The sequence below is a fragment of the Cricetulus griseus genome, chromosome 3 (assembly GCF_003668045.3).
Source record: "Cricetulus griseus strain 17A/GY chromosome 3, alternate assembly CriGri-PICRH-1.0, whole genome shotgun sequence".
NCBI lineage: Eukaryota > Metazoa > Chordata > Mammalia > Rodentia > Cricetidae > Cricetulus > Cricetulus griseus.
In genome coordinates, this window is record NC_048596.1 from 49,333,092 (window position 1) to 49,405,180 (window position 72,089).

At 42.1% G+C, this 72,089-nt stretch overlaps 1 protein-coding gene across 1 annotated transcript; it reads left to right on the plus strand.

The window, feature by feature from the left end:
* The first annotated feature begins 20,089 nt into the window (after nt 1–20,089).
* Nucleotides 20,090–38,132, plus strand: Ms4a8 (membrane spanning 4-domains A8). The gene is made up of 7 exons (XM_035441560.1): nt 20,090–20,153; nt 20,737–20,938; nt 23,023–23,145; nt 27,478–27,537; nt 28,348–28,485; nt 37,458–37,571; nt 38,028–38,132. Exons 2-7 carry the CDS (start codon nt 20,738–20,740, stop codon nt 38,130–38,132), a joined length of 741 nt encoding a protein of 246 aa, XP_035297451.1. The 5' UTR covers nt 20,090–20,153; nt 20,737.
* The last annotated feature ends 33,957 nt before the right edge of the window (nt 38,133–72,089 follow it).

Sequence of the window (72,089 nt, forward strand, 5' to 3'; positions counted from 1 at the left end):
CCTCAAACTCACAGATCTGACTGCCTCTGCCTCCTGAGTGCTGGGATTAAAGATGTGTGCCACCATGCCTGGTAGGATTTAGATTCTTAATCCTTAGGAGAAGTATTTCACTGGGAGAGACATAGCCAGGATACCAAGGGACTGAACAGAGAGATCGCCTTCTGGTTTCCACAGCATAAGTTTACCAAGTTTCTTTTTGTTTTGGGTTTTTTTTTTTTTTTTGGTGGTGGTGGTGGTATTTGTTTGTTTGTTTGCTTAAATTAATTTTATTTTTCTCCATTTTTATTTAAATTAGAAACAAAATTGTTTTATATGTCAATCCCTGTTCCCTTCCCCACCCCTTCTCCCCTCTCTCCCACTTATCCCATACCATTTCTGCTCCCCAAGGAGGATGAGGCCTTCCAAGGGGGGGGGGTGTTCAGAGTCTGTCACATCCTTTGTGATAGGGCCTAGGCTCTCCCCTGTGTGTCTAGGCTCAGGGAGTATCCCTCTATGTGGGATGGGCTCCCATAGTCCATTCCTATGCTAGGGATAAGTACTGATCTACTACAAGAGGCCCCATGGATTTCTGAGGCCTCCTCACTGACACCCACATTCATGGGGTCTGGATCAGTTCCATGCTGGTTTCCCAGATATCAGTCTGGGGACCAAGAGTTCTCCTTTGTTCAGGTCGGCTGTTTCTGTGTGTTTCACCACCTGGTCTTGACCCCTTTGCTCATCCCTCCTCTTTCTCTGCAACCGGATTCCAGTTCAGTTTAGTGTCTAGCTGTGGGTATCTGCTTCTACTTCCATCAGCTGCTGGATGAAGGCTCTATGATGTCATATAAGTACTCATCAATCTCATTATCAGGGGAGGGCATTTAAGGTAGCCTCTCCACTGTTGCTTAGATTGTTAGTTGGTGTCATCCTTGTAGATCTCTGGACATTTCCCTAGTGCTGATTTCTCTTTAAACCTATAATGTCTCCCTCTCTTATGGTATCTCTTATTTTGCTCTCCTCTATTCTTCCCCCTACACAACCTTCCTGCTCCCTTATGTCCTCCTCACCCCTCCTCTTCTCCCCTTCTCATTCTCCTAGTTCCCTCTCCCCTCCCTGTCCCATGCTCCCAATTTGCTCAGGAGATCTTGTCCCTTTCCCCTTCTCCGAGGGACCATATATGTCTCTCTTAGAGTCCTCCTTGTTTACTGGCTTCTCTGGCAGTGTGGATTGTAGGCTGGTAATCCTTTGCTCTATGTGTAAAATCCATATATGAGTGAGTACATACCATGTTTGTCTTTTTGTGACTGGGTTACCTCAATCAGAATGGTTTCTTCTAGTTCCATCCATTTGCCTGCGAATTTCAAGATTCCATTGCCTTTTTTTCCCCTCTGAGCAGTACTCAATTGTGTAAATGCACCACATTTTCTCTATCCATTCTTTAGTTGAGGGGCATCTAGGCTGCTTCCAGGTTCTGCCTATTACAAATAATGCTGCTATGAACATCGTTGAACAGATGTCCTTGTTGTATGAATGTGCTTCTTTTGGGTATGTGCCAAGTTTCTTTCAGTAAAAATTAACCAATGAAGAGGGCACTAAGGAGATGATTCAATGGTTAGTGGGAGTGGAGTTCAGGTATCCAGAACCCATATAAGTGCCAGGTGGGCTTTGTGGCTCACCTGCCATTACAGCCCCTGAAGGTAGAGGATCCCCAAAGCAAGCTGGATAGTAAGACCAACCTGATCAGTAAATTCCGGGTTTGGCTGGGAGACCACACCTTAATGTGTAAGATGAGTGATTGAGGATGATACCCAGCATCAGCCTCAGGCCTCCACATGCACACCACACACACACACACACACACACACACACACACACACACACACACACACTTAAATCTGTTTCTTCTATCCATGGCTGTTTTTTTTTTCTTTTTACATCTATTACAGATTGTGTTAGCAATTATATTGAATATCGTGAGTATCTTCGTGGCTATTATTGGCATGATTATATTTGGCATATTGTTCCCAGCTTTTGAAGAAATAGGAACTGAGTACATTTGGTCAGTTGTAAGTACCATTTTAATGTTAACTAGTAATAGTGTTAGATATAACTGAAGCATTATTAATAATGGTACAATGAAATTGCTCTAAGATACATATGGATAGAAGAATGATGGTCTTGAAATTGCCAAGAAAGTCTAGAAGTCACATGATTGTTGGAAAAGGCCAAAGAACTTGTTTAAGCAGATATTAAAGTTATTATTGTGATATTGTAATAAAATTATATAGTCTTTAAACAAAGGAAAAACTCACCAAATAACAGCATAAAGAGTTGAAACTGGAGGCAACCTGAGCTACACATCAAGATCCCTATCTCAAAAAAACAATTCATTTTTGAGAATTTCAGTCATGAGTACACTGTATTTAAATCATTTCTACCCTCACCTCTTATTCCAGTCCCTCTCTTCTCACCTGCCTCATGGCTTCATGACCTCTTTTCCTTCAGTCATTATTGTTTATAAACTATTGAATCCATTTAGTGTCACTCATATGTACATATGTTTAGAACTGACGATTTGGCATTAGATAACCTATCAAGGATTATCCAAGGGTATTTCTGGATAAAACTGATTTTCCCTACCTTAGCAGTTATTGGCTGCCTGTGGAGTTGGACTTGTGAAATTTCCTTGGCATGTCAGCTGGTGTTGTTTTGCAAGTCTTTTCTGACAACCATATTGTTGAGATGTCATGGGTGCAGTTTCCCTGTCATGTCCAGAAGACACTGTCCCACAGCAGAGTTCTGATCCTTTGACTCTTACAACATATTTATTTATGGGATGGAGTCATATCAGTCAACATGGGAAAATGAAACTTAAATAATACCAAATAAATGGGATATCTATTTCAAAGAATTTTAAGTAGCCACATAGTCTTGTTGTGTAGAAAAGTAAGTCCAAGATAAATATATAAGCATAAAATTATGAAAATCACCATAAAAGTTATGTATTAACAACATGAATGAGAAAGAAAACTAGGAAATGAAGGGAGGAAACTTAAACATTTTGAGTTGTAAATATTTTCATTTTTGATGTAATATAGCCTGAGATAACAATAGCTAAATAAGTGACATCACTGCTCCAGAGGGCTGAGAGAGTGAGGTCACTACTCCAGAGGGCTGAGAGAGTGAGGTCACTGCTCCACAGGGCTAAGAGTGAGGTCACTGCTCCACAGGGCTAAGAGTGAGGTCACTGCTCCCTAGGGCCAGGAGAGTGATGTCACTGTCCCACAGGGCTAGAAGAGTGAGGCCACTGTCTCAGTGGACAATGACAGTCCCCAGAAGACCAGAAGACAAGGCTAGTGAGAATTATTCTCAGGCCTTTAAATCTACCAAAATACAGCTCCACTGGATTGTAGACTTGAATAAGCCCTGTAAGCTTTTCTCCCTTTTAATTTCCCACTTAGGGAGTGTGTCTTCTGCTGCTCTACCCTTGTATCTTAGCATCAAATGACTTGCTTTCTGACTTCATAAGTCCACAGGTGCAGAGAAATTTTACCCCCTACTAAACGACAGTATGAGTGTCTCCTACAACTGATTTCAAGAAGGATTTAGGGTTTCTTGACTGAATAATAGTTAGAGAAATTTGGGACTCGCAATTGATGCTGTAATAAGTTAAAATCTGGGGAGATGTTGAGATGAGATGAATATTTTTACACATGGAAAGGACATGAACATGGAGGGACTAGAGGCAAATGGTTATAGGTCGAATTGTTTTGTTTTGTTTTTCAACGTATGTGGAACTGTGACATTTTCAATGAATGAAATCATTACAGCTATAATTAGTTAAGTTAAACCCAGGTCACACTGGAGAAGGGCAGGCCATATCACTGGTGCTCTTGTGAAAAAGCAAGGTGGTGCATGAAAAGACGGCCATGTGAATGCAAAGACACATGGAATGATGCTGCTGTAATTCAAGAGGCGTACAGAACCAGAAGAGGGAAGTACCCTCCTGCAGAGCATCTATAAGGAGCATGATCCCACCAATACATTGATTTGGAGCTTTTAGCCTCCAGAACTGAGACAGTCAATTTCTGTTGTAGAAGCCATTCATGTTATGGTGTTCTATCACAACACACCTGGGAAGCTAGCACAGGAGGCCAGTAGATTGCTGTCTACTTCTCCAGAGCTTATAACTAAAGACAAGACACAACAGTAAAACAACTGTGCTAAGACACAAGAATGCACACAGAGTTGTCAGCTTCATGACTGATGATACCTCTGAAATCCTGTTCAGTGAGTTTGCTAACACTGACTCTTTTAATCAGGGTTACTATGGTTGTGATGAAACACCATGACCAAAAACAACTTGGAGAGGAAAGAGTTTATTTGGCTTACATTTCCACTGCACTATTTATCATCAAAGGAAGTCAGGACAGGAACTCAAACAGGCCAGGAACCTGGAGGCAGGAGTGGATACAAGACCGTGGCGGAGGGCTGCTAATGGGCTTGTTTCCCATGCTCAGCCTGCTTCCTTTTCTTTTTTTAATTAATTTTTATCTAAATTAAAAACAATCTTATTTTACATACCAATTCCAGTTCCCCCTCCCCACCATCCTCCCATTCTCCCCACCATCTCTCCATCTCACCTCACCCCTATCCACTCTTCAGGGAGGGTGAGGCCTCCCATGGGAATCATCAAAGTCTGTCACATCATTTGGGGCAGGACTCAGGCCATTCCCCCGTATCTATCAGCCTGTTTTCTTATAGAACCCAGGACCACCTGCCCAGGGGTGGCTCCACCCACAATGTGCTGGACCCACCCATATCAAACACTAATTAAGAAGATGTCATACAAACTTGCCTACAGCCCAATATTATAGAAGTATTTTCTCAGTACTTCTCCAATAACTCTAGTTTTCGGTAAGTTGACATAAACTAGCCAGCACATCTATCTTCATGGACTAAATCCATCTGCCTATTTAAACGAATGCTTCCCTATTGGAAGCCAGACAAGGATCAGCAATTGAAAAAAGAATAGGACTTTCTAAACACTATTCATTCTGGGGCAGGGGAAGATGGAACCCAAAAGAATCTGATTGACCTATTTCACTATCTAAGTTCTCCCTCTTTCCATGAGCTGAGAGAGAATAGCTTCATCAAATTCATACAGTAACACTTAGAGAAGGGCATGATAAAGAAAACAGAATATACTGAATAGCATAAAACACAGATCCTATGGTCAACCTCACCAAAAGGGGATGAGAAAAAGGCGGTTACTCTGCTCTGCTTTCTCTACTTTCCAGCCTCATTATGTGTAAAGTGGAAATAAAAGTTGGGGAGCTGGTAACAGAATTAAAGTATTTAATGAGAGAGCCACTAAATATATAATGAAGCAACTAATTTGAAATGGCCATAGCTGTTTGGAGCTGGAAGAGTAAATGATGCAATGCTTTTCTCAAAGTTCTTGGAGGGTTTTATTCGCATGAGTAAGGTTTCTTTTCTACCTCAGATGGCTGGCGTGATGCTTCTGCAGATCTGTATTTTAAATACCATGTCAGAGCTGGTCATTGCAATGATAATGGTCCGCTTGCTCAGAAATGCGCTACGTAATAAATGTGAGTAATGGGGAACAGGGAGACGGCTCAGAAGGTAAGGCTCCTGATACACAAACATGGTGACCTGAATTCCAGTCCCAACTTGAATGAGAAAGAAGGTGGGTGTGGTAGCAGATGTCTGTGACCCTCCCTGGGGGGACAGAGATAGCTGGTCAGCCAGTCTTAGCTGAAACATCAAGTGTCAAGTTCAGTGAGAGATCGTTGTAAAAATAAGATGGAGAACAACATGCCAACATCAACCTCTGCCCCCCCCCCAGGAGGCTGAAGAGAAAGAGAGAAAAGCAAAAGAAGCTGGAATTGTATTGGCTGGGGGCAGTTAAGAAAATCTATACCAAATCATTAGCCCACTTTGCCACTTTATCTTAAATATGCGACTTTCAACCCAAACTTTCTGAGATGTGTAAATAAGTGGCGAAGCATGCTGTTCACCAATGGAGAAAATACATCAACTAATTTTCCTCCCCTAGGGAAGCCTCAACCCTGGACTTAAACAGAAATTTTTCATTCAGCTATTTTAAAAGTTCATCAAAAGAACAAAAATAACTGGGTCATAAGGTAGATTGACTCCCAAATTTCTGAGGAACCACCATATTGATTTCCATAGTGGCCATACAAGTTTGCACTCTCACCAGCAGTGGAGGAATGTTCCCTTTATTCCACATCCTCACCAATATGAACTGTCATGTGTTATTGATCTTGGCAATTCTAATAGGTTGTCATCTTTTGGAGAAGTGCTCTTTTCTGAAGAAAAATGGAGGAGGAGTGGATCTGGGGAAAATGGAAGGGCGAGAGAGCTGGGAGTAGTGCAGGGAGGGGAAACTGTGGTCAGGATGTAATGTGTGAGAGAAGAATCTATTTTCAATTTTAAAAAAAAGAACAAAAATAATCTTCAAAAAATCTAAAAGTATATCAATCCCTGATCTAAAATGAAATAAAGACACCAAAACTCTTTAGGAAATATCAGAATCCCAAAGCAGAAAATTACAATAGCAAATCTGAAAATTTTAATGCAACAAGAAGATTTGAGCTGAAAAAACACCAACTTGAAGGTAGGTCAATTTCAATTATCATCAGTGACAAAGGATGAAAACAAATGCAAAAAAAAAATGAATAGGGCATCAGACACCAGGGAAACACCATTGGGGGTGCCAAAATGTGCATTATGGGGATCACAGAAGGAGACAGAGAGAGGGAAGGAGAAAAGGGCATAAGAGCCTTCAAAGAAATGGTAGAACGTGTGTAGCTATAAAGAGTATATTTTTAAAGTCTCAAATCAAAAACATAACTGTAACAATAAGTCTTTACTCCAACCACCCAAGCCCCGCCACCATTTAGGTGCCCAGAATAACACACAAGAGTCTTATATTAGTTTACAATGCTGCTGGCCAGTTGATTACCTGCTAGCTCAGTCCTAATTATCAACCATAACCATAATCTATATATTTTATAAGACTTACCTTAATGGACGCCAGCGACAAGCTTCTTCTCTGGCGGGATCACATGGTGGCTCCAGAGCAGAGAGTAAGAGAAAAGGAAGGACTTCCTTCTTGTCCTTGCTTATATATGAGTCTGCCTGCTATGTCACTTCCTGCCTGGATCGCAAGACTTCTTTACTATATTTCCCAGAATCCTCCTCGACTCCTAGTCCCGCCTAACTTGCTGCTTCATTGACCAAACAGTACTTTATTCAACAATCAATAAGATGAACATACACAGAAGTACATTCCTTATCACATAAGTTTCTTCTATTGAAAAAACTACAAAATGACTTTAAAAACTAAGCTTAATGTGAGATAATGAAAATAATACCTGGGGTAAAAATAAATGTAGTACTCCATACAATACATGCATATAAATAAGAAAAAGAGAACAGGGAAAACAAATCAAAAGTATGTTTTATTGTTTAAAAAACAAATAAACCTTTAGCTGTATGGACAAAAAGGGAAAAGGAGATCAAGTTTAATTTTCTAAATGATCAATGAACATTAGCAAAAATATTAAAGAAATATAAATACTGAAGTGGCTATTAGGAACAATGGCATGCCAGCAAGCCAGATAGCTGTTCTAGTTTTACATTCTGTTGCTGTGATAAAACACTGACCAATTTGGTGAGTAAGTAATCTTTTCAAATGATACTGGGACACCTGGATTTTCAAAAAGAAAAAGTAAAACTAAACTACTACCTTACACAAGCTACACAAGCTAATTCAAAATGCACAAAGACCTTGGCTTAAGAGTTAACACTGTGAAACTCTTAGAAGAAACTATAGGTTTAATTCTTTGTAACCTACACTAGGTAATGGTATATTTGAATACAACATCAAAAGCACAAATATAATTTAGTGCCTAAATTGATTGGCTAAGGAAAGAAAACAGCAGAGGCAATCTGATGAATATAGTTGCAAAAACCCTCACCAACAACAACAAGACAGTCTCCCAAAGCAGAGGCCTGAGATATGGCTCAGCAGTTAAGAGCAGTTACTTGTGAAGACCCAGGTTCAGTTCCTATAGGCCACATAGAGCAGCTCACAACCACTTGTAACTCTATCCAAGGGATCAAACATCCTATTCTGGCAGTGTATGCACATGTTTCACACACAGATAAGCAGGCATACACACTCATACAAGCAAATAAAGATACATTGATTTTTTTTAATTCTTCAATTACCAAATCAAGTCCAATAACATTTTAAAAAGTTTATATACCCTGACTCCGTAGAATTTATCCTAAGAAGTCAAAGTTAACTAACTCATAAAAAGTAATCAATAGAACACACTACATTATTAGAGAACAGAAACATAGTCGCTGAAGAATGATAGTCTGTGTACATTGATTGTAATGGTGATAGTTTTAGTATCTTTTCAGCTTACTTAACTTTTTTCAAAATAGATCATTAATCTCAAAAATACCTATATTCTTCTATCAACCTAAATCCTGCCTGGGGGAAGAAGGGTGACAGTTGCCAGGATTCCTATATGAAAACAAATTGAATGGGGCTGGATAGTAAATGGAGGTAGATCCTGAGGGGATTTAACCAGGTGATTTAAGAATGTTGACTTTAGACAGTGGGTACCTGGGGCCCTTAAAGGACTTTAACGACAGTCCTTTCTCAGTCAAACTTTTTTCCTAATATTCATTGGACTATTTTCTGTAGCAAATTACAGGTGCCCACCCCTAACTCAAATTGCTCAACCAATCAGGAAAGACTGCATCTCTTAGAACAGCAATTCCAAAGTTAGGAAGACTTTAGCCTTGGTTGGTACAGGACTTTCTTCTGTTCTTCCGCCCTGCTATCTGCATCCTTATCCTAAGACTATTTCACTGCATGGTCCCAAGATGGCTCAGGAAACATAACTCCTGGTCACATCCTTCAGAGACTGGCTTTTTCCTCTGAAGGAACAGGAAACCTCTCTCTCTCTCTCTCTCTCTCTCTCTCTCTCTCTCTCTCTCTCTCTCTCTCTCCTCCCTCCCTCCTCCCTCCCTCCCTCCCTCTCTGATGCAACTGCCTCTGGCCTATGTCTGAACTAAATAATAGCAAATAGGATGGGACTGACATAAAGGGGTTAAATAAATCATGGTGGTAGAGTGATTGTGAGGGAATCCACCAGTTTCCAAGTCATTCTAGAAGGAAACAAGAAAGAGAAAACAAGGCATTAGACAAAACAAGGCATTAGACAAGGATGGAAGGTTCCAACAGACCAGCCAAGTGATACATGTCTAAACTTAAACCATGCCGAATACAGAAAGGAATATAAGTTTGACAGACAGGCAGAAGACAGACAGACAGACAGACAGACAGACAGACAGACAGACAGACAGACATGTGTACTAGTTTTGCAATCAATTTTCCCAGGCAACCAGAGCTATAGATTACTCAGCCTTTATTTATAGTTCCCATTCCACTCAAGAGTTATTGAACATAGCTTTGAATACTTAAACTTAATAGATTAGGAGATGGTTTCTTAAATATTCACATTTTAGGGGGATTTTTGTGTGCCTTCCTCAGCATAATATTCCTTAGTGCATTTAAAGGATACACAAAAAGAGTAAAAAGTTTTTATGAAGAAAACAATAATAATACCATCTCCCTTTGGATGTGTCTAGTCTCAATTTCTGTTGCTTTGGTAAAATTCCCTGCCCCAAAAATCTTAAGGGAGAAGAGTTTTCTTGGTTTATCATTGCAGGGTGCAGTCCACTATTGTGGGGAAGTCAAGGCAGGAACTTAAAGTACTACAACCACAGTCAAAAGCCGAGAGAGAATAAAAGTATGGAGCCTTGTATGCTTGCTGATCCAAGGCCTGACCCATGAAATGGTGCCACCTATATTCATGATGGATATTCCCACAACAATGAATAATCACTACAACTCCCACAGACATTCCCACAAACAAATCCGATCTAGATAACTCCTCAACTGAAAGTCTCTTCCCAGGTGATACTAGGTTGTGTCATGTTAACAGTTAAGGCTAGCCAGTGTAAGATGTCTTCTGCATGGCACCCAAGATCTCTGAAGCTGAGAGAGCCCCAGAACATAGCAGAAAGTTGAAGACCTTTTCAACAGACTAATGCTTTGAGATAATGGAGTTGCTGCAACTCACAGAAACCTGTGAGGTGAATATGATGCATATATGTATACTCCAGCATTCAGGAGGCTAAAGCAGAAGGATCATACATTCTAGAACAGCTTGGGCTACATACTGATAGTCTATCCAAAAGCAAACGAGCCAAGTAAGTAATTAAACAGTGCCTCATATACCGTAAATCCAAGGGTCAGGCAGCCTTTGACACCTCCCTCGGGACACAGTAAATTCTGTCTTTCCAGAGTTCCACTCTCCCTGCTTCAGGTTTTCATGTTCAAACAGTTGTTGTTCAGTCTAGTTTTGAGTTGATGACTCAAGACAAGCCTTTTATCTTTAAGATGATACTAATTACTGATTTGCTGTCACTCAACTTTCCCTAGGTCCTTGCACTTCAGAATACTCTTTGGAACCCCCAGCTCCGTGTGAATTAAGAAGATTCTCTGCATACTGCCAGCCACAGCACATGAAAAATAGGAATGTTGTGATTCTGTGAAGAACCCTATTGGTTTTACAAGACGCATCCACTATAATGATATCCTTGCCAGTTCTCACTTTTTCCTAGTTCCTTAATAAAGGATGCAATTTGATCACAAGTTGGCTCTTCCCACACTGTCTTAGTCAATATTCTATTGCTGTGAAGAGACTATGACCCATGTCAACTCTTAAAAGGATAGCATTTAACTGGGGCTGGCTTACAATTTCAGAGGTTTAGTCCATTATGGTGGAAACATTGCAGGATGCAGGCAGACATGGTGCTGGAGTATTCTACATCCAGATCCCCAGGAACAGGAAGAAGACCCACTGTGTTAGGATAAAGCGCTAGGGGAACCTTGGCGGATTCCACGGCAGGCAAGGGTGACTGGGGGGACGGGGGACGACATGGGGACGACAAACATGTCAGGCAGACAGAGCTTAAGTGAGAAGATTTATTAGAAAGGGGAGGGAAGGGGGAAGGAAAGAGAAGAGAGGTAAAGAGACACAGAGATACAGAGAGGACAGAAGAGAAGAGGGAGACAAGAAAAGTTCTGTCTGCCCCAGGGGAACAACAGAAAAGACAGAGGGAAAGAGAATAAGTAGGTGGGGTGTTTCTTTTAAAGGGGTCCTTTACACCTGCGACCAGACTAGTAGTCATGGAACTCTGGCCTGACCAGGGTACTGCCTGAGTGCATTCTGCCAGGTGACAGGGGCTGACCAGCATAATGCCTGAATCCTTACACGCCAGGCCTGGCTTCGGCTTTTGAAACCTCAAAACCCACCCCCAGTGACACTCTTCCTCCAACAAGACAACACTTCTTGAACTGTTGAAATAGTGCCGCTCCCTAAGCATTCAATATATGAACCTATGGAAGCCATTCTTACTCAAACAGCACACCCATTGTAGATTACCAAGCTCCTCTACCCCTAAGATTTGGAGCATGAAGGGAAGTAGAGGTGACTGCTCATTTTTATCTCAGTCGGTGGAAAACGTTATGAAGGAAGAGACCCTTTCATTGCAGAGAAGAAAATTCTAGCTTTGGAAGAAGCATAACGTTGCTGTAGCAGAAAGCAAGACTCTTGTTTCTCTACACTACTGCTGCCTCGACTATAGAGTAGACCCTAGCCCATACAGTAAAAAGGAGAGCTACATGATGTCTTTAAAATAGAACAGCTCATACCTAGCACTCCATCAACCGCTGACATTATCATTCATTAGCTCTCATTAATGTAACAACCATAGTGATTCAAGAAACCAGAAGAAATGTTTCCTATTTCCCAATACTGGTGATCAGAGTCCATCTCTGAAAGCTAGTGGTGTGATCACTTTTAGTATTTTTTAAGCCTCCAAAAAGTCCCTGATAGCTTTCTGTAAGAGACTATGATGGGTTTGTGTCCCTCAATAAAAAAAAAAAAATAGATGTTGAAGTTTTAGTACCTGGTACCTCAGAATATGGCCTTATTCAGAAATAAAGTCTGGGGCTAGCAAGAAGGCTCAGCAGATCAAGGTGCCTGATGCCAAGTCTATCTGAGTTTGATCCTTGGAACCCACATGGCAGAATGAAAGAACTCCTACAAGTTGTCCTCTGACCTCCACATGTGTACAATAGCATGCACATAAATGTACAAGCACAGAAAAAAAAATTGTTTTGTTTTTTCAGACAAAGTCTCACGGTGTAGTCCTAGCTGGCCTAGAACTTAGCATGTAGAGCAGGCTGGCCTTATATTCACAGAGATCCACCTGCTTCTGCCTTCCCAGCACTGGGATTAAAGGCATGTATCGCCATGCCCAACAAACAAATAACTTTAATAAAAATAAAGTCTTAGCTGGGCAGTGGTGACGCATGACTTTAATCCCAGCACTCCAAAGACAGAGGCAAGCAAGTCTCTGAGTTCAAGGCCAGCCTGGTCTACAAAGGGAATTCCATGATAGCCAAGGCTGTTTTACAGAGAAAACATGTCTTGGAAAACCACCAAAAAAGAAAGGAAGGGAGGAAGGAAATGAAATAAAACTGTCATAATAGTAAGGCCTAACCCATTACAGCAAGTTCTCTTTTAAAAGTGGGGATTTGGACACAGAGTCAGGCAAGCAGAGAAGGGAGATGATGGGGAAACACGTGCAAGAGGACTGTGGAAAGGGAATGATGCATCTACTAGTTGAGAATGTCATGATCAGCAGAAAACCATCAAAAGCCAGAAAGAAGAGTAGAAAGGGACCTCCTAGCAGAGTATTTAACTTTTGAAAATTGCAACATGGCATTGTCAGCTACAAATACATTGGGCCAAGTTCACAGCTATCCTGGGATGCATGTGGCCTTCAGAACTCACCTATAACGATGCCCAGAGGGAGCCTGATGTAGATAACATCTTGATCTAGAACAGTGAGATGGTATATTTCCATTGTTCTTAGTCACCCAGTCTGTGGCACTTCACCAGAGAGCTCCTGGAAGCAAAGATAGGCACCTTTTCACTCCAAGCTGCACCATGTTTGCTCCAGAGGGGCAGGTGTTTACAAAGGGAGATTACCTTCTCACCAGGGCATCCCACGGTGGGAAAGTGGCGTTTGAATTGCTCTTCTTTCCAAAGCTGAGTGAGAGGAGAAGCTGTAAAGCTGGTGGGTGCTGCAGGAGAATGTCATTTCCCACTGCTAGGCTTTGAGATAGAAGTGAGATTTGCTGGCCAGCTCTAGAAAAATCATGACAAGATCTGTGGATTTCAAGGCATTGTTGCTCAGTCATTCAAGGAGACTCATGGATCACCTTGAAATTCAGAGCTTACGAGAAGCAAAAAGAAAACCCTTCCTCCTTCCTTCAGGCCCCACTGTGGAACACTGGTGGGAGATGAGGTCAGAAGCCTTGGGTTTCCTGAGAATCACAGAAGCATGTGGAACAAAGCATGCCAAAGCATTTCCCCAAAACGCTGCACTGGTGCATCAGTACCAATATGCCGCAAGTCGTCAGAAATGCCACCAGTTCCACTGACAAATGCTTACCCCTAGAACCCTCCAGAATCCTGCCTAGATTAAAGCATACAGTCTACAGAAAGGCCATATTCTGACCTGTGTGTGTGCATAGGTGTAACAGGCTTTCTCTGGGCTGCCAACCAGCTCCCAAATAAAGACACAGAGACTTATTATTGTTAATTATGAATGCTCGGCCTTAGCTTATGCTTGTCCCACTAGCTCATATAACTTAACCTGTTTCTCTTCATCTATGTTTTGCCTCAGGGCTTTTTACCTTTCTTTCATTCTGTATGTCCTACTTTCACTGCTTCCTCTGTATCTGGCTGGCCCTAGGCATCTCCCTTTCTTTCCCCCTCATTCTCTCTCCTCTCTTCCCTCTCCAGCCTAGATTTCTCCTCCTACTCCTTCTCTCTGCCCACCAACCCCACCTATCCCTCTACTCCCAGCTATCAGCCGTTGAGCTTTTACTAGACCAATCAGGTGCCTTAGGTAGGAAAGGCAACACATCTTCACATCATTAAACAAATGCAGCATAAACAAACATACCACACCTTTTACATTGTTATATCCCATAACACATAGGTGTATGCTCTCTTGTATACATACATGTGCCCATGGGTGTAGAGGCCAGAGGACAGCATCAGGTATCATGCTTAAGATACTATCCTTCTTGGGTTCTGGTACAGGGTCTTTTGCCGGCCTGGACATGCCCAAGTATGCTAAATTTACTGGCTGGTGGGCCCAGGGATCTTCCTCCCTGCCCCCCAGCTGAGATTACAAGCACATGGCACCACATGCTTTTTTTTTTTTTTTCAGCATAGGTTCTGAGACTTGAACTCAAATCCTCAAGCTTGTAAAGCACCTTATCAACTGAGCTATCTCTCCAACCCCACAGGGACTCAATTGATCTTTAAAAGAATCAACAAAGGCCCTTTTTTAAATATTCATATTTGTCATTCACTATGTATATTTAATACTTTATAACAACAAAAACTGTTGTGAATACTACACATGTAATTTTTATGTTTGGAATTTGCCTTGCTACCTCTCAGTTTTTCTGTGACACTATCTCCAAGTTATAGTGATATATTATTTATGATCTTATAAAGTCACTGAAGATCAGAATGCAAAGCAGCCAGCCACTAGCTCTTACCTCTACCAAGGCTAAAATGGAGGTCCTGTCTTCCCTGTGACTAGAAACTAAATCTCTTCCTGTCCGCAATGTGGCTGGAGACTAATTGCCCATGAGACCCTTTTCTTCCTTATATACCTCTCTAGTGCTGGGATTAAAAGTATGAGCTCTGTTACTCTTTTAGACTGATTCACTCTCATGTAGTCCTGGGTGGCCTTTAATAGGTTTTTCTTTTCCTTATTTTTTTTCATGCATCAGTACTTTATTTCTGAAAAAAGAAAGCCACAAAGATGGGCAAACATTGGCAAATTTTATGATATAATGTGAGAAAATGTTTATTACAAAGATATTTGCATTACTAGCAGATCTGTCTTTAAGAGTGTTGACATTTTGGTTGATTTTTGAATGGCCTGTAATGGAGTCACGGTTTTGCCTTCCAGCCAGGTTGGCAGGCCAATTTACAGATCAGAGTCTTAGACACACAGAAACCATTATCAGCCCTGGCTGAGAATCCCTAGGGAGGGTACAGGTTTTTCTTATGTTAGATAAAGCCTTCCTTTTTTGTATTAGACAAGAAAGGGGACTTGTGGTGATACACTGTTTACTATTTGAAGATCAGAATGCAAAGCCAGCCACACTAGCCACAGCCATAGAAGCTGGGCAGTGGTGGCACACATCTTTAATTCCAGGATTCAGGAGAAAAAAACAGATGGATCTCTGTGAGTTCAAGGCCACCCAGGGCTACATGAGAATGAATCAGTCTAAAAGAGAAACAGAGCTCACACCTTTAATTCCCAGCACTAGAGAGTATATAAGGAGCTCATTGCAGTCTCAGAGAACAATCTAGGATTCTGAGGCTTGGTGGAGAGCAGTGCAGTCTGGAAATGCAATCAGAGGTTCAGTGGATCACCCCCTTCAGTCTGAGCATTGGAAGAGATGAGAACTCTCTAGTGACTGGCTGCTTTGCTTCTCTGATCTTCAGCTTGAACCCCAATATCTGTCTCTGGGCTTTTATTATTCCTGCTACACCAGGCTCCATCACACAGCTTCTCCAAAGATACTTTCCCAGGCTTAGTCAGCAAACTTTCTTTTTTTAATTTTTTTTTTTTTTTTTTGCTTCTAGGCAAATTTTTTTAATTTTTAAATTCGAAACAAACTTCTTTTCAATGGCAATCCCAGTTCCCTCTTCCTTCCTTCCTCCCCTGCTCCTCACTGGCCCTCTATCCCATCCCTTTCTGCTCCCCAGGGAGGGGAGGCCTTCCATGGGGGATCTTCAAAGACTCATGTCATTTGGAGCAGGGTCTAGACCATTCCAGTGTGTACAGGCTGGGAGAGTAACCCTCTATGTGGAGTGGGCTCTCAAAGTCCATTTCTGTACTAGAGACAAATACTGGTCCACCACCAGTGGCCCCATAGATTAACCAGACCTCCAAACTAGCATCCTCATTCAGGGGGTCTAGAAGAGTCCAATGCTGGTTGCCCAGCTATCAGTCTGGGGTCCATGAGCTCCCCCTTGTTCAGGTCAGCTGTTTCTGTGGGTTTCTCCAGCCTGGTCTTGACCCCTTTGCTCATCACTCCTCCATCTCTGCAACTGGATTCCAGAGTTCAGCTCAGTGTTTAGCTGTGGGTGTCTGCTTCTGCTTCCATCAGCCACTGGATGAAGGCTCTAGGATGGCATATAAGCTAGCCATCAATCTCATTATGGGAGAAGAGCTTTTAAGGTAGCCTCTTTACTATTGCTTAGATTGTTAGTTGGGGTCAATCTTGTAGATCTTTGGACATTTCCCTAGTGCCATACTTCTTTTTAAACCTATAATGCACCCTCTACTATGGTATCTATTTCTTGCTCTCCTCTAATCTTCTCCTGACTCAATCTTTCTGTTCTCTCCAATCCGCCTCTCCCCTATTCTTCTCCCCTACTCTTTCTTCTAACTCCCTCTCCCCTCCCCCCATGCTCCCTATTAGATCAGGAGATCTTGCCTCTTTCCCCTTCTCTGGGGGACCATGTATGTCCCTTTTAGGATCCTCCTTGTTTCCTAGCTTCTCTGACGGTGTGGATTTAGGCTGCTACTCCTTTGTTCTCCATCTAAAATCCATATATGCGTGAGTACATACCAGTTTTGTCTTTTTGTGACTGGGTTACCTTGATCAGAATGGTTTCTTCTAGTTCCATCCATTTGCCTGCAAATTTCACGATTCCATTGTTTTGGGGTTTTTTTTCCCTCGCTAAGTAATACTCCATTGTGTAAATGTACCACATTTTCTCCATCCATTCTTCACTTGAGGAGCATCTAGGTTGCTTCCAGGTTCTGGCTATTACAAATAATGCTGCTATGAACATAGTTGAACATATGTCCTTGCTGTATGAATGTGCATCTTTTGGGTATATGTCTAAGGGTGGAATTGCTGGATCTTGTGGTAGACTCATTCCCATTTTCCTGAGGAACTGCCATACTGATTTCCAAAGTGGCTGTATGGGTTGGCACTCCCACCAGCAGTGGAGGAATGATCCCCTTTCTCCACCTCCTCTCCAGCATTGGTGTTTTTGATTTTAGCCATTCAGTCAGCAAACTTTCTAAGCCTGACAATGTTTAGCACTGGCAGAGATTGAGCATTCTTAAGGGAGGTTATGGTTTGAACATAAATTATCTCTACAGGTTCATGTGTTGAAGACATGGTTGGTCATCAGTCTTCCTATCTCTCATGCTTCCTGCTCACTAGGAAGTAAACAGTATCACCTCAAATCCCAACCAACAGCATCTATTGGTATTGTTTAGATATCTATACCCCTCCTGAGGCTTCCCTCCCCTCAAGGTTTCTAATCCCTTCAAGGCAGTTGGCACCATTTCCAGAAAGTCAATAAAAGGGATAAAATCCCATCCTATATGATAGCTGGTTAAATCTGTTCCCATGAGACCCACATGGCCTAGGGGTTGGTTATTTACATGGCCAAGTTCATACACTTCTTATTATTTCCCTCAGTGATTTACATCATTTGTCTTTCTGAGAGGCTGTCAAGTTATTTTATGGAGCTAGACAAATTACAGGAAACATCATCTTTAAAAAGGAAATTCACAAGAATAGCAAGAAAAAAATGAAGAAAATGTGTTTAATTTTGAGAAAGACTGATCCTATCAGAAATTAAAGCATAGTATAGAACCTCTATAATGAAAATACCTTTGGAGTAATACCTGCACAGACACGCAGGCCAGTGGCATAGAAGAAAGAAGTCTCAAATGGAAACTGAGCATGTTACTACGGTGTTATTTCAGTAAACGGCAATAAAAATGGGCTGGCTGGTAGAATGTTATAAAATAATCCAATAGCCTTTTCAAAGGGTATAAAATCAGATGTACAGCTTACACTATTTGCAAGAATGAAGTCATATAAGGAAATCAAAATATTAAAAGGAAAGCTGCAGCTCAAGTGGTGGAGCCCTTCCCTCAATGTGCATGAGACCCTGGGTTCCATTCCCAGCACTGCAATAAAACAAACAAACAAAAAAAGAGTGAAATCACAGAAGCACTAGAAGAAAACAAAAGTGAAATTCCATTTAATCATGGATATAAATAGTCTTCTAACTGTGAGTCAAAATCCTAAGTAATAAAGAATTGACACATTTTAAATGTGGATTTTTTTAATTTTTCAGGATAAAAAATTTTTAATAAGTTGAAATACAATCACTGTGCCCAAGGAGATGAACCCATGAACAAAATGCCTGCTGAGAAAGACTGGGGGGCCTGAGTTCATCTCCCCAGCCCCTACATAAAAAGGTAGATGAGGCGGCATGCTTCTGTAATTCTGAGGCTGGGTCCCCAGAGCTTGATGACCAGCCAGTCTAGTGGAATCAGGAAGTTTCAGATTCAGTGTGGGACCCTGTCTCTAAAAACAAAGCAAATGGGCAGGGGCTTATGAAGCCACACCACTCCTGGAGAGCTGTGAACAGTTGATGGCTGCTGAGGGAAGGACAGACATTTTCCTCATTCCAGTAGCCATGTGTAAGCTGACCATGGACCAGTAAGTAAATCCTCAACAGGTTTCTGTAAGTGATCTTTATTAAACATACTGTTCCCTAAAAATAGAAAAAAAAACAAAACATGGAGATAGAAGGAGGACTTGTTGGTAAAAGGAAGAGGATCAGTAGGAGAGGAATATGAAAATAAGGAGGGGATGACTATAACCCAAATCTAGCATATAAATGTATAAAATGTCAGAGTGAAACACATCACTAAATGTATAATTAATATATGCTAGAGAAAAGTTTGAAAAAATAAGGCAGAGAGCAAGAAAAGAAAACATCTGACATAGGCCTCTGACCTACAGATGGTCTCACACACACACACAGACACAGACACAGACACATACACACACACACACACACACACACACACACACACACACACACACACACACACACCTCACATACACATACAATAAATAATTGCCAAAATGTTTAAAGAAAATATCCCACAGAAAAGATCTAATAAAGAATTACCTTTAAAAGCTAAAGGGCAAATCTGGTTGAAATGGGTATTAGCAAGGTTTGGCTGCATCAGGTTTTTTCATCCTTTTTATTTTCAATGTTTCATATATATATATGCCCAAAACTTGTCCTGTGCTTTCTTCTCTCCTTGGCTTTGTCCCTTTCCATAGCTTCTGCCTATAACGCTCTTTGAACTGGCCAACTAACAAAGTTCCAACCATCCCCTCATCTCCATGTGCTCAGTCAGGGACATTTTATTGAGAGTCTTTTATATGCCAGTAGGAATTCTCAGCATCTACATGGTGGTTTACAACCATCTGTAACAGCCAGGGGATCCAGTGTCCCTCTCCTGGCCTCTGTTAGTCATTGTACACACATGGAAAACAAACATACATAAAGGCAAAACACTCATAAAAAATAAATCTTTGATAATAAATATGGGAGTTAAGTGTAGACTTCATTTTACCCACTGGTTCCAACTTTTCTCATGGCAGCTCAATGATTTCAAATATCTAAGCACTCCAATGCCAATCAATCATTTCTCTGTGTGTTCTTCTGGGATCGTTTATCTCTTTGCTATAAAATTGATGTCATCCCGTCCTCTATTTCAGCTTAGTACATCAAGCCCTGAGTGTCCAGGTCATTCTTTTGTCTCCCAGAGCACCTGGCACAACATCATCTATCCATTCAGGCATCATGAAACCCTTGACAAATGGAACTGTATTTAAGTGATTCAAGCAGGAAGTAAATGTGGGTGTGGAAGATCTCAACAGCTAATGATCCAGCATCAGCCAGGAAAGAAGTAGAGAGGACTTTGGATCACTGGCCCAACTGTACAGGGCACAGTCATTCTCTAGAGAAGTAAGTTTTCCACAGCAGAGAGCTGGAAGCAGGAGCAAGAGAGACTTACTTGGCAACAGGCACAGTGAGGTGAGTGTACATTATCAAATATTCGTATGGCTCACTGAGGGATGGAGATAAGGGGTTTGTGTCAAAAGAGACGTGGGGAATGTGAGTAGATGGAAGACACTGGAAGGTTGTATTGTATTGGAAGGGTTTTTGTGTCTGCTCCAAAACTAGAATGGAAGAAAGAAAGAAAAGTTTAAAGGCATGCAAACTCAGTGGGTAAGGGTTATTGTGGCCAAGACTAATGACCTGAGCTTGAGATCTAGGACCCACAAGGTGGCAGGAGAGAATCAACTCCCACCAGTTACATGTGCTTGGGGGGTCAGAGAACAACTCTGGGGTGTCAGTTCTCTCTGTCCACCATTTGAGTCCCAGGGACCAAACTCAGGTCATCAGGCAGCAAGTGCCTTTATCTGCTAAGTCATCTTAGCAGGTCAGCCCTTGACTTTTTCAAAGGTGCTGGAGATTCAAACTCATATCCCCATGTTTGTGCAGTAAGTAGCTACTGGTTGAGCTATCCCCCCAGCCTCTTGAAGTCTTTTTAAAAACTGTAAACACAAGTATATAAATGATAAGTAATTCGATTGCACTTATTTTTTTTTATCAGCATGAGTTCAATGCCTTCACCAGGCCCCATGGCCAATTCTGTATATGTGGTGGCACCCCACAATGGTTACCCTGTGGTCTCAGGAACCGTGCCTCAAGTGCCTCTGTATCCAAACAACCAGCCTCAAATCCATGTAATTCCTGGGAATCTACCTGTTTCGGTGCCAACCCAGAAAGTCTTGAAAAATGGCAAAGTCCTAGGGGTAAGTAGAAGTTCCCTTTGTGAGCCCTAGGCCATGCTACAGAGAGAGGAAAGCAGAGGTTTGAGATAGGTGAATAGAAATTCTAAATAAGGAGCAGCAGAACAAGGTAAGTCAGTTAGGAAAGTGCTTAGTGAAGTGCTGCCAAGCTGAGTGCCATCCCCATAAACCACCTTACATAAAATGGCTGTGGGAAAGCACACTGGCATCCCAGAACCAGGAAGGCAAAGACAGGTAGATAGATCCCTGAAGCTCTCTGACCAGCCAGGCCAGCTTACATGGTGAGTTCCAGGCTAGTGAGAGACCCTGTCTCAAAGAAAAAAAATGTGAATGGACCCTGGGGAATGATACCTAAGGTAGATGTCAGTCTCATCGAAAATGTCATCACACATGCACACACACCAACACAAAAGATGCACAGTGCCCAAGGACCATGCCCACACTCATGTGTGAACACATACACACACGTATATAAACACACATGTGTGCACACACATATACATACATGCATACATACTTACATAGGTACTTAAATGCAAACAAAAAGAAAGAAAAGAAACTTCAATAATGCAGGTGAGGTTGGCTTAACCAAACCCAGGTCTGTTGGAAATCTCTTTATCACTAGGAGCCTCATCAGACAACCTTGTGGTTTCTGATTTGGGCATTTAGAAACAAAGAATAAAAAAAAATAGTCAAAAAGCATTGATCTTGAATGTAGACCCTTTTGCCTCTATGCATTTGCTTCCTATAGCTTAGGAAGTAAGAAAATCCAACAAGGACAAAGCTTCCCAAAGGTGGAATGAAATCCACGGTTATTAAATCAAGTCTTTGCCCAAAGTAGAAAGAAGGCAAGCAGGTTAGACCAGCAATGATGCCTAAAATGCTGGCCTACATAGTACAAGAGAGCCCATTTCATTGCATAGTCCATGGTGACAAGCATCCATTCTGATCCAGAGCCCATGTCCCAATATCTCAGCTCATGCTCTAATCTTGCTTGGGGAAGTCTAAAAAGAGCAACTTGCATTTCAAAAAACAAGCATCTAGTGTTCTGTTTCTTAGACTATAGCCTCCAAATATGTCAATATGCACAAAAATGTGGTACCTATAAGTTTATTTGTTGAAGTATGGCTTGTAGAGACAGGATGAAAGCAACTGAACTGTCTGTTCTAGCCTTGTTCTGTTGCTGTGGCAAAATACTCTGATAAAAAGCAACAGATGGGAGGAAGAAGTTTGTTTGGCTTACAGTTCCAGGTTACCAGGGAAAAAAAATGAAGGCAAAACAAATACATAAAAGGATGTTGAATATGAGGCTGTGCATAATATAAAAAAACTAAAGGTCATCTTACCTATCCAACATTGGTGTTACAACTGCCCTCCAGAAACTCTAGGAAGTGCTCAGAGAATATTTTTTAAAATATTTGATGAGTACAGAAGTGGTTCAGATAGCAAATGGCACTTGCCATGCTAGTGTAGGGACCTGAATTCAGATCCAAAGTAACCTGCAAAAGCTAGGTACAAAAGCGTGAGCCCATAATACGAACACTGGGGAGGTAGAGACAAGAGGCTCCCTGGAGATTGCTGGCCAGCCATGTTTGCCAGTTGATAAGCTCCAGATTTGATGAGAGATTCTGTCTCAGAAAAATAAGATGAAAAATGACTGATAAAGACCCCTGATGTCAATCTCTAGCTTCCACTCACACACATTCACACACCCATGCACATATGCACACACATGCATGCACATACACATATAAACATGTACAAACACACACACATACATACAAAGAAAATTTAATAATGGGAGGATGTACTCACAATGAAGCAATAAATTAATAAAGTGCAGAGACACTGTTTCTGTTACCAAGAAAACATGTTTGAAAAATAACAATAGGAGGTTATAATGAAATGTAAATTCTTGCTTTCTCCAGGGAGGGTTTAATTATAAATAGCGTTGATTTTATTAATATGTTTCTCACATTATCTTTTAGACCAGGGAAAACAAATGAGTATTAAAATATAAAGGAAGCAGAAGGAAAGGCAGGATCAGGACTCAGAGGCAAAGACTTCAACTGTGGCTCTCCTGACAGGCCATCCAGATCCTGATTGGCTTGGTGCACATTGGCCTGGGCTCCATCATGTTAGCCAACCTCTCCAAGTACTATGTACCTATCTCCCTCTATGGAGGCTTCCCCTTCTGGGGAGCCATCTGGGTGAGTAGCTCTAGTCTGATGCTCGGGGAAGCCTAGTCAAGCTGTTTAGGAATATGGGGCTTCTTGATCAAATATCTTGGATTGCATAGGGGTTTGGATGGACTGTAACAAAGTGTCATAGTCTGGGTAGCTCTAAACCATAGAAGTATGTTATCTCCCTGTTCTGAAGGCCAGAAATCCAAGACCAGAATGTCAGCTGGCAATCAACATTGAAGTCTCTCCTAACCTTACAGCTAGCCATCTTCCACTGGTGTCTTCCCTCTGTACCTGTCTTGTGTCCCAACCTGGTTGTTGTTGATGTTGTTGTTGCTGCTGCTGCTGCTGGTGGTGGTGGTGGCAGTTTTGTTGTTGTTATTCTTGGTGGTGGTGGTGGTGAGGGGTGGGGGTGATAGTGTTGGTGGTGGTGTGTTAAATTAGTATACAAAGTAATGGGTTTATTATGGCACTTTCACTCATATTTTGTTCCAACTTCTCTCCTCCCTGCCACTCCTCCCTTGCTCCCCTGCTCCCCTCCCACTTGACCCCTTCCTTCCCCTAATACCTCCCTGTTTTCTTTCATTTCTGTTGCTGTGATAAACTACCCTGACAAAAACCACATGGGGGAAAGGGATTTGTTTTAGCTTATGATTCCAGGCTATAGGTTACAGTCCTTTATTGAAAAGAAGTCAAGGTGTTGGGAACTTGAAACAGCTAGTCACATCATAGCTATAGTCCAAACCAAAGAGAAGTGAATGCACAAAGGCTCACTCTACATACTTGCTTGGGCTCAACTCAAGTTCTCCTACACAGTCAGGAACCCCTGCCTAAGAATGGTGCTGCCCACAGTGACTTTAGTCTCACCAAATCAATTGACTTAATTAAGATAATACTTGCCAGGAATGACCGTAGGCCAAACAAATGTAGACAATCCCTCAATGAGACTGTCTTCCTAGATGACCAGGTTGACAATTCATCACACTTCTCTTCTGCTTTCATAGTCAATGTGTTCTGCCACTATTATCTGCCATCAACCTTATGATCTTTTTGTCCCCTTTCATGAGTAACAACACACACACACACACACACACACACACACACACACACACACACACACAAACACACACACACACACAATCTGCCTATGAGAGGAATCATGTGGTATTCATCTTTTAGATTCTGGCTTATTTCACTTAACATGACAATTTCTAGTCCACCCATGTTTATTGCTAACCTGCTCTTATAAGAATATTAATGGCAGGGCAAAATAAAACACCTTTAATCCCAACACTCTGTAGGCAGAAGCAGGAGGATCTCTGTGAGTTCAAGGCCAGTCTGGTCTACATAGTGAGCTCCAGGCCAGCCAGGGAGACAGAGTAAAACCCTATCTATGGTCATATTCTGAGGTTCTGGAGCTAGGTCTTTGAAAATATGAAACTGAGGGTCACAAATCAGTGATAGCCCTACAAAGCTGTACCCACCAAAGACCAAGATCATCAACCCAGAAAAGGTAGCATTTAACTCACAAAGAAAATGATAATGGGGCTAGGCTTTCAGGCATTGTTCAACAGAAGACTGAGCTCAAGAAACACTTTTTTGGTTTTGTTTTGTTTTTGTTTTGTTTTTGCTCAATAGTCAGTAGAGTTTGACCCAGCAGTGGAGATGTCTAACTCACTGTCCACAGATGGGCTCAGAGGCCATTTTGGTGGAGTATGATAGCTGTGCATTCTTTTTTCTGAAAAGGTCCATGTGATCTGTGACTCCACAAAAGTTCTATGGTCCTTCCTCCATGCCAGTTCATTGCCTTTGGACTCTCTCATTCTTTTCCTGGTACCTCCCCAACACACACACACCCTGCTCTGCCCCTCTCCAACTGCCTTTTGTTTCTCCCTCACCTACCTGTGTCTCAATACGAGTTTTCCCATAAATGATCTTAGAAGTCAACCAATGCCAACATTTCCTATACAATAATAAAGTAAGTTGGCACTCTGCCAACCCTACTGCTTCACAAGCTTACAGAGCCATAAGGATGTACCTTTCAGAGATACATCTTGTTCTGACACACGCTCATAACTCCTCTTGTTCATGACTCATCTTCCCAGGCTGAGTGTTCCTTGAACTCTGAACTGGCCCAGACTTGGGGCTGAACCCCCTTCCCCTCCACCAACCCACTGCAGATGCCTGTGCTTGTAGATAGACCTGTGCTGAAACACCTCATAATGTCACGGCTACTCACTAACTTTCTGTGTCATGTTAGATTCCTCTGAGTGTTTGTGACATCCCAAATGCCCTGGTGGCCCTTCAGGTCGGAATTTTCTTCCCCTTGTCTTCGGGTGTTTTGTTGTTGCCATTGTTTGCTGTTGTTTCTTGTCACTTTCTTAATTCCAGGTCTGTCTTTCTATCTCCCATCTATTGCTAACGCCCTCCTCCAGAGCAAAGGAACATCTCCTTAGTGCCTCCAGAGAACCAACAAGAACATGAAAGTCCAACTTTCTTCCCTTACTTTCTAACACATGTCTCTAAGGGGAAAGGTGTGAAATTGAGACTTGTTTCTACAATGACAGAAAAAAAAAATCAGGACATTTTCCTTGGAAGGGAAGCAGCTCAAATACATTTCATTGTAGGTAACTATGCATCTGCCCCAAATGGTAATACAGGACGAAGGCTAAGAGATTGAGTCTGAAGTCAAGCTACTGGGTTTGATCTCAAGCTTTGCCACTTGCTTGATGATCTTGGGTAAATTGTTTAAAATCCATAAGCCTCATTCTGCCCATGTTTTCTTTTTTTAATTTAAATTATTTAATTACTACTCATATTTACATATCCATCCTCCCATGTTCCCTACCAATCCCACCCACCCATCCCCCAACTCCTCCCCAAGGATAGTGAGGTCCTCCACCAAGGACCTTCAAAGTCTGTCATATCGTTTGGGGGAGGGCTTAGGCCTCCTTGCTGTATCTGGGCTGCAATAGTATCCATCCATAGGGAATGGGCTCCCAAAGTCCGTTTGTGCTCTAGGCTCCACTGTTAGAGGTCCCATAGATTGTCTTGACCTCCTAGCTGGCGCCCACATTCAGAGGGCTTGGTTCGGTCCAATGCTGTTTCGGCAGCTTTATTTACTTTATTCATTTTAAAATTTTTATAAATATGCTCATACATCACATTCACCCCTGTTACCCTCTTTTATCCCTCTTCCCACTCCTTCTGATACCCCCTTTTCCACAACTAATCCACCTCCTACTTTCATGGTGTTCTTTTTCTTTTGACCCATGAGTTTAATTAGGGTTGCTGTCTGAGCATGAGTGAGGGGGTATTTACCGGAGCATGGCAACTTACTAGGGGCTACACTGCTAAAGAAAATGATGTTAGGTGAACTAGTACTCAGGTTTAAGAGAAACACTGCACATGGGTGGACAAAGGAAGATATGGACAAGATTACTACTGGGTAGGGGATGATGAAAATGTTCTGGACTTACATTATACAACTATAAATTACTAAAAATACTGGGACTACATGCTTTCGATTAATGAATGGAAAGGCATGTGAATTTTCTCTCCGAAGCACCATTTCTTAAAGCACCTCAAGTAGAAGCCAGTAGATAGCCGATTTTATGAAACCTTAGTTACTGCCCTCTTAGACCACCACTGTTATCACACCAGGCAAACAATGGCAGGTGATCGCTCAGGCACATTGCCTGCAGAGCACAGGTATGGGCAAGAAATTCTCCCCTTCTCTGGTGCTCATTATCTAAGCAATTGAACAATTGAACAGAACCCATTCAGACATGCAGCAGAGACGACTAATGCTGACCTCCTATCTGAACACCCAGAGGAGTCAGCACCCTCTCCCTCCTAACCTCCTGAGTGTTGTAGCCTGGCATGTCTCAGCACCAAGCCATGGAAGTCATGAGGTTCGGCCTGAGTGGGGGAGCCAGAGTGAGAAGGGAAGAAAAGGAAGGATGCAGAGGTCATGAGGAAGCAGAAATTTTGAGTCAGGTGTATATTAGAAGAAAGGACATATGACAGATAGGATTTTAGTTGGGGGGGTGGTAGAGGAGGAAGGGAGGGAGAAGGGAACTGGGATCATCATGTAATTCAATCTTGTTTGTAATTCAAATATATAAAAAAATAAATAAATAAGCCAGAAAAAAAATAAAACCTGTTCTGGTGAATTCTAAAACCATGATATTCCATCACTGTCTCTTAGCAATTCGGCACACCTATTTTCTACCATTGTAGAGCTGGATCCCCATAAGTAACTCTGTATGTGAGAGACTGTCTGCTTCCCAAATCAGATTCCTAAGGAAGGGTGTGCTGATGCCTAACACTTGATAAGCTCCCAATCTTGTGCACAAGTTTATCATTTCAGGATCTCTCTCAGTGGCGGCAGAAAATCAGCCCAATTCACCTTGCCTGGTAAGTCACATTCTGAGGCTTTCTGTCCCACCTGGGAACCTATAGTGTCACAGTGAGGATGAAGACTGACAAGCAATCCTTCCCTTACTCTTGCACCACTAAGACCAGATCTAGGGCACCGGCATTCACATGCATGTTAACCCTTGCATACAGCCGCACACACCACACACACACACACACACACACACACACACACACACACACACAGCTCAGAGAGGGAAGGACAACACTGCTACCACTATTAGGGTATCAGGATGGGAAGAGAGACAGAGGGAGACAGGACTAGCTTGCATAGGAGACCTTCACAGGAGGAGACACAAAGCTCCCAGGTACTCGGAACACACTACACAGAGTATGCCCATAGCACATAGAGCAGGCTTCCAGCCATTCCTGCAGGAGCCAGTAAAGGTCCCAGCACCTGCATCACAAAGAAACCCAGAAACTAAACTCATGGAAAGAGTTTTTTGTGCTTCCCTAGCAATGGACCAGTGTAATAGCTCTGCTTCCTTGATGAGCAGGTTGCCTGGAGTAACTGTCTCCTAGTGATCAAGATCCTACAATCAGATGAGATCTATTGGAAAAAATCCAGAAATAGAAGTTTAACATATCTAGACATACCTTTCTGTACATGGTCCAGATGCATAAAGTGCTTCATACCATTGAACTATGCCTTTTATAAATTACTATGATGGGAAAGATTATATGTGGTCTAACTTAACAGTACAAATGGGGGAGGGGTGTTTGCTGAATCTGCACATCTCAGCTGTAATCAACTTCCTCTCCCATCTTGACCCTGTGTGTCTTCTCCAGATGAATGGTAGTGTGGGCTTGAACATCTTCAGCGCCATCTGTTCTGCAGCGGGCATCATACTCTTTATCACAGAAATGAGTGTTTCAGGAATATATGGTTACCCCAATGACTACCATTACTACACCAACTGGGTGAGTGCTCACTGTTAGATCCCCAGAAAACTCAGGTATCTGGGGTCCCAGGCCATGACAGCGGTCACCCCAATCACCAGGCAGATTTGAGAGCTTGCTGCAAACTGCATGAGGCTTTATTGTAATTTAATGAGCTAACCCCATGTTAGCTCGGGTCTTTTGTCCACTCACCATGGCGGTTGGCTACAAAAGACAGTTTGAACCGGCTGCTGAGAGATCTTGTAGGGCAGAGTAAGGGGAGGTCTAGGGGTATGCACAGGTTCACGATTGGTGTGCCTCCAGGCTTGGCGGGCTTGCCCTGTGTTGATTGGCCAACTGGTTGTTATGGCCCATAGGCCCTCCCAGGGTTGTTGCTATGCTCTGTGCGTCATTGCTGTGCGCTTGTCTGTAAAGTACACCCAGGGTCGTAAAGCATAGCGCCACCAGCTAACTTCTGATTGGTTCCTTGTCACGAGGCAGGCACCTAACCTCTAGTGACTAAGACAAGGTCATAGCGAGCATGTGTTACTGTCATGGCTGCCGAAATGGGGAGCTGGTCCCTTCACTCACAACCAAAGATCTCCGCCTTCACTTAGCTATGTTCATACTATGTTAGAAAGGACCTAGCAAGCGAGCCTTCCCATTGAGCACTGGAAGAAAAGGAAGTGCTTTTAGTGTCAGGATAGGGTTTAAAGTCCTCAGCTGTAGCCTTTCATCAGCTTTTACCATCTTTGTAAAACAGTACCTGCCTTGTAGCGCTGGAAAAATTTTACAGGGTGATGCATAAAAGACCAGCTGCCAACACAGTCTCAGCCCTCCACAGTCTCAGCCTTCCCACCTGCTATGTAGACCAGGGTTCAACAAACATTTTTTCCTCCTTTGAAAACTTTTTTGTTTAGTTTTTAAGCTACTATCCAAAGAGCTAAGTTTCATCATTACATAGCCCTGTCTTCCTCCTATGTCCTTGATTTTTTTCCCCTTCCCTTCCTATCCCCCTCTATCCTCCACCCCCTGTTGGTTCACTTTCTTCCCGAGTTAATCCCAACTCTGCTTTCTATTTTTTTTAAAGATTTATTTATTTTACTCTATGTGTGCACATGTTTTGCCTACATGTATGTCTGTGCACCACGTGTATGCCTGTGCCCATGGAGATCAAAAGATAGCCTTGGAGCCCCTTGAACTGAAGGTATAGATAGTTATGAGCCACCATGTGGGACCTGAACCTAGGCCAAATGGGCTTTTAGGCTTTGCAGAGCATACAGTTCCTGTCACAATACAGCAGACCTTTAGCATCCACAGAAAATAGTACATGAACAAGCATGGCCAGACAACAGCAGGATCAACTCTGACAACTGTCACTGGCCCGCCTGCACTAGCAACCAGCCCCACCTAATAGAAATAGAATATGGGCTGCATATGTGATTTTAAATTCTTTGCCAATTAAAAATTGCAACTAATTTTATTAATTTTTTAATTAGCATACACTGTTAAAAGAAGAAAGTGATAGCTGGGGGAAGGAGAGAAGTCTGGTTCTATAGGGACAGGCACTACAGTTGGGACTCAGGGCCAGGTCCCAGAGGATGAAGGAGTCGAGGAGGAGTGGTTATTGCACAGGCACACAGACAGACAGCAGCACGGCAGAGACTTTGGCGATAGTTCAGGTCCACATATCAGAATAGAGAGCCAGTCTTATAGGTCGAGGAAGGGAGGAGGCTGTAGCCTACAACACAGCCCTGCAATAAAAGGAGCAGGGAGGGTTTTGCATCGCCAAGGAAGAGATGGATTCTTGCTAATGTGGGACTTGGATGTGGACAAAATGAAGGTCAGGGCCACATTTAGTTAAGGTACCATAAGCATCGGGGATATTTTCCTTTTTTTAAGATTTATTTATTTATTTATTTATATACAGTATTCTGCCTGAATTATGTCTGCAGCCCAGAAGAGGGCACCAGATCTCATTATAGATGGTTGTAAACCACCATGTGGTTGCTGGGAGTTGAACTCTGGACCTTAGGAAGAGCAATCAATGCTCTTAACCTCTGAGGCATCTTTCCAGCCCTGTTAGGGATATATTTGTTTTGAGTAGTGACCCTTTGAGATCCAGGTTGTGTTTTTACACTAACAACACATCTTAGTTTGGCGCTTAGCACTAATCTGGTACTCAGCAGCCACAGAAGGTTGTGATACTGAGCTCAATGGGCAGCTTTGGGCATGACTTCTCAACCTGCCAATGGACCACACCCTCACCCAGCGGATCAAGCCCTCCACTCCTCCATCCCTTCTCTCTTCTACACTATCTATCCCCTCCATTTTCTTAGAGATTTTCATGCTTTTGTTTTGTTTTTTGGTTTTGTTTTTGTTTTTTCATCTCAAAAGGCATCTCCATCCTTCAGTTGCTACAGACAAAACCATGAAGGAACCACTGATCCCTCTCTCTCACCTCACAGCTGGTTTCATAAGGAGTCCAGTTGGCTCTTCTTTGGGAATGAACCCACAATCCAGCCATCTTTCCACTTTGTTTCCCATTGTAGGTCATAGCCCCTGCATCTGTCACCTCAGTCTCTGAAACAGCCTCCCCCTGCCCCTGTCCCTGCCCCTGCCCTGATCCATCAAGAGAGTCTAGTCATTCATGGTTCCGAAGGGGGGGCTGCCTGAAAGAGTCATGGGCGAGAGAAGGGAAGGAGACCAAGTGCGCAAAAGAAAAAGGACTAGAGTCCGTCTATGCAATGTCAAGGTCTCGATTTATTGGGGCTCAGAGTGGGCTTATATAGCCCTGCACCAAGGAAATTGGGTAAGCGGGGGAATAACAGGAAGGAACATCTGGTGTATGCTGGGGCCGGAGCATTCTTCTTATCAGCCGGAACATCTTGTGGTCTTCCCCGGAAAAGCAAACAGGAAAGCCCCAGGCCCTTTCTTGGAACAGAAGCAGTTAGCAGTTCCATTTGGCCAAATTGTGTCTAATTACAGGTTACAGGAGGCTCACAGAGCTGGCTTTGAGCCGCAAACTTTAAAGGTCATAAAAAGACTTACAAAGGTGGGCTTTAAACCGCATAGTTCGGGGCCCACGGCCCCTTACATCTCCCCCTTATTTTTTCCTTAACAAAGGAGGGAGGTGAGACTAGGCCACAGGTAGCATTCTTAGGGGGTCTTTGTTCATGACCGTCTCTGTCTTAGGTTAGTTTGACCTTGCCACCTCATTGACTTTACCCGTCTTCAGGTGATAAAAACCCACCATCCAGGGGTCCCATGTCTTAGATTAGTCTAAGAGGGAAGGAAGTTGCCCATCGTGGAGGCGGCCATTTGTACCCGGGGCTACCAGTGTTGCATGCCTAGGGATGGCAAGTATGACTCTAAAGCTTGTGACTAGACCTTTAACAGTTTAGAAAAATTAAGCCTCTCTTGATGGCCCAAGGGGTTGCCTGGTTCGCTCTGCTCGCCGCGCTGCTCGTCACCTGGGTTCTGGATCCGGTGATACTGTATGGAGACAAAAATCTTTAGAAAGGGATGAATCTATTTGACCTTTTATAAAGTGAGTTATTCTTTGGAAGGCCCACGGGCCAAAAGAAATCAGCAGCAATAATCCTATAAGAGGTCCCAGGAGGGAAAGCCAGGGGGAGGTTGAAAACCAATTTTTATACCAGGACTCTTGTTGCTCTTTTTGTTTCTTTCTATCCTCCAGATTTTTCTTTATTTTTTCTATACTATCTTGTACTAACCCAGTTTTATCTTTATAAAAACAGCATTCCTCTTTAAGAGCTGCATAGAGGCCGCCTTCTTTAAGAAAGATCAGGTCAAGACCTCTCCTATTTTGCAACACCACTTCAGATAGAGAGACCAATAACTCTTTTAAGTTTTGTAATCCTGTTTGTAATTCCTTTATATCTTTGTCCACTGCCATAGACAGTTGGGCATATTGCTGTTTGGAAGTTATCAGGGAAGCTAATCTTGTCCCGGTTCCAGCTGCCCCTAAGCCCAGCACGACAGCTAAGGTGACAGCTGAAATGGGCTCTCTCTTGTGACGGGGCCTTTCCTCCCAGCTAGGGAGCAGCTCCTCTGGGGCATGTACTGTTAGGCGGGGCAAAAGCCGTACCAGAACGCAATAATCTTTATTCTCTAGAAACTGAGAGGTGGAAATAAAGGTGGTGAGTCCCAGAGAGCAAGCAAAATAAGTTCCATCAGGTGCAGCTACATATGTAGATGACTGGCTAATAATAATTGTTTGGTTGTACATTGGCTATAAGGGTTCTGGGAAACGAAGTTCCAGTCCTCTAATACAGAGGCCTTTGCCTGAGACCTGGCTTAAAGTCAAGCCTGCATGATTCATGGAATGCCATCTTAGTGAGAAAGTCTCATTAGTGAAGACAAGATTTTCGAAAGTCAGCATGCCCTCATAGAAGGGCGGCCGAGGGGAAAAGCATATCCAGCATTCCTGATAGCGAGAATTATTAATGGACTGTAAGGCTAAAGCAGAAGCATTTACCGTGGATTTTAAGGCCTGAGAATTCTAGTCCTTTAGGACTGTGGGGTTTTTGTTTGTTTGTTTTGTTTTTTTTTGTTTTTTTTTTTTTTTTAGAGTCATCAGGCAGCTCAGAATCTAATGCCTCTAGGCGATGGTAGTGGATCAAAACCGGTTTTTCAAGGATGGCGGCATCAATCTAAGACTTAATGAACCTGGTTAGTTTTTGAAAAGGTAAAGGTGACAATTTAAGTAATCAATCCAGTAGAACAGGCAAGGTAGGAATTAGTAAGTGCCTGCAATTCCCTGATAAAGGGGAAGGGTCGAAGAAATAGCAGATCCAACAGTCCTCCATAAGGGAGTGGCTGGCTTGATGAGGGGCCTGAACAGTAGGGTTAATTAAGGCAGGGGTTCCCTAGTCTGGAGAGGCCCCTAAGGCTAAAGCACATAAGTCAACTATCAGGGGGGAATAGGAGAGGATGGTCGCAATAGTTGTGAAGCATTGGCAGCATCACTGGCTCGGTTGAGGATCATCCAGGTGTAGTTGTAGATCTGATAAGGGCTTCCAGCAGCAACGGCAATGGAAGGTGGGAACACACAAGTAGCCAAAAGACAGCATCTTTTATCTAGAATTAAGCAGAATTAGAAGGCTTCCCAGGGGCTTCCCCTGGTTGGATTATATAGTTTTAAAAGGCATTCAGGCAACCATCTAGCACTATGGGCCTGAGTATCAAAAATCCATGCATGTCCTTTTCCCCAAATGAGGACCGGATCTGGTCCGGGCCATTTGTAAATTAGGGGATCTTTCCATAAGGCTTGAGCATAATTTTGAGCCGTTGATGGATGCCAGAGGCGATCCGAGGCTGATTTTTCTATAGCATCATACGTGAGGAAATTTAGCACAAACAATGCATGGTAGAACTCCTCCTTCTTAGGCAACCTGGTGGCCACCCGCTCTCTGGAGGTCACCATATTGATGCCGAATTTAGTGCGGACATCCAATCGGCATAACGCACTACACCCCAGAACTCCTGGACTCAAGTGATCTCCTGTCTCAGCCTCCCGAGTGCTGGGATTACAGGCATGCGCGACCGCACCTGGCCCGTGCATCCCACAGGCTCAGGAGCCACCGCTGCCCGAGCTGTGGGCTTGCCTCATGTCTACAGAAGTGTGGAGCTACAGAAGCATGGAGGCAGGCGCTTCACTCCCCCAAGTCAGCGGCATGCCGAGTCCCCAAAGGCCCAAAGGCCCAGCCATGCCGGCCACTATGGGCTCGGCAGGCAGGTCCACGCGCACTGGGCGGGACTAGGCCACATGGGCTGTTCCGGCAGCACCAGTCTCGGGAATTAAGCACAAAATTGCTGGAAAGCTTTGCTAGTATATCTAGACCCATTATCTGTTTTTATAACTTTTGGCACTCCCATGCAAGCAAAACATCTTAAACAGTGACTTATAACATGCCTGGTGGCTTCTCCTGTTTGTGGAGTGGCACATTTTTAGCTTGCCAAACTCTGTAATGTGAGTCACATCCATTCGCCATAAATGGTTGGGGAGCAGGCCTTGAGGATTCATCCTTAAATTAGCCATAGCCATATTGTGGACATATTCCACATTGTTTGATGATTTGATCAGAAGTCTCTCTGGTTAGGCCAAATTTCTTACTTAGATTTGCTATTATGATGAAGAAAAGTTACAAGCCTGTCGAGCTTTTTCTATTTAAGGCAAATCAACTGATTTTATTAATCAGATAATTCATTCCATTTGGCCAGTAATCAGGGAAAGATCTATTTAATAGGTTTCCCGTGTGACCCATAAACATGATAATTCTCTTAGGTGAATAACATTTTGAATTTATTCAAATAATATTTTGACTTGGCTATTACCAGATCCTGTGCATGGGACTGTTTCTGTTACCTTATAAGCCTTAAATACATAGTGACTGTCAGTATACAAATTAAATGAATTATTTACCAGGATTTAAAAGACCATTGTAACAGCTTGCAGTTTGATTATTTGAGCTGAAGCCAGAGCAGCCTGCTCTATCTATTTCTTTCTATTAATAACCTATGTAAGTGACTCTCCCAATAGAACCATTGGTAAAAATTAACATAGCATATTTTTATAGGACTGCTTTTTACAATTTTGGAAATACAAAGGGATGCATTAGTGCAAATTGTAACAGTCCATGAACTAGAAATTGATTATCAATTCTTCCAGAAAATTGAGCAAAGACAATCACCCATAAATCATTGTTCTGAAACCATCAATTAAACTGTTGCTTAGAGTAGGAGACATGTATCATACTTGGTTTTCTCCCAAAATACTTCCTAAAATCTATATGGCATTTCTGTACCATGTAGGCTATCATTAGATGTCCCAAAAAGATACTTAACCAATGAATATTTTATTAATTTCTTTACAATACAACATACGTCCTTAACAATTTTCCAGATTTAAAGTTTCTGAGTAGCCTTTTTTAATCTAACCTTCGAAGCTGACAAGCTGATAAGACCTCATTTGCATGTTAGCTGACCTGCCAAGCTGTGAATCTAACAAGTTGGCTCTTTCCTGAGGCTTCTTACAAACCCTTTTTAAAATCATGTTTCAACTTTAATTTTCTAGATTTCCTTTTTTTAACCATAAAAGACCTGTATCCTCTCATCTGCCAAATTTTATAGAATCATCCATGGATTTCTCATGTCTCTAAGCTAATGCTATAGGCTTTTGCTAACTTTTTAATTGACTGTCTCCTAGGGCTCAAATCATAATTTCTCCTGTTAAGACATTGACTGACTGACTGGATGCTCTTTTTGACCATATTAAAGTGATTTTGATATTTTTTAAACAATATCTGAGGCAATGTAAATATCTCTAATCATATCCAAGGCAATTTAGGCATTTCCATTCATCCACACTCATAAATTCACAATCACATCACACATCCAGGTGTGACCACACCGTTCATTCATAACTTGCATATGTCTTACATTTCTCCTTTTGCCTAGGTTATGATCAGCTTGTAGAAAAGAAAAATCCCTAGTTGAAATTTCTAACATAGTAGCTTATAGTCAATCATTGAAATATGAGCATCCAAAATTTGAACAATTTTAAGCTTAAATATGTTGCCTTTTCTTTTCTATAAGTCTCAAAAACAGTCTGGCTGCTTCAATAGCATTTATATATATTAATTAGCCATCAACCATGGTGCCATCTCCCAAGGCTGTAAGTTGCAGCCCCCAAGCTTGACCGCCTCTAAGAAATGCATTTCTCACTGTGGGCGGCTTGCAAGTCCCCCACTGTGGGCAAAGTAACTCTCCCAACCTTTTCCCAGGTCTGGGGAGCTATGTCTGGTCCCGTTAAAATCAACCATAGACAAGCTTTATCAATAAAACAGAAAAAATGAACTAAATCTTTCTTTTTGACTCTTATTTCTTTTTATCTTCTCCTTTTTAACTCTTACTCCTTTTTATCTTTCTTTTTAACTCTTACTCCTTTCTCCCTGAATTGTCTTGAGTTTCCTTATAAATTGCAACTCCTTACTAATGAAAGTACTCATGACATTTGGACGGCAATGATTGGTACCTTACCTCCACCTGGAGAGGGCTCGAGTCTAGCCGACTGCAGGATCCTCTTTGTCCCGGGCTGTCTTTCCGCCATCCGACAGCTTTAACCGTACTTCAAGTCCCTGTTCAGGCGCCACTTGACCCATCCCTCGAGTCTAGTCATTCATGGTTCCGAAGGGGGGCTGCCTGAAAGAGTCATGGGCGAGAGAAGGGAAGGAGACCAAGTGCGCAAAAGAAAAAGGACTAGAGTCCGTCTATGCAATGTCAAGGTCTCGATTTATTGGGGCTCAGAGTGGGCTTATATAGCCCTGCACCAAGGAAATTGGGTAAGCGGGGGAATAACAGGAAGGAACATCTGGTGTATGCTGGGGCCGGAGCATTCTTCTTATCAGCCGGAACATCTTGTGGTCTTCCCCGGAAAAGCAAACAGGAAAACCCCAGGCCCTTTCTTGGAACAGAAGCAGTTAGCAGTTCCATTTGGCCAAATTGTGTCTAATTACAGGTTACAGGAGGCTCACAGAGCTGGCTTTGAGCCGCAAACTTTAAAGGTCATAAAAAGACTTACAAAGGTGGGCTTTAAACTGAATAGTTTGGGGCCCACGGCCCCTTACACTGCCCCTGACCCCCACCCCCTGTCCTCCTCAAAGCTCTCTTCAACATGGCATCCAGCCTGATCCCTTTGACATACAAGGTCATGTGTATTCTTCACTCAACCTATTTTATTAAGAAATCACCTCTGATGCAAAATTTTTTGACATTTCCTTAACTAATGACTCTCCTTCCCATAAAGGCTAGTAGTAACAGTAGATGATAAATAGCCACTTTCCACCAACACTTTACCCTCACAAAGACCTGGGACACATTTGTCCCCATAAGGCTAAGGGAGAGAGACTTTGCCAAGGACATGCAGATGGTCCGTTTCAGAGTCTTGTCAAAGTCCTAGCCTAGCACTGATGCCCTTATATTTCTTCTGATTCTAGAATACAGGCATGGCTATTTCTGGTGTGCTGCTTATCTTCTGCATCTTGGAGCTCTGCATTGCAAGTGTGTCTTCCCACTTTGGCTGCCAAGTGACCTGCTGTCAGAACAACAATGTGAGTCCTTGTGGGTGGAAATATAACAACTTTCTGTTGCTATCAGTAGGCTGGGTAATTTTAAAATAAAGAGGTTTACTTGCCTCTCAAGTCTAGTGGCTGGAGTATCTAAACAGCATTGCTCTGGAGAACTTCTGAGCAGAGGCTTTCTCTGCCTGGGTTATAACAGCAAAAAGGAAAAAGAATAGTGACCTAACTGAGAAATGTTCAAGCACGTGGGGTAGCCTTGCTTTGTTACAACATCCTCTTGAAACCTAGCCTTCTCCCTGAGTCAGGAATAAACACATTCATGAAAGTGGTACCCACAGCCTGATCATGATCCCTCAGAACTCACCTATTACAAATCCCACCAGCTCAGCCACACTATGCTGAAGTGTAGGCTTCCAGCAAAGACCCTCCAGAGGATTCCTCTAGCATTAGTGAAGTATGCACCTGCTGTGTGCCTTTGTTTTTCAGGTGAATGTGGCCATTCCAAATGTCTATGCAACAAACACAGTGGTCTTCCCAGAACCATCGAACCCAATGCCAAGTTATTCCAATGTAGTTCAAAACTCCAGATAAGTGAAGCTGAAGATTCTAGAAGAATCTTTCACTGAGACCAAGTGATGTTCTCCCCTGCTTAGGCTCCTGTATGCTAGGTCCTTCCTTTCCTGACAAACTGGGGGAAATGTCTCTCTTACTGCTTATACTGTGGATTTGTGCTCCAATTCATCCTGGCAAGCCCTGCTGGCTTTCTACTAGAATAAGGTGGGTGATTGAAATGGATTGCAACAAAGATGTCCTCTCAAGACCAATGCATTTGTATGGTGGTAGGCCTTGGTGTATACACATTCATGTACTCCCTGCCTAAGGGAGTTTTCAAATAGAGAAATAGCCATCTCATCACCCAAGTGTCCCTCTGTCAGTCATTCAATCATTTAATAAATATGTATTGAGCATCAGAAATACCCAAGACTATTCATGGCAGACACGAACATGATATAGCTCTTGACCTCATGGATACACAAACTGCTGACCTCAGAAGTATGCAGGGGGAGAAAACACAGAGATGGATATGATTTATTCTGTCAGTGATGCAACAAGGAGAGAGGAAGCATAGAATTGGGAGACCTTTAGAGAGGTTCAACCCCTAAACTGCTGATATCTTTGTACACTGGCACCATTGAGTTCGGTAAGTTGAGTTTTAATATATGACTTTTGGGGGTACACAAATATTCAGCCCATAAGACAGATTATGTAAAGCCTGCTGATAAGATTTCAGATATCATGTGTAAGAAGCCAACTTGTAAGTTGGGGGTTTCAGTTTCCAACCATGAGGGCTGGGATCAGCAATATAAGAGATGAACTGTCAGAATTGCAAGTGGAATGGAAGGTACCACAACATTTGATAGGTAGTAACCAGGGGTGATGCTAAACACCCAGAGACTACAGGACACCCCCAGAGCAAAGAAGGCTCTGGCCCAAAATGGCAACAGTGCTAAGGTTGAAAAATAAACCTTATTTTTTGAGAAAACAACAATAATTATCTCAAAGGGCCATGAAAAACAACTTCTTCCAAACACACAACTATCCAGAGCCAGGCACCAAAAACAAACCATTAAAACAGAACAGATGGGAGAATCTACTTCTTCAGTTGGGCCAGACATGAAAGATATGCACAAATCTGATGAGGTTCAGGATGCACCACCCCAAAAATGTGCCATCAGGCACCTGAGAAAGCCTGTAATTGAGAAGGCCACTCCCACCTTCCTTTGTCTGTCCCCCTGAATATGGAAAAGCTCACTCAGGGGCCCTGTCCACTCCTAGAGGAAAGGAACCCTGCTGTCTGAAGACACAGAGAAGACGTTGGGCACATAGGTCATGTGAGGCTCACCTGTTCGTCACCTTTGATCACCTTTTTTTAATTGTTTTCAGATGTTATTTATTTTTATTTTTGTGTATGGGGTGTTTTGCCTTCATTTATGTGTGTGCAGCACATGCATACAGTACCTGTGGATTCCACAAGAGGGCATTAGATCCCCTGGAACTGGAGCCACCACATGGCTTCTGGGAATTGATCCTGAGTTCTCTGGAAGAGCAGCCAGTGCTCTTATCCACTGAGCCATTTCACCAGCTCCCAGATCATATTTTTTAATATAGTTCATGACTATCCACATCTTCAGCAAACCAACCACAAATACTTCCATGATCTTGTCTTTGCCTCCCTAGAAAGGTCAACAGAAAATCATAGTAAGTAGATACATATGCTTTTCTCTTGTTATGTGTTTTATTTCAGAGGCTTCATCCATGAGCCTAGTGATGGGAGATGCAAAGATATTTCTTCTCCTACCAACTGATAAAATTTTTATTTTGGAAAATAGCTATTTTTCATTAAAGATGTTTATCTGTGCTGACATGAGATATAGTTTTAATTCAACAACTAACAAACACATCTTAGATGTCTCTGTTTTATTTACTAAGAGTAAATATCAACAGATGGAATCCTCATAAGCTCTTTCAGAGTCTTTCATTGATTTCCTACAATGCAAAGACGTCCTGAGTTCCAAGAGTTAAAATACACTCATCTGTTGTGTTATTCCTATCTCAAAGCCCTATGATGGCTCTAGTACCCAAAGAATGAGCCTCCACTTTGGAGCCTCACAACCCTGTCTAAACACTCTTCGCTCCTCCTCACAGTATGCAATCTTGGTCCTCTAGTCAGACTCAGCAGCCTCTGGGTAAAACCCACCACACTTGGTCATTTGCTCACTCATTACACAGCCACCAAATACCTGCCCATGCAGATGGCAACCATGTCCCACTCCTAAGTGCTTGAAGGTTGGTGAGATGATAACATGTATGGTAACTGTGGTTCAAGGACACAGGACATGCCAAAGGCACTCAGGACACAGTCTGTGGAGGGAACAAAATTATGAGAAACGCATCCTCCTCTGATCCCAGTGACTGGCCAGAGTGTGGAGAGTGGAAGTGAAAGCTAACTGTTCTCTCTAATCACATGGGAAGAATGTGGGAACCAACTCTGCAGAGACACCACTGAGACCGGAAGTGAGAAAACAAGGGAAATCAGGAAAAAAAAAAAAAGCCACAAGCACACAAGGAGACCAGGTTACTGAGAAAAGCTGTCCAGTTCTCTGTGACAGAATCAGGCAAGGGACCAAGATCTGTGTTGAGTGACAGCTCTATTGATCTGCCACCTGTCAGCTTGGTTAGCTCCACCTGTCTTAGTTTTCTTTTTCCCCTGTTGCACTGAAGAGGAATTATAACCAAATAATCTTATTTTTTTAAAGCATAATTTGGGGGCTCACAGTTCCAGCAAGTTACAGTCTATGATCATCATAGTGGAGAGCATGGCATTAAACAGGCAGACATGGTGCTAGAGCAGTAGTTAAGGGTCTACATTCCAATTCAAAAGTTGGAGGCAGAGAGGAGACGGGGGGGGGGGGGGGGGAAGGGAGGAAGAGAACCAAGAATGCTGAGCTTTTAAAAACCACAAAGCCCAACCCCAGTGACACATCTCCTTCAACAAGGACAAACCTCTTAATCCTGCCCAAATAGTTCCACCAACCAGGGACCAAGAATTCAAATATAGGAGTTGTGGGGGACATTCTCATTCAATCCACCATACCCTATGGACAATTATGCTTTGCTGGGTAAAACTTTAGGAAAATCAGGAAGAAAATCTCCAAAGTCAAATAAAAAATAGAGATGTGAATCTCTATTTTTTTTATTTATAAATAAATAAAAAGCAGAATTACAATGTGGAACACACTTGCACAGCCTAGGATAGCGTAGGATGTTGGCAATAGATTTTGTGGGGACAGAGAAGTCTATCCTAGTTCTAGTTGGAGGGGGAGATCACTGAAATTTCTTTTACTTTCCTCAAGTGGGTGAGCTCAAAGAAATAAGTACAGACAAATACAATGCAAATCTGCTTTTGTCATGGTAGCTCCAGAGCCCTGATTAGCCTCTAGGAAAACAACTGCACTTAAAGACAGAGCAGAGAGTCTCAGTGATTTCTACAACAGGAGGCTGTGGCCCAAGGGCTTTTCCTTTGTTCCCCTGGGAAACATAATGACCTAAAAGCTGAGAAATTCTGCACAGGAACATTCACCACTGCAGGCAATTAGGAGCCTGAAAGCTCCTGGCAGAGTCAACAGACCAACCTCCATTGTCATTTACAACTTTGAGACAAGAGCTACAGACAATATCTTCCACCACAGATGTTCCCCTCTCTGCCCTATAAACCCCCCCCAACCCTTCACACCTCAGTGCACAGCCTCCACACCTGTGCAGTCTGATGTCCTCCATTGTTCTAATTAAAGGACTGTCTGTCCCTGTTTTCTTTTAGTCATGTCACCTCCATCAATCCCAATCTAGCCTGTTAGATGGATATGCCAGCAGGGATTGCTTTCCTGTCACAAACACTCTATGAGCTTTCTGGGTAACCAAGTGACACAAACAGGGTAGCTTATTAAATGGATTGTCCCTCGGTTCTGGAGGCTGGGAGTCTGAGCTCAGGTTGTCACCAAGGCTGGGTCCTTCCGAGGTCTGTGAGATGAGTCTCCTCTCGGCTTCTCCTAGCCTCTGGCTTATGGCAGTATCAAGTATGTTTCAGTGTTACTCCATTTCTCACCTGCCTGTTTAAATAGTGTGCCCTCCCTACGCTCACCTCTGCAAGTTCTCTAACTGCAACTCATAATGAAAACACAGGTGATGCACATCTGAGAATAAGCCTGAAGCTACACCCTAGAAAGCCTGGAAGAATATCCACAGATACATGTACTCATGTTACTTGAAGAATAAACCAGTATTTGGTGTAAAGCATTGAAATGTGTCTGTTTATTTCCATAGCCAAATATGAAGCAATTGTCTAAGATGGCATTGAACTGTTTTCCAAGCAAGAAATTCCCCATGTAGGAAATAGCTACTTGAGGATGTGTTTGGGGATTTTTCCTGTTTGCTTATGGGATAAGCCAACTAATTGCACAGACTACTCTCAGACTGGGGATTTTTTGGTCCATATTAGCTTAACAAATAATTGTCCCAACACAGTTCATAGGGAAAATGAAAGTGATATCCTCAAACTTTATATAGAAACCCAAGGAGAAAACCAGCAGGCATCTGGCAGTCAACCAGAGTTGCAAGATGTCTATGGAAAGTACCTCTTGATCTATAAGGGGAAATCTATGGTGGGTGAGCTGACCCATGGAGGGACTCAACCCAGTTTACTGGTCTTGGGGAGAATGAGTGTCACCTTCCATTATTAAAAGCTTGTACCCAGTTTATTAATATTTCTGAGTCTGTTTTTCCAGGAAAAGAGTACTTGCAGAGTGGATATCTCCTATCTGAGTCCACAGAGCTTGAGTCCAAGCCTGGGATGTAGGGAAGAGAAGGCACTAAGTTGGCATATGAAGGACCTGATCCCTTAAGTGCACAGGTGTGTGTGTGTATACATACACACACACACCTGCACACACACACACGCACACACACACACACACACACACACACACACACACACACACACACACACACACACTCAGGAATGTCTGGAGAGAATTGAGCAAAGAACTTAAACATAAGTTCCTCCTGGTCCCTCCTGGTTCTTCCTCTTTGGGGATCACTTCACTGACTCTTTTTCTCAATCCAAAGAAAGGCCTTAATTCCTTGCCCTTTCAAAATATCTCTGCCTCTGTCCAGCAGGTTTTTTTTTTAAATGATCTAATTTTCTCTAAATGCACAGAGCAACAGCAGAGTTTTGTATTTGAGCCAGAAAACTATCCCCTCTGCTAAAGATGAGATGCCCTGTCTGGAGTTGAAATCTCTCCCCTCTGGGAGATTTTTGGTGCAGGCCCTGTTCTTCCCATGTTCTCTTCACGTTGGCCTTGCTCCCCCCCGTGTTGCTCATGGCACCTCTTTCCTCTAACCATCTCACTTTTCTATCTGTTCTTGTCTGTAGCCTCATATCCTACTAACTCTTACCCAGAGAAGCCTCTCTGTTTCACTCTACACTATAACTAGAGTTGTCAGAGTCCAGACTCTAACCATCCTGATTTGGCTACCAGTCCTCAATAGACCAAACAAATAAGTAATAGTGAAAGTAGAAAAAGTGTATTCATTGTGACCTCATTGAGAAGAATTTCACCTTTGGAACCCTGGGTAGGGGCTGGAGCAGGTCTCTTAGCCATTATAAGGAAGAACAATACACATTCATCAAAGGGAAAATCCACCAAGAGGACATTACAACTCTTAACATCTATGCACTAAACACAAGGATATCCAAGTTTCTAAAAGAAATATTACTACAGCTCCAATCACATATTGTTCTCAAACAGAGATATTGGGGGACTTCAATAACCCATTCTCTCCAATAAACAGGTCATCCAGACAAAAACTAAACAGAAAAATGCTTTAGCTAGCTAACGTTATAAATCAAATGGACCAGGAGACCCCCTGCTTGACCTGAGGTCAAGCCAGCCACCCAACTCTAGCCCCCAGCTCTGGGGAAGACCTCTTGTGTGACAAGAGGCCACACCAGCTACCAGAATTCTAGGTAGGCTTCCCACCCTTGGATCTCTCCCACTCTCTGAATGCTCCTTACCCTATCCCTAATCTCCCCTCCTTGTCACCATGTTCCAGCCCCCAACTTGAGTAGAGACCTCCTGCACAACCAAAGGCCACACTGGCCAGAAGACCAGAAAGGAAACAGAAACCAAGGAACAAAACACCCATACAACAAAGACAAACTCAGAAATCAGCATCTAGACCTATAATCACCCAACCCAGATGCCTAGACACAAACATATGAACACAATCAACAGCAGCCAGGGAAATATGTTGTCACCATAATCCAGTTATCCTGCTATTATTTTTAACAAGCCCTGAAAAATCCCAACCCAGCTGAAGCACAAGAAAAAGATAGTAAAACCAACTTCTGAAGATGATAGAGGTCCTTAAGAGGAAATGAGTAAATCCCTTAAAGAAATGGAGGGAAAGAAAAGACAAACAAAAACTTGGAGAAAATGAATAAATCCCTTCAAGAAAGCCAAGAAAAAAACAACAAACAGTTGAAGAAAGCAAATAAAACTGCTCAAGACCTGAAACAGTAAATAGAAGCAATAAAGAAAACACAAATTGAAGGAACTCTGGAAATGAAAAATATGTGTAAGTGAACAGGAACTACAGATGCAAGCTTCACCAACAGAACACAAGTGATGGAACATAAAAGAATATACTACACCTTCTTCTTAGCACCTCACAGAACTTCCTTCAAAAATTACTCAGTCACAAGGCAAATCTCAACAGAAACCAGAAAATTAAAATAGTCTCCTGCATCCTTTCAGACTACCATGGATTAAAGCTGGATTTCAACAACAACAGAAATACTACAAACTCACAGAAATTGAATAATTCTCTATCACTGTGTCAAGGAAAAAATAAGAAAGAAATTAAAGACCTCCTGGAATTCGATGAAAATGAATACACAACATTCCCAAACTTATGGGACACAATGAAAGCAGTGTTAACAAGAAAGTTCATAGCACTAAGTGCCTACATTAAAAAATTGAATTAGCCTCATGTTCCTGGAGCGGTGGAATTAACAGAGTAAAAACGGCCATCTTACTGAAGTCAATCTACAGATTCAACACAACCCTGATCAAAATTCTAACACAATTCCTTACAGACCTTGAAAAAACAATACTCAACTTCAAATTTAAAAAAAAACAGGATAGCTAAAACAATCCTGTATAATAAAAGAACTTCCAGAAGTATCATCATCCCTGATGCTGTACCACAGAGCTATAGAAATAAAACCTGCATGGTATTGGCATAAAATCAGGCAGATTCATCAGTGAAATTGGATTAAGATGCAGATGGAAATCCACACACTGATCAACACCCAAATTTTGATAAAGAAGCCAGAAATGCACAAAGGACAAAAAGAAAGCATCTCAACAAATGGTGCTGGTCTAACTGGATGCTGGCATGTAGAAGAAGGCAGACAGATCCATATCTAGCACCCTGCACAAAACTCAAGTCCAAGTGGATCAAAGACCTCAACATAAAACCAGATCTGCTTAACCTGATAGAAGAGATCCTAGGGAATAGCCTTGTACACAACTGGCACAGGAGACACCAATAGCACAGACACTAAGATCAACAATTAATAAAAGGGGAACTCGTGAAACTGAAAATCTCTGTAAGGCAAAGTGCTGGAGTCCAGCTCCAGCAGGGTTCTTGTGCCACAGGAAGGATGTGTGAAGTTGGTGAAAATTGAGGAGTCTGAACACCAGTTGTCTTTTAAACTGATGGCCTCGACTAGCTCAGGCCATCTTTATTTATACAGGTTCTAATGCGTTCAAGTATGAACAATTTCAAATCATTTCTCTTTAATCATTTCCAAGAATCATTAACATTTTAGTTTCTCTTCTTTCCCACTCCCTCAACGTCGTTGACCTTTACCCCATATCAATATATAGTAAGCCAAATGTTTATGTCTAGCTAGGCGTATCTTATTCATACTGTGACCTAACCAGCAGCAAACATGCGGTTACAAAGTAAGAGATTTGAGCCCAGTGATTAATTCTGAACAATATGAGATCAGCTAAATTTATTGTAATACTAAAGTACCATTTTCAGGTGTACACCAGTTTCTGAGTAATCTGTATGTCAACTTTATTATATGGATTGCAGTTTTAATCCTATTCTTTATAAATTCTCAAAATAATGATTAATACCTAACTCTTTAACTATTGAGACTGTTTCGTTGTTCTTCCTGTGAATTCCTAAATGTACTTCTTTAAGAGGAACTGGGAATTTTAGATTCCTTTATTGATACTTTGATATTGAAAAAATATCTGGGCTGGGCCTTGGTGGTGCACACCTTTAATCCCGGCACTCGGGAGGCAGAGGCAGGCGGATCTCTGTGAGTTCGAGGCCAGCCTGGTCTCCAGAGTGAGTGCCAGGATAGGCTCCAAAGCTACACAGAGAAACCATGTCTCGAAAAAAAAAAGAAGAAGAAGAAGAAAAGAAAAGGAAAAGAAAAAATATCTGAGTGTTCATGTCCTGTGCCAGAGAAATGTCTGACCTTTCATGTCCTATCTTTTTTTCCTTCTGTGTTCCTATAAGGTTTTAAATGTCATCTTTTTTTTTTAAGATTTATTTATTTATTATGTATACAGTGTTCTGTCTGCATGTTTTGCCTACAGGCCAGAAGAGGGCACCAGAACTCATTACAGGTGGTTGTGTGCCTAGGAATGGTATAGCTGGATCTTGAGGTAGATTGATTCCTAATTCTCTGGGATTATTGATTTCCATACAAGTTTGTGCTCCTACAAGCAATGGAGGAGTGTTCCCTTTGCTCCATATCCTCACTGGCATGAGCTGCCACTTGTGTTTTTGATGGTGTAAGATGGAATCTCAAAGCAGTTTTGATTTGCATTTCTCTGACAGCTAAGGATGTTGACCTTTAAAATATTTCTCAGCCATTTGAGATTCCTTTATTGAGAATTCTATGTTTGTATCTTTATCCTATTTTTTTAATGGAATTATTTGGTTTGTTGATGTTTAGTTTCTTGAGTTCTTTATGTAGTTCAGGTATTAGTCCTCTGTTGTGTTGCATGCAAAATAAAAGGCACAGAGACAGATATTGGGGTTCTAACTTCAAGCTGAAGATTAGAAAAGCAAGGTAGCGAGCCACTAGGTCATACCACTCCTTCAGGCTGAATGGGCTGATTCTGCTGCCTCTCCTCAGCATGGCTGTAGAACCCTGAGACTGGAGAGTGAGGCCGGAGAATGAAAGCCTGATATATAGACCTTGCTCCTGTCTTATATACCTCCCTAGTGCTGGGATTAAAGGTGTGTGCCCGGCTTCTATGACTCGTGACTGGCTTTGCTTTCTGAATCCTCAGGCAAGCTTTAATAAATCATAAATAATATATCACCACACTGTTGGGTATGAAGTAAGTAAAAATGTTTTCACATTCTATAGGCTGCCATTTTGTCCCATTGACATTGTCCTTTGCTGGCAGAAGCCATGCTGTCACCCTTGGGGTAGTTGTGTTGTAAATGGAGTTCCTTAGACAGCAAGGCCCTTTGGAGAATCCCATCCATTTGGCAAGGACCTATGGATACAATACTGCAAACTCCTGCACTGACCCGGGAGCTCATGGGCTTCAGGATTCTCTTAACTTTTGCTATGTTTATTCTTATGGAAACTCTTGGTTCTACCTTGTCAGTCATGATTATGCCTGAGTTTACTGGGAACAAACGCTTTTACAAAGAAACTAAATTTCTCTGCTCTGTTACAGAAACCAGTTTTTCTAGTTGTCCCTGCTGCCTTTGCAGTCATCCTTAATAAGCAGGAGGAACTCTGCCTTGAACCACCCCAGCCGGGTATGGGGGTCCCTGGGATGAGGGTTCTTGAAGACTAGGTGGGTAAGGATTCAGCGGTGACAAACAGAAACAAACAAGAGGCAGTTTGAATCTGAGTGTGTTTTGTAGCTTTCAAGCAAGGCTTTTTATCCAGGATAAAACATAGCTTCTCAGAATTTGTGTTCACTGAAGCAAACCCAGATAGAGCAAATGACATCATCGTTATTTGGCACAGTAACATACAACTTATCCAAAGCGAACAATAAATCAGAAAATCATTCAAGGCTAACCACAGCTAACTGCCTATTTTGTGATCAGTTATTGTTTAACATTTGTTGTCTAGCTCTTGTGAATCTTTGAAATATTGAGCTATTTTGACTTTTTCTTATCAAAAAACTTTCTTTACCAAACTTTTAAACCTACTCACAATTACACATGTACAGTCCTATGAAATTTTATTGTTGGGAAAGTTTTCATTAATACTATTTGTACTTATGTGAATGACATAAATGATTTGAAAAGCGCTGGTTTTCCTGGAAACCAGGTCATGGTCAGTGACCACAACTCAGAAGATGGTTTCTCATTTATATCATTTGTTTAAAATGTCAGCGTAGGCTTTCAGGAACATTTCCTTAATCTGAGAAAAGAACAGAAGAGCAGAGATTGCCATGAGAACTATGGCTCAATATTTTTCTCCGGCCAAGAGTTCCACAACCGTTTCCAGGAAACCTTCTTTTGAAATTATCACCTCAGTCTGTGGAACTTGTCACACAGAATCTACTGGATTTGGTGTGTCAGAACTCACTAAGATTAATGATTATTGCTTATTCAATACCAAAAAGAGAATAAATATATTCCAAAGAACATAAGAACCAACAAAAACGGTTTCTTAAAGATGACATTTAAGCTGGAGAGATGGCTCAGCGGTTAAGTGCAGTGACTGTTCTTCCAGAGGTCCAAAGGATGATCCATCCTACCACAAGGACATGTGCTCAACTATGTTCATAGCAGCTTTATTCATAATAGTCAGAAACTAGAAGCAACCTAAATGTTCCTCAACTGAAGAACAGTTAGAGAAAATGTGATACATTTACACAATGGATTATTACTCATCTATAAAAGCAATGGCATCATAAAAGCAGCAGGCAAATGAATGGAACTAGAAAAAAAAATCATCCTGAGTGAGGTAAAAGAGACCCAGAAAGAGAAATACAGTATGTACTCACTTACAAGTGGATATCAGCTGTTAAGTAAATAATAATAAAGCTACAATCCACAGACCCAGAGAGGCTAAGTCACGGGAGGTTCTAGGGAAGATGCATGGACCTCCCTGGAAAGGGGAAGCAGAAAAGATTCTGAGAGTGAACTGGAAGCAGATATGGATGAAAACAGGGAGGATCAGGTTGCAGGGAAGGATGGAGATAGAGGGGGGTGGGATATGGAAAGAGATGACTAGAGTTGGAGTGCATTGGGGGAGTGAGGTAGAAACCTAATGCAGTGGACAATCCCTGGAATCTATGACGGTGACCCTAGCAAAGACTCCTAGTAGTAAAGCATAGGAAGCCTGGACCATCCATCTTTTGTAACCAGGCAAGGCTTCCAGTAACCCAGCCACAAAACATTCCAACCACCTACAATTTGTCCTGCCTGCAAGATGTACTGGGGCAATGGTGGCCTGGAATCTGTGGGAGTAGCCAATCGATGACTGGTCTAATTTGTGGCCCAAACCATGAGAGGGAGCCCATACCCAAAACTGCCTGGATAAGCAGGAACCTAAGGCTGGATAGCCCAGAGACCTAGGGCTCAAAACAGGTATCAAAACAAACACAGCTAGCAAAAATAAATAAATAAATAAAAATAAAAATAGTTCTAAATGATGTTCCCCTATAGTCATAGATCAATGCCTAGCTCAGCTGTCATCAGAGAGGCTTCGTCTGGAAGCTGATGAAAGTGGATACAGAGACCCACAGCTAAACATTAGAGAAAGAGCTCAAATTGGAGGTCTCTATCAGGTCTCTCCCTTTGGAGCCTGGGGAACCCCATAGAAGAAGAGGTGTGTCACTTTGGGGGTGGGCTTTGAGGTCTCCTATTCTCCCAGCTGGGAGTTCTACATCTTGAGCCTCAGGCAACAGGAAATGAACTGAGTTCCACACTGATCATAGCTTCAGAATAGGAGACCTCTAAGCCCACCCCCACAGTGACACACTTCCTCCAACAAGGCCACACCTCCTAATAGTGCCACTCCCTTTAAGGGCCATTTTCTTTCAAACCACCACAACCACTCAGCACAATCAAAGTCCAAACTGGGAGTCTGTATTAAGGTGGCCATTGTCTGCCTGGAGAGAAGCACTTCTCACAGAGCAGCTTCCAGTGCATTTAAGAGGAGATTTATTGTGGGGCGCAATTAATGCGTACCACAAAAGGAGTCAGAGCAAGTTTGATGAGCAGATGTTTTATTGGGAAAGTACTCACTTGATGGAGTCAGTCTTATACCACCAGGCAAGTCAGGGAATAAAGAGAGCCGCCTGCGTGTGACCCTCATATTTAAGGTCTTGCTATGTCACTCTGACCACACCCAATTGTGAGTGTTCTGGATCACCTGTGCCAGCCCCCAAGAGGGCGTGGCTAACATTTCCCCTACAGAGATTAAAACACAAAAAAACTACATCCAGTTGGCAGTTGAAGGGGGATGTAAAGTAAGTGGTTTAATGGAAGCTAGAACATGCTGTTAGCTGGACATTTTGACCTTGAGTTTCTAAAACAGTCTTGGGTTCTTTCCCATTGGACTTTTAACAGAGCAGATAGAAAGGGAGGGAGGTCAATTTCCGTTTAAACCAAAGATGGCTCCAGCTGAGACAAGATGGAGGAACCTTTGCCTTGTTACACTCCCCACTGATCTTAGTGAATGAGTCAAATCCTAGACTCATCCTTCCTCAAAGAGGTGTAACCGGCCCTAAGAACCATTAATTTGACTGAATTAATCCTTTGCTTTACATACAGACCATGCAAATTTTTAGTGTGTATATGCATTTAAGGTTTATGAAATTTCCTGGTCCTGAATTCCTTCTTTTTACTTACTCTTTGTGCCTTTCGCATCATGCACCTTGATCACATTCATTTCCCTGTCCCTTTGCATATGACCTCCAACCCTGCAACCCCAAAAAAAATTTTAAGAGAAAAAAATTTAAAATGTCATCATAGCTGCAGTGTGACACAGTAAGCCACGAGGTAAACCCTTTGTCCATTATATCTTTACTTGCAAGTGTTCATTACAAAGTCATCGGTCTGGTTTGAGGCCTCTGGTTTCTCCTACACTGTCAATACTGGGCCCTCACTGGGACTCCTCTTGGATATCCTGTTGTTGCCCTGTGTTGTGCAGATCATGCAGCTTTGGGTCTGCTGGTCAGGCCCCTTCACATGCTCCAGATGATCACAGATAGAGTGGACGCTGGGGCAGACCAGGTCATAATCCTGGTTCTGTGCCTGGGCAGCTGCAGGGTTGGTCAGTGATCCAGCTCTTCCATGTCTTCACCACCAGGGTGAGCTCTCCAGCACTGCCCCAGATAATTCACCTCTTGCAGCAATAAGCAAGGGGTAGAGAGCCAGTTCTCCGGCCTTCATGCCTTCAGAGTCAGCTTTCCCACACCTACACCATCAGGGCCAACTCCACTGTGTTGTCCAGGCCAGGTGCACCAGCCACTCTCCCGAGCTCTGCAGCTGGTGAGGGACAGGGACAGCCCTCCTGCCCCCATGACACCAAGGTCAGCTCCTTCACCTGTCCTAGGTGATGGGGGGTAGTGATCTCTTCTCCCCAAATTTGGCCAACTAATTTAAAGTGTAGGACCCCACCGTTAATGGATTCAGAGAGAAAATTAGAGGCCCAGCCAATGCTGATAGCAGAGTAGGTAGCCAGGGAACCAAGAGAACAGAGACTGGTACCTTTTATCTGATTCACCACCCCACAGCACGCGCACACACACACACACACACACACACACACACACACACACACACACACACACGTGTGTGTGTGTGTGTGTGTGTGTGTGTCTTCTGTCTGTCTGAGCTCTATCTCATCTCTCTGTCTCTCTGTCTCTGTCTCTGTCTCTCTCTCTCTCTCTCTCTCTCTCTCTCTCTCTCTCTCTCTCTCTCTCTCTCCCTCTCAGGTTTTCCCCAAACATGGCAAGAGCGTCTCTAATTACATCTGATCAATTAGCATGAAAACAATGGGCTTCTCCCAAACCATACATACTTCCCATTTCGTGAGAAGTTAGTCTAAGCCTCTCTAGTTTTGTAGGACCACTTCCTCAAGGGAGTTCTAATTCAGAAATGGAAACTTTTAATACCTCTAGGTCCTGATCAACCTGTCTGCTTAGTTCCTTAACATTCTCATCTCTCCTCATAAAAGCTGAGGACGGTGTCTATGGCTTCCTGCTCTGACCAGGACGGGGAGGAAGACAAGCACGGTTCTTTTTCTTTGTAGTCCAGGGTCCATATTAGGATGCATTCTCTCTTCTTCCCCATTATATGGGTAGAATGTGTACCAAGATTCATAAAAGGGGCTTCTTAGCTTGAGAATGTACATCAAAAGAAGCACATACAGTCAAATCATTAGTATATGCCCACCAAGTAGTTGTGGGGACACAGTAATATTGCTGTTATCCAGGTTAATTAACCCAAAAGGCAGAAATCAAATGACATCAGAATGAGGGGATGTGCCTAGATTAAAGGTTTGGATATTAGCTTCCAGCCCCATGTCAAAGTCCTCTGATGTTAATTTGGACTCTACCCAGTCACAGTGACTTCTGTCAGCCAATAAGCTGGCAGTCTGGTTAGTTCCTATCCTGATGTAGTTCAGGGGCCAAGGGTCTAAGCACAACCCTCAATCTCAGCAGATTTCAGGCCGGAAATGATTAACTAAGCTGTGTATCTTGGCAAGAGTAGAAAATTGGAATGGGGATCCCCTCAGCTTCCTGGACAGCAGGAGGTGGGACTCTGATCCCAAGTATGTTAAGTACTTTAGATGGGAGATTTGCTCAAGGTCTTAGCAGAGGTAGGTGGTCTTTGTTAGGATCCAATGATCTGGGGGAAGGGGGTTTTCCTCCCAGTCTAAACTAAATTAAAAAGCCACTGAAGGACTGCTGCAAGAGTTATAGACCTTGGACTATAGACTGCTACTTTATACATCAGAGGCTACCTTTCTTGGCTACCAGTAAAGGCAAAAGGAGCCTATCTCAAAGTAGGATCCCAACTACAAAGACTGAGACAGGTTTAAGAGTTCTTAGGTGTGGCTGGAATAGGTTCTTCCATGTTGCCACTGGATACCAGAGTTTACAGAAATAGCAAGGAGGAGCACTGATCCCCAATCTGGACTGGGATTAAACAAAAGGCTTTTGAGACTTTAAAAGCAGTCCTGATTTTGGCTCCAGCCCTGTCACTTCCAGGTATATCAAAACCTTTCCATCTGTTTATCCTCCAAGGCAAAAGACATTACAAAAGGAGTTTTAACCCAAACTTTGGGGCCATAAAAATGCCCTGTAACACACCTGTCCAAATGATTGGACCCTGTAGCCCCAGGATGGACCATCTGTCTAAGAGCTATGGTGGTTACTGCTAGTCTAATTTTTTAAAGGGGGGAGGGGTAACTCTGGGTCAGGATCTTTTATTGTTGTTTTTCGATACAGAGTTTCTCTGTGTAGCCCTGACTGTCCTAGAACTCACTTTATACACCAGGCTGGCCTCAAACTCAGAAATCCACCTGCCTCTGCCTCCAAAATGCTGGGATTAAAGGCATACACCACCACTGCCTGACTCTAGGTCAGGATCTTACACTCATAGCACCCCACACAGTTGAGGCTCTCCTCCAAAGAACACCAGAACTCTGGCTGTCTGATGACTGTGTGACACAATACCCGGCCCTACTCCTGGATCATCCTGGGATCCAGTTCCCGAAACCTACCCCCACCATCCTGCTACTTTCTTGCCTGATGACAGCCCACAGGTGCACATCCTTGATTGTCAGAAGATGAAAGATAAAACCAGATACATAGGAGTTGTAGTACTTGCTTTTACTGAACTGATTTAGGCCCAAGCCTTAGAGCCAGGTACCTTAGCCCATAGCAGAACTGATCAATCAGGCCCAGGCTCTCAGACGAAAAAAGGGAAAGCCCACCACCATACACACAGACAGTTGCTATGTTTTTACTACCATGCATGTCCAAGTGTAGAGAAAGAGGGCTTCTCACCACTATGCAAAAGGACATTAAAAAACAAAGAAAAAGTCTTGGTCTTTGGCTAGAGGTTATGTGGCTTCCCCTACAAGTTGTTACCCTCCACTGCCAAGGACATCAAAAAGATGACTCCCCTGAGGCAGGAGGTAAGGAGGCCTCTGATCTGGCTGCCCAACAAGTGGCCCTAAGACCAGTGGCCCATTGATATTCTGGTGAAGTAGCCAGACCTGGTGTTGCCTGAGACACCATGGTACAACCAAGAGGGAATAAAGGATGCAAAAAGAAGAAACAGACAGCTCAAAGCCACAGGTTGGTGGAGGACACCAGAGGGAAAGTCATTCTCCCAGAAGAACTGGCAGGACTCTGGTAACTGACCTTCACGAAGCTACTCATCAAGGGTCCAAAACCTTTCTTAGTTATTCAGACCAAGGTATGTTATACCTAGACTGGACAGCCTGGCATGGAACATCTCAGCCACATACCAGGTCTGTACTCTGATGAATCCAAAACAGAGAGCCCTTACCCAGGAAGGGATCTGAATGAGAGGACAACACTCCAGCAAACTTGGGGAAACCAACTTCACTGAGATCCAGCCTGCCAAAGGAGTTTATAAACATTTGCTAGTTTTTATACATACCTTTTCTGAGTAGGTAGAAGTGTTCCCCGCCAGACTAAAACTGTCCAAAAAGTAGCTTTAAAGGTCCTCAAAGAATGGGTCCTCTAATTTGGCCTCCCCCTAACAATGGGACCTGACAATAACCTGGCTTTCATAGCCAAAAACTCAACTATTAGATAAATCTTTAGAGACAGATTAAAAACTTCATAATGCATATAGATCTCCGAATTCTTTTTTTTTTTTCCGAGACAGGGTTTCTCTGTGTAGCTTTGGAGCCTATCCTGGCACTCGCTCTGGAGACCAGGCTGGCCTCGAACTCACAGAGATCCTCCTGCCTCTGCCTCCCGAGTGCTGGGACTAAAGGCGTGCGCCACCAACGCCCAGCTTAGACCTCCGAATTCTACACTGGTAAATAAATAAGTAGGATGTTAAAGAAAAAAAAATTAACAAAACTCACATTGTAGTCCAGTGAAGTGTAAATAGATCTACTTCCTTTGTTTTGTTTTGGGTTTGGGGCTCACTGCACCACATATAGGAAGGGTTTCACCCCCTATGAAATTATATTTGGAAGACTTTCCCAACTGCTTCCCCAGCTCAGAGAACAGCAGTTGTAAAAACTCTCTAACCATTCCTTTCTCAAGTCACTACAGGGCCTCCAGTCCTTCATAAAGGCTATTATTCATTGTACTATCTGAGAGATCCAGCTGACCTCCAAGTCCACCAACACCTTCCCCTTGTTCAAGCCCAGTGATATTGTCTGGGTCAAACAAATAGCCAAAGAGATGCTGAAACCATCTTGGAAAGATCCCTACACACTGATTCTTTCCACAGCCATAGCCATGGAGGTAGTTGACTTTATAGTGAGGATGCACCACACCCAGGTCAAGAAAGCAGAAGTCACTGATGATGATACAATGGACTATGAGTATGAACACCTTAAAACTAAGGTCTCAGTGGGCCCTGGCCCTTGTACTCCCTGCCTCTTTGCTTCCCTCTGAATCTTGTGTATATGAGTGCAGGGTCATGGCACAACCCCAACCACCAGGCCCTGACCTGGGAACCAAGGAGAAAGATACAAGGGATGTGATAGCTAGAGTGACTATTGACCGGCAACCCAGATCCCGTCTTCACCATTGCTCACTGATGCCTGCTTCAAATGTCTGATTGTATTGGAGAAAGACGTGGGAGTTTATCTTTTGAGATAGGAATGCAGAGTTTACAGGCATGGCCTGTAGGGGAAGCTGTAGCCACGCCTTCTTAGGGGCTGGCTACAGGAGTACCTGAGGGCTTGTGAGGGCGTGGTCAGAGTGAGTAGGGGGACTGCGTTTTCGGTTTCGGTCTCTCTTTGCTTCTTGCTGTACAGACTACCACCGGCTGGCTGGTTCGCTCTGTAAGTAAGGCTTTTCCCTATTAAATACCCTTATATTTCTACCTGACTCCGTATTGGTAATTTCTTACTATAATGGCCCTCTATGCAAGTGGGCCCTCTAGTTACCAAGAACAAAGGAGTTTCCATTGTAAAAAATGAAAACATCCGTGTGTGTGTGTGTGTGTGTGTGTGTGTGTGTGTGTGTGTGTGTATCCCCCTCCTAAGAAACATACAATAGGAAAATATAATCTAATGGCCATGAAAAAAGATAATTACAGACCAATATCCCTTATGAACATAGATGCAAAAATACTCAATAAAATTCTTGTAAACCCAATCCAAGAATATAGTCCACTATGATCAAGTAGGCTTCATCCTAGAGATACAGGGATGGTTCAACATATGAAAAAATTAGTCAGTGTAATCCGCCATACAAACAAACTGAAAGAAAAAAATCACATGATCATCTCACTAGGTACAGAAAAGGCCTCTGATAAAATCTAGCACCCCTTCCTAATAAAAGTCTTAGAAAGATTAGGAATTAAAGGGACATTCCTCAATATAATATAACAAGCCTACCATCAGCTCTAATGGAGGAAAGCTCAAAGCAATTCCACTAAAATCAGGTTGTTTCCACACTCTTCATATCTATTCAATATATTACTTAAAATCTTAACTAGAAAAATAAGACAACTGAAAGAGATCAAAGGGAAACAAATTGGAAAGCAAGAAGTCAAATGTCTTTATTTGCAGATGATAAAAATCATAAACCTAAGTGGACACAAAAATTCTACCAGGAAACCTCTACTACTGATAAACACTTTCAGCAAAGTACCTGGATATAAAATTAACTCACAAAAATCAGTAGCCCTGGCCGACCGATCCGCAACTAGAGCCCTCATCCGGTGGCTGATGGAAGCAGAGACAGACATCCACAGAAATAGACTGAGCTGAAATCTGGGATTTGGTTGAAGAGAAGGAGGAATGAAGATCGAGTGGGTCTGTACCAGGTTGGAGAAACCCACAGAAACAGTTGGCCTGGACAAGGGAGAGCACGTCGACCCCAGATGCTGTCTGGGGGGCCAGTGCAGGACTGATCCAGCCTCCTGAACATGGATGCCAATAAGGAGGCCTCTGCACTCCAGGGAGCCTCTGGAAGTGGATTAGTGGTTTTTCCCAGGAGTAGGAGGGGACTTTGAGGGCCCATCCCACGTGAAGGGAGGCACTCTGGCCCTGGACACATGGGGAAGGGCCCAGGCCCAGCACAGGAGGATTTGGTGGACTTTGCAGAGCCCCCGTTGAGTGTCCTACCCTGCCTGGGGAGTGGTGGGTGAATGGGTGGGAGGTAGGTTGGGGGTGGGGGAGAAGGGAGGGAGAGGGAGAAGGGACTTACATGTGAAACAAGCTTGTTCCCTAACTTGAATTAAAAAAAAATAAAAAATAACCCCCACAGGGAAAAAAATAAAATATAACCCCCACAGGAAAAAAAAATAAACTCACAGAAAAAACAAAAATCAGTAGCCCTCCTATATACAAATGACAAATGAACTAAAAAAGAAATCAGGGAAACATTTTTCACAATAGCCACAAATAATATAAAGTATCTTAGAATAAACTCAATCAAGTGAAAGACTTGTATGATTAAAAACTTTAAGACAGTAAAAAGAAATTGAAGAAGATAACAGAAGGTTGAAATGTTCATGGATCAGTACAATTCATACACTAAAATTTGCCATTCTACCAAAAACAGTCTACAAATTCAGTGCAATCCCCATCACGATTCTAATTCTTCACAGATTTTTTTAGAAACAATCTTATTTTACATATCAATCGCCCCATTCCATCACCCTCCCATCCTCCCATGCCCCCCACTGACCCCCCAACCTAACCCCCACCCATTCCCCAAGGATAGTGAGGCCTTCCAGAGGGGATCATCAAAGTCTGCCACATCATTTAGGGGAGGGCCTAGGCCATCTTTTCTATATCTGGGCTGCAATAGTACCTCTACACAGGGAATGGGCTCCCAGAGTCCATTTGTGCACTAGGGATAAACACTGGCTCCACTGTTAGAGGTCCCATAGACTGCCCAGACCTCCTAACTGACACCCACATTCAGAGGGCTTGGTTTAGTCCAATGCTGGTTCCCCAGCTTTACCACTAGGATTTCTGTGTCCTCACTAGGTCAGGTCAACTGTTTCTGTGAGTTTCTCTAGCATGATCTTGGCTCCTTTGCTCATCCCTCCTCCCTCTCTGCAACTGGATTCCAGGAGTATGATTCAGTGCTTAGCTGTGGATGCCTGCTTCTGCTTCCATCAACTACTAGATGAAGGCTCTAGGATGGCAACCACGGTAGTCATCAATCTCATTATAGGGGAAGAGCATCAAAGGCAGCCTCTCCACTACTGCCTAGTTTCTTAGTTGGGGTCATCCCTGTGGATCCCTGAACATTTCCCTTGTGCCACGCCTCTCTCTAAACCTGTACTGGCTCCCTCTATCAAGGTATCTCCTTTCTTGCTCTCCTCTATTCCTCCCCTGTCTCAGTCTTCCTGATCCCTCTTGTTCTCCTCCCCCCTCCTCTTCTCCCCTTCTCTTTTTCCTACCTCCCTTCTCCCCCCCCCATGATCCCAATTTGCTCAGGGTTATTGTCCTTTTTCCCTTCTTTGGGGGACCATGTGTTTTACTCTTGGGGTACTCCTTATTTCCTAGTTTCTCTGGTGGTGTGGATCGTAGGCCGGTAGTCCTTTGCTCTATGTCTAGTATTTGTATATGAGTGAATACATACCATGCTTGTCTTTCTGTGATTGGGTTACCTTGTGTAGGATGGTTTCTTTCAGTTCCATCCATTTGCCTGCAAATTTCAAGATTTCATTGTTCTTTTCCACTGAGTAATACTCCATTGTGTAAATGTACCACATTTTCTCCATCTATTCTTCAATTAAGGGGCATCTAGGTTGCTTCCAGGTTCTGGCTGTTACAAACAACACTGCTATGGACATAGTTGAACAGATGTCCTTGTTGTATGAATGTGCATTCTTTGGGTATATTCCCAAGAGTGGAATTGCTGGATCTTGAGGTAGACTGATTCCCATTTTCCCGAGAAATGGCCATACTGATTTCCAAAGTGGTCTTATAAGTTTGCACTCCCACCAGCAATGGAGGAGTGTTTCTCTTTCTCCACATCCTCTCCAGCATAGACTGTCATTGGTGTTTTTGATTTTAGCCATTCTCTTCACAGATCTTAAAAGGGCAATTTTCTGCATCATATGGAAACATACACAAAAAATCAAGATAGATAAAATGATTCTAAATAACAAAGAACAGGAGATAACACCATCCCTGGTATCAAATTGTACTACAGAGCTATAGTAACAAAAACAGACATGTTGATCAATGGAATCAAATTGAAGACACAGACACATATCTATACACCTATGGACACCTGATTTTTTATAAAGAAGCCAAAAATATGCAGTGGAAAAAAGACATCATCTTTAACAAATGGTGCTGGTCAAACTGGACAGCTGCATGTAGAAGAATGCAAATTTATTCATATTTATCACCCTGCACAAAACTCAACTCCAAATGGATCAAAGACTTCAACACAAAGCCAGATACACTGAACCTGATAGAAGGAAGAGGAAACAGTGAGGCATAGTCTTGAACTCACTGGCACAGGAAAAGACTTTCTGACAGAACACAGCTCAGGCACTAAGACCTACAATTAATAAATGGGACCTCATAAAACTGAAAATCTTCTACAAGGCAAAGGTCACTGTCATTCAAATGGCAGCCTAAAAAATGGGAAAAGATTTTTACCAACTACTCATCTGATGCAGTACTAATACACAAAACATACAGAACTCAAAAAACTAAATATCAAGAAAACAAATACCCAATTAAAAATGGCATGCAGATCTAAACAGAGAATTCTCAAAAAAAAAAAAAAAACTGAAATGACTGAGAAACGCTTAAAGAAATATTCAACATCCTTAGCCATCAGGGAAATGCAAAAGCTATTTTGAGATTTCATCTTTTCTTAGACTATCAGAATGGCTAAGATCAATACAACAAGTGACAGCTCATGCTGTGGATATGAAGTAAGGAGAATGCTCATAAATTGCTGATGACAGTACAAACTGGCACAGCCACTATGGAAATCAATGTAGTTGTTCCTCAGGAAGATAGGAATCAATCTACCTTAAGATCGAGCTACACCACTCATGGGCATATACCCAAAGGACACTTCATCCAAACACAGAAACACATGCTAAACCATGTTTATTGTTGCTCTACTCAAAATAGTCAGAAATTAAAAGCAACCTAGATGTTCCTCAACAGAAGAATGGGGAGAAAAGTGATACATTTATACAATGAAATATTACTCAGCCATTTAAAAAATAATGAAATTTGAATGTAAATGGGTATAACTAGAAAAAATTATCCTGAAAGAGGTATCCCAGATCTAGAAAGACAAATATTGTAAAAGCTGTGAGACCTGCTCCAGACCTGTTCCATAGGTGAAATGCTTCTCATGAGTGAAGGAAGGGGTAAAAGATTTCTATAGTGACTTCACACACAATCTGAGGGTCGTGCTCTGTATTTCCTGTGCCATTTATTGTTCTGTTTCTACTCTAATAATCCTGTTCTACTTCTAACTTCTCCATGCTTCTTCTTCTAGCTTCTTCTACTCCAAAAATTCTCCTCCAGGAGCCTTGAAGTGGTAAAGAAGTTTCTCTCATTGGTCAAAAACACATACCTATGGGAAGAATAAGGAACTGAGCCATTTACCATGAGAACACAAAGGCCCAAAGCCATAGGAGCAAAACTGCAACTAGACAGGGAGGGTACAGTGCCCAAGGATAATTTCAAGACACAGATCTATTGTTATTAGACTGGCAAGTGAAGAATTACCATGCTTTTCTTAGTAACCTTGGTAGACATCTGTGACTCTGACCTTGTGCAAGCTTTCTTTTTACAAAAAGCCTTTAGTCTAGTTTGATCTTGCTCTGAGGTGAAAGTGAGCTAATTGTGTGTAGTAGTCTGAGAAAGAGAACAAGGCAGGCTATTAAGAGTCAGCAGTACTTATGGGACAAATAGATCCAGTTATGAAACATGTCCCAGTATATATTCTACATATAAAATTACATAGCTAAATGAAAAGTCATCTTCCATACAATGCACACAATATGTGCCCAGTAAACAATTAACACACTGTAGTGCTGTGGGGAAAATCCCCAAGCTGAAATGTGAGAGAAAGAGCTCTCCACACAAGACCCTGCAAAGGGGACAGCTGACACATTCAGAAGGCAGTATTCCTTATCATCTTGCAGATAAGGTTAAGATATGCACCTCTGATGATAATATTCTTCATCACCTTGCTAAATGAGTTATGTCCTTCAAGAGATAATCAGTCTCTGATGGACTGACCCCTGAAATATGTGCTGAGCTCTCACTGAATAATTCTTCGATCTGTAGCAAAATATTATCCTTGCCCTGCTCAGCCATCATCAGAGAAGCTTCTTCCTACATCAGATGAAAATAAACACAGAGACCACAGCCAAACATTAAGGAGAGTGTGAGAGACCTTGGAACACTCAGCCCTAAATGGGATGTCTCCATCAAATTCCTCCCCTCAGAGCTCAGGGCACCCTGTGGAAAAGGAGGTAAAAAGTGTGTAAGGGCCAGAGGGGATGGAGGACACCAAGAGAACAAGACTCACGAAATTGACATGAGCAAAGCTCATATGAACTCACACAGACTGAGGCAGCACACAGAGAGCCTGCACAGGCCCATACCAGGTCCTCTGAGAATACATTATGGCTTCCACTTGGGTGTTTTTAATGGGATTCCTGAATGTGCCAATGGGTGGTTCTGTTTCTTGTGTCTTCTCTCGCACTCTTCTCTTTCTATTTGTTTGATTTGTCCAATTCCAATGTTTTAGTTTTTGCTTTACCTTATTTTATTTTCTTATGTCTTTTTTAAAAATTTAAACAAGAAAAACCAGCATTGGTATGTAAGAAAATTACTTAAGGAATTGATATGCAGTTGTAGTAGCTTGAGAAAACCAATGTAAGAAAGCTGTGGACCTACTGTGCACTATACATGGGGCAGAGTGCAGAATGTTTTTCTCACAAGGTGGCCTTCTAGAAAGAACTGAATAAACTGTAAGTGGATGCACTTGAAAGCAAGAACATGAAGGGAATGCCCTAGCATGTTCATATTATCTCATGGTAAAAGCAAAGGCCTGGGACAAATATTCTTGGATCTTTGCACATGATCAAAGATGGTAGGACATAACACCATATGTATTTCTTCACTGTACTTGTATTTTCTTAAACTAACTGTAAACAACCCTTTATTGTTGTAGGATAACCTTTTTTGTACACTGTGCAGATGTGTCACTCCAATTGGTTTAACAAAAAGCTTAATGGCCAATAGCTAGGCAGGATTTGGGGGACAAAGAGGATGCTGGAAGAAGAAAGAAGGAGATGAACAGCAAGCAGGGTGGGTACTATGGAGATGAGGTAAGAAAGCCATGAGACATAAAGTAAATTAATAGAAATGTGTTAATTTAAGGTATAAGAATTAATTAGAAACAAGCTTAAGCTGTCTGCTGAGTTTTCATAATTAATAATAAGTCTCTATGTTATTTTTTTGTGAGCTGGAGGACCAAATAAAAACCAGCCACAAATAGTGTGCAATGTGGGGGTATGTATTTCCACATAAGACCTGAGAACACTTTTTAAAAGGTTTCAAGCACACATAAACAAAGCCAAACGTGGCTTCCTAGTCACACCATCTCTCTTGGAGGCCACGGTACGGAGAAGTGTCTCCCAGACACTGCCTGTGGGTTTGAGCCACCAGTACCCTGACCTAAGCTGTGGAGCAGTTTAAGGTTTTGCTCATGCACACAGAAAAGGTTACAGATACACAGTAAAGCAGTTTCAGATGAAAACAATGAACAAAAAAAAAAAAACTTCTAAACAGGTTACAGTGTGTTTAACAATGTGCATAGGCTTAAGGGGGAAAAAAGAAAAGGATATAGACAGTCATAAAAATAGTTTAAAAATAATAAAATCTTTAAAGAGAGAAGTAAAATAATAAAAAAGGATAAGCCACATAAGGATGGGAAATATTATAACACAGGGAGTTTTGACCTTGTTTGGTGCTTTGTTAATTTTGAATTTCTTGAATGCTAGTGAACAGACAACTGCTGAGAGACATTGGATTGTGGAAGGGACTGCTAAATCAAACCAACCTATATACTTTAATAATGCTTTAATTTTAAAATGGAAATCAAAAAATGTATTACATTGGGCAACATGTTATACTTTTGTTTCCATTCCCTCCAGGTTAATAGAGATCAGATTTGACCAGGGGATACCTAAGTATCTTAGGTACAGATATGGGGGAGGAAGTCAAGAAAGACTACAGGATGGGTGACCTGTAAGCTGATCCCTCTATGTGGCAATAGCTTTGACATGAGATGAGACATGAAAAATCTTGTGGCTACAGAGTCCTCATGACTCATTATTGAATGATACCTTTTCATATGGCATGAATAGCAATGGGAGATATCATTCTGTATATATATATATAATATATATATATATATATATATGTATTTCTCTCATTGGCTGATGAATAAAACACTGATTGGCCAGTAGCCAGGCAGAAAGTATAGGTAGGGCTACCAGACGAGAATTCTGGGAAAAGGACACAGAGGGTCAGTCACCAGAGAGATGCCAAGTAGCTGCCGAAAGAGTAACATGCTGGAGCATTCTCCAGTAAGGCAAAACCACACAGAGATACACAGATTAATAGAAATGGGTTAATAATTAAGAGAGAGCTAGCCTATAAGAAGCCTGAGCCATCAGCCAGTTTATAATTAATATAAGCCTCAGTGTATTTACTTGGGACTAAAAAGCCACGGGACCAGGCTGGGACAGAAACTCTATCTATAAGTGGCACCCCCAATGTGGGGCAAGAATTTCCACATAAAACCTGACAAAAGCTTAAAAATGGTTCTAAACACACAAAAACAGAGCCACACCAGGATTCCTAGTCTCACGGTCTTATGTAGGCCATGGTACAGAGACTCTGTGGCACTGGGGCTTGAACACAACATGGTGGATTCCAGTCAAGGTACGTGAAGGCCACATCTCCAAGCTGCAGAGCATGTTGCATGGCAGATTTGTCTTTTACTTATACAGACAAAAAAGGATTTATGGGCAAAAAAAAAAGATTAAGGTTGATGGCAGCATAGACAAGAGTTGAGGCAATGAACACAGCTCCCGAGCTGTGGCAAACGTACCCCCACCATGTTAGAAAGCCAGCAGCCAAAACCTCTGCTTTAAACATAGCCATGAAGTTCAGCAGATTAAAGACTCACGTGGTCAGAAAAAGATAGAGATATACGGTGAAGACAGATTCAAAGAGGGAAAAATTCTGAACAGTTCACAGTGTACTTAAAAATATACATAGGCTTAGGAGAGAAAAGAACAAGGATAGAGAAAGTTCTTACAAAAGAAATAGAGTAGCTGTATGTGGTGGCACATACCTTTAATCCTAGCACTCTGGAGGCAGAGGCAGGCAGATCTCTATGATTTAAAGGCCAGCCTGGTCTACAGAGTGAGTTCAAGGACAGCCAAAGTTACACAAACACTGTCTCAAAAAAAAAAATGAAAAATAAAACTAAAAGAAATAGAGTTTTTTTCTTTAAAAAAAAAAAAAAAACCATGAACCATGTGTGGAAAGTACACAGAGAGTCTGGATACTGTATGTTATTGTCTTTGAATTGTTTGATTGCTGAGGAAAGAGCAACAGCTGTTGAAAGGCATTTGATTATAAATGCTGCTGGATTAATCCAACCTATATAGTTTGAAATTTTGTTGACTTCAAAAGTTAAGTCTAAGAACATGTTACTTTGGAAAAGATATTTTGCTTTTGTTTCCATAGATGAAAAGCTGTGGATTCCTTCCAGACTAACATGGGTTTGATCAAACAAGACCCCCTGAAGCAGTGGCGCAGGTGATTCAACATCCAAATCACCCAAGACCATGCAGCCTCAGACTACTACAGCCAGGATCTGGACAGGTTTCTGGGTTTTCACAGGATCCCCTTGGGATTGACAACACCCCCAAACAGCAGAAAACTGTTTGGAGAGAACTACACCCAAATTCTAAAATACTGTTTATAAATGTTTGTTTTCATGTAAACAGGGTTAGTTATAAATGGCTAATGATAACAGCCAATCTCTTTCTAAAAAACAAAAGGAATATGATATAGAAATTAACACTTTGCATTGGTATGGATTTTGGTTTATTGATACAAATTTAGGGTCAATTCTGTTATAGGTATATTTTTACTCCTGTTTAGATATTGTGTATATACAGCTCTTTTAAAAATGTAATGTATAATTAAATACAGGTTATAGATAGTCACCTATAACAGTCAAAACTTATATTTATGTTAGGTTTTCTAGATATGCAGAGATGTACTTTAAATGAATAGGTATCCTTCAAAACCTTTCAAAGATCTTCAGAATATGGCATTTAAAATGGTTTTTCATGACAAAGAGACACAACTGTTCCTGGCAACACCAATTATGTCAGAGAGGAAGATGGGCATGGAAGAAACTCATTATGGAGTTTGCCTTCCATATGGTAACACTAGCCATTTGGGCAAGAAACTGCTCTTGCCTGGACTGTTTGAATGTATGCTGTACAAACTGGACATGCAGGACCCACAGGAAACTGACTGATGAACTTTCCAAAACAATATGGGACAGTTCTTCATGGTTTCTGCTTCATGGAAGAGTCTGCTAGACAGTTTGAAGTGTAGCGCCAGTACTACAACACTTCTCACAGATCCGGTTGAGGGGCTTGAGGATTTAAATAAAGACAAGACAGCTGGTCATTCATGCAGGGAGAATGTCATTTATTGCAACAAGAGGGAAGCCTTATTTCCAGTCAGCAGGCACAGTAGAAAACTACCTAGGTCAGAAGTTCACGTTCCCAGGCCCATCTGGCAATCATGAATGGACAGATAACAGGAACTTGTGTTCAGGCCTTCTCGGAGGAGGCAAACAAGATGTACTTGCTAGATAAGCTCCTAATCACAAGCTGGTCAGAAGATTTCTGTGGGGGAAGGCCCCAACAGGACCATATATATATATATATATATATATATATATATATATATATATATATATATATATATATATCTGTCTTAGGTTGCTCCAGACATCAACATCTGCCTTAACCATCATTGAAAAGCTTGCCTTGGCCCCACAGACCCTCTGTCTTAGGTTAACAGACCTGTCGTCCCTCCCCCCACCCAGTCTTAAACGTCATTGATTCCTTTCTTGTCCTGCAGGCTCAGCCAAACCTGTGCTGAGGGGTAATCTGCTGCCAAGGAAAGCATGATTTTCTTTGTTTAAAAATAGTGCTGCACTTGCCGCCTTCCTATTCGGAAAAGGCAGACTAAGGCTAAAGCAGCGCTGCCCGGGGCTATAATCCCGAGGGCTAGCGGCCCACTCCATTCCTTAATTAATCGACCTGTTAGCTGCAGTCCCTTTAAGAGAGAGTCTCCCGAAAGGGCAGGCACCCTGGTCTCTTTAATCTTAATAATTTGAGTAGCTAATTGAGCCGTGTAATTAGTGAAATTAAGAGAGAAGTTTGCTGATTAAGATTTAAAGTGCCCAATCGTACTAGAGAATTGATATTATTTTGGGAACTTAAGGCAGAGGCAACCTCCCCTGAGAGCTTATCCAGCATGCCTGCCATGGCAACTGACTGAGAGATAGCGATGTCAGAAACTATAGCTGCCAGAAACTATATAGCTGCAGTGGTGGCAGCCACAATGGCTGCCATGACATCAAAAATCCCTCTTGTGTTGTGTAAGGATGAGCTAGTTCTCTCCCAAGTGTTCCACTGCCTTAGGCATGATAACAGGAACACGAACCACCAAGGCTGGTATTTCTCCATTCTAACAGCTTTTCAAGTGGCGTTCCTGGAGGGAACAATTAAGCACTTCTCCTGAGAGATGTTATTGAATATGACAAAGAAAAGGGTGGAAGAACACACACTGCAAATTTTAAATTACCTCTTGGGCAACCAAAGAGACTGCATCTAAGCAGGCATAAGGCCCTCAAAGGAACGTACCCAAAAAAGTTGGCATGACTCCAGTTTAAAGAGGATTAATTAAGTGGACCCGGCCAACACCTTGGGCCAGATTGAGGGGGTGATTTTAAGGCCAACAACAGAGGAAATTTGATTCTTCTAAATCCTTTCTGATGGCTGCCTTTCCCAGGCTAAGGTTGGAGTGACCATAACCGGCCACACTTGACCCCGGCATCGGGGTCTTTTGATGGCTGATGCGTATCAGCAGGAATTAGGAGCACCCAAAGCTCTAGAACCCAAATTGGGGACTCTCTTTCCGGTGAGAAAACACAAACAGACCCTCGGGCCCACACCAAAACCAGGTCCAAAGGCCCAAGGGAAGGTCTTTCCATTTAACCAGAGGTTTTTTGCTGTGCAGAGGACTGCCAATGACGATCTGCTGCAGAGTTACCAGAAGCATCCACAATTAAAAAAATTTAAGATATAGAGAGTAAGTGATAGAGTAGAGTGAGGGGAGCCAAGATGACCCTCAAAGTCCCCCTTTTTTTGCTTTAGCTAAATAGGCTTTCAAAATGAGATGGACACATTCCACAATAGCCTGCCCTTGGGGGTTGTAAGGAATAGCAGTCTTTGGGGTAATTTCAAAGTCTTGACAAAAATGATTGAAACCTCTGCTGACATAGACAGGGCCATTATCAGTCTTAATTTTGTTTCTGGACCCCCATGTAAGCAAAAGCCTGTAGGCAGTGGCTTTTAACATCGTCCACCTTTTCACCAGAATGGGCAGAGGCAAATATCAGATGGAAAAAGTATCTACGGAAACATGGACAAATTGTAATTTACCAAAGGATGGCACATGTGTTACATCCATCTGCCACATGTGATTGGGCAAAAGTCCTTGAGGATTAACTCCCAAGTGAGGTACAGGAAGAAATTCTACACAAAGAGAGCAATCCTTAACTATTTGAACAGCTTGTTCTTTGGTTATCTCAGTATGAAAGCATAAGGACCCTGCGCTGAGATGAAAGCGCTTATGTAAGGATTGTGCTCTAGAGATCTCTTGTGAAATTATAATGATTTGAGTATAACTGTCGGCCGTGAGATTTCCTTTGCTGAGGGGTCCTGGCAAAGGGGTATGGGCCCTAAGATATCCCACAAATACAGGTTTGCTCCATTGCCATAGAATACCCTGTATCTGTAACAAACTCGTTTGTACCCTGGAGACTGGGATGACATAGGCAGCCGTCTCCAAGGGTTGGATGATATGAGCAACGTATTGACCATTGGTATAGATGTTTAGTACCCCCATGGGGAAGAGTTGTAGAGCCATGGCCAAGGCTAAAAGTCCGACCATTTGGGCAGAAGCTGCAGCAATTCTGGCTGTCTTAATGATGGGATAAGATACAACTACAGCTGTACCCTTTGAAGAACCATCCGTGAAAACCACTCGCCCCTTGGAAATAGGCTGAGAGACTATAATCTTTGGGAATATCAAAGGATGCATCTTAAAAAAGGAAACCAAATTATTGGATGGGTAATGATTATCAAAATCACTCTGGGTAACAGAGAAAAATGGCCCAATCACAGCTATTATTTTGTAGCCACTCTAATTGTTGACGAGACAAAGGTGTAACAACCTGATGTGACTCCCTACCAAAAGTTTGTAAGGCAACCTTTTGTGCTTTAAATAGGAGTGCTACTATAGCTTGGGGATAGAATACCATTGATTTAGATGGAAGGCTTGAGAATGAACCCAAAGAATAAGACTCTTGCCAAAAAAAAAAAAAAAAAAAAAAAAAAAAAAAAAAAAAAAAAAAAACCTCACGTAGGAGCATGAGCAGAATAAAATACTAGTAATTTTAAAGGCTGGGCATAATCTATATAATCCAAATTAGCCCCTACTATGGCCTCTTCAATTAAATGGATACACTCCTGTCCTGATGTAGTAAGGACTCGAAGAGAGTTGGGATCCAAATCACCTTGTAAGATATCAAAAAGAGGTTTAAGCTACCCAGTAGTAATTTTTAAACCAGGTTTGATCCAACTGATGTCTCCCAGAAGCTTTTGAAAATCATTTAATGTTTGAAGGGTGTCCAGCTGAAGACTAATCTTTTGAGGGTGCCCCATTATGAAACAAGCGATGTTCAAGATAATGATATGGAACCACTTTTTGTACCTTCTCTGGTCCTATTTGTAAGCCAGCCAATCCTAAGGTGGTCTGAAGATCCCCAAAGGCAGATAGCAGTAGCTTTTCTTTTGGTGCAGTACATATAATGAATTATATACAATTGAGGATTTTTTGGTCTGACTGGCTCTATAGCCTGAGAAACATAAACTTGACACATGGTAGGGCTATTAGCCATGCCTTGAGGCAAAACTACCCACTTATCTCTTATAAGGTATCTCTTATAAGGCTTATAAGGTATAAGGTATCTCTTATAAGGCTCCCTTAAATTTAAAGATGGAACACTGAAAGCAAAGCACTCAGTTTGATTATTTCCTGGTCTCTGCTCCTCAGGGGTGTATTGGCTTCTTTGTGTTCTAAATTTCAGTTGTGCTGTTATTTCTCTAATGTGATTATTCTCCTGTTTCTTCATGTGGGCACTTAGCGCTATGAACTTTACTCTTAGCACTGCTTTCAAAATGTTCCAAAGGTTTGGGTATGTTGTGTCAGCATTCTCATTGAATTCTAGGAAATCTTTAATTTATTTTTATTTTTTCCTCAAACCGGAAATTGTGCAATTGGATATTACTTTATTTCCATGAGTTTGTAGGTTTTCTGTAATTCGTATTGTTGAATTCTAACTTTAAAGCATGGTGGTCTGATAAGATGCAGGGAGTTATTTCAATTTTTTGTACCTATTGAGGTTTGCTATGTTGCCAAGTATGTGGTCGATTTTAGAGAAGGTTCCATGTGGTGCTGAGAAGAAGGTAAAATGTTTTGTATTTGGATGGAATGTTCTATAGATATCTGTTAAGTTCAATTGGACCATAACTTTGATTAGTTCCTTTGTTTATTTGTTAAGTTTCTATCTGGTGTTCCTATCCAGTGGTAAGAGTAGGGTGTTTAAGTCTCCCACTATAAGTGTGTGTGGTTTTATGTGTGATTTGAGTTTTGGTAATTTTCCTTTTACAAACGTGGATGCCTTTGTATTTGGGGCATAAATGTTCAGAATTGAGACTTCGTCCTGATGGATTTCTCCTGTGATGAGTAGGAAGTGACCTCCTTCATCTCTTTTGATTGATTTTAGTTTAAAGTCCAATTTATTGGATATTAGGATTGCTACCCCCACTTGTTTCTTGGGCCCATTTGATTGGAAAATCTTTCCCCAACCTTTAATTCTTAGGTACCATCTGTCTTTGAAGTTGAGGTGTGTTTCTTGTATGCAGCAGAAGGATGGATTCTGTCTTCTTATCCATTCTGCTAATCTGTGTCTTTTTATAGGCCAGTTAAGACCATTAATGTTGATGAATATTAATGACCATTGATTGTTCATTCTTGTTTGTTTTTGATTTGGTGATGGTGGGGAAATTATGTGTGGGATTCTATCCCTTTTTCCTTTTGGCTGTTGGTAAAGTGGGATTATCTATTGCCTATATTTTCCTAGTTGTAGTTAACTTCCTTGGGTTGCAGATTTCCTTCCAGAATTTTCTGTAGGGCTGGATTGGTGGATATGTATTGTTTGAATCTGGTTTTGTCATGGAATATCTTGTTTTCTCCATCTATATTGATTGAAAGCTTTGTTGGGTATAGTACTCTGGGCTGGCATCCATGGTCTCTTAGTGTAGGTAGAATATCTATCCAGGACTTTCTGGCTTTCAGAGTTTCCATGGAAAAGTCAGGTGTAATTCTGATAGGTTTGCCTTTATAAGTTACTTGACCTTTTTCCTTTGTTGCTCTTAATATTTTCTCTTTGTTCTGTATGTTTGGTGTTTTTATCATTATATGAAGAGGAGACCTTTTTTTGTTGGTTCAGTCTATTCAGTGTTCTGTAGGCTTCTTGTATTTTCAATGACATGTCTTTCTTTAGGTTGGGAAAGTTTTCTTCTATGATTTTTTGAATATGTTTTCGGCACCCTTGAGTTGGATTTCTTCACCTTCTTCAATAACTATTATTCTTAGTTTTGGCCTTTTCACAGTATCCCATATTTCCTCGATATTTTGTGTTAGGGGTTTGTTGAACTTAATATTTTTTTGGTCGATGAATCTATTTCTCCTAATGTATCTTCAACACCTGAGATTCTCTCTTCCATCTCTTGTATTCTGTTGGTTATGCTTGTGTCTGTAGTTCCTGATCATTTACCCAGCTTTTCTATTTCCAGCATTCCCTCAGATTGTGCTTTCTTTATTGTCTCTATTTCAGTTTTTAGGTCTTACACTGTCTCCTTGAGAGATTTGTTGATATCTTGTATTTTTTGGTTTGTTTTTTTCTTCCATTTCTTTAAGGGATTTTCTCATGTCCTCTTTGAGATCCTCTATCATTTTCATGAAGATGTTTTTAAGGTCATTCTCTTCTGCTTCATCTGCATTGTGATGTTCAGGTCTTGCTGGTGTATGGTTCCTAGTCTCCCATGGTGTCATATTGGGTTTTCTGTTGTTGAATGTGCTTTTACATTGACCTCTTCTCATCCTTTCCTCTGGTGGGTATAGTATGAGTCTCTTCCTCTCCTGGTGGGTATGGAACCAAGGTTCCCTTCTGGTAGATGCAAACAGTTCCAATACTCTGATGTCTGTCCTCTTGTCATGGATGGAGGCAGAACTCCCACAGGGGCTTCGGCAGTGTCCTGGTGTGTCGGATCCCGCTG

Excerpts from the sequence above, each read along its gene's own strand:
- Ms4a8 (XM_035441560.1), top strand. The coding sequence starts at position 20,738 with ATGAGTTCAATGCCTTCACCAGGCCCCATGGCCAATTCTGTATATGTG. Across the intron at positions 20,939-23,022 it reads AAAATGGCAAAGTCCTAGGG|GCCATCCAGATCCTGATTGG; the intron begins GTAAGTAGAAGT and ends CTCTCCTGACAG. Across the intron at positions 37,572-38,027 it reads CCTGCTGTCAGAACAACAAT|GTGAATGTGGCCATTCCAAA; the intron begins GTGAGTCCTTGT and ends TTTGTTTTTCAG.